The sequence below is a fragment of the Lolium rigidum genome, chromosome 5 (assembly GCF_022539505.1).
Source record: "Lolium rigidum isolate FL_2022 chromosome 5, APGP_CSIRO_Lrig_0.1, whole genome shotgun sequence".
In the NCBI taxonomy this organism is placed as follows: domain Eukaryota; kingdom Viridiplantae; phylum Streptophyta; class Magnoliopsida; order Poales; family Poaceae; genus Lolium; species Lolium rigidum.
Genome location: NC_061512.1, coordinates 229,685,044 through 229,754,898, shown reverse-complemented (window position 1 = coordinate 229,754,898; position 69,855 = coordinate 229,685,044). Strand labels below are relative to the sequence as shown.

The following is a 69,855-nucleotide window of genomic DNA, read 5'->3' as shown; positions in this document are numbered from 1 at the left end:
TGCCCATCTTAATAATTTTGTTGAACTATGTGAAATGCAAAAATATAAAGATGTAGATGGTGATATTATTAAACTAAAATTGTTCCCTTTCTCATTAAGAGGAAGAGCTAAAGATTGGTTGCTATCTCTGCCTAAGAATAGTATTGATTCATGGACTAAATGCAAGGATGCTTTTATTGGTAGATATTATCCCCCTGCTAAAATTATATCTTTGAGGAGTAGCATAATGAATTTTAAACAATTAGATACTGAACATGTTGCTCAAGCTTGGGAAAGAATGAAATCTCTGGTTAAAAATTGCCCAACCCATGGGCTGACTACTTGGATGATCATCCAAACCTTCTATGCGAGGACTAAATTTTTCTTCGCGGAATTTATTGGATTCAGCTGCTGGAGGTACCTTTATGTCCATCACTCTTGGTGAAGCAACAAAGCTTCTTGATAATATGATGATCAACTACTCTGAATGGCACACGGAAAGAGCTCCACAAGGTAAGAAGGTAAATTCATGTTGAAGAATCCTCTTCCTTGAGTGATAAGGTTGATGCTATTATGTCTATGCTTGTGAATGATAGGACTAATGTTGATCCTAATAATGTTCCGTTAGCTTCATTGGTTGCACAAGAAGAACATGTTGATGTAAACTTCATTAAAAATAATAATTTCAACAACAATGCTTACCGGAACAATTCTAGTAATAACTATAGGCCATATCCTTATAATAATGGCAACGGCTATGGTAATTCTTATGGAAATTCTTACAACAATAATAGGAATTCACCCCCTGGACTTGAAGCCATGCTTAAAGAATTTATTAGTACACAAACTGCCTTTAACAAATCTGTTGAGGAAAAGCTCAATAAAATTGATATTCTTGTTTCTAGAGTTGATAGTCTTGCCTCTGATGTTGATCTTTTGAAATCGAAAGTTATGCCTAATAGGGATATTGAAAATAAAATTGTTACTACAGCAAATGCCATTCAAGTTAGAATTAATGAGAATATAAGATTAATGGCTGAGCTAGCGTGCTAGGTGGGATAGAGAAGAAAATGAAAAACTAGCTAAAGAGAAGAATATAGCTAAAGTTTGGACTATTACCACCACTAGTAATGCTAATGCTACACATGTTGCTGCACCTCCTACTCATACTAATAAAAGAATTGGTGTTAGCAATGTTTCCACTTCTAATGCAAAGCGCGAAAAGCTGCTGAACTGCTAAAGCTGCTGAAGCTGCTGCGATAAAGGCTGCTGAAATTTTTTCCAACATTGGGGATGATGATCCCATTGCTTTAGATTATAATGGTTTGAATTTTGATGATTGCCACATCTCTGAAGTTATAAAGTTCTTGCAAAAACTTGCTAAAAGTCCTAATGCTAGTGCTATAAATTTGGCTTTCACGCATCATATTACAAATGCTCTCATAAAAGCTAGAGAAGAGAAACTAGAGCGCGAAGCCTCTATTCCTAAAAAGCTAGAAGATGGTTGGGAGCCCATCATTAAGATGAAGGTTAAAGATTTTGATTGTAATGCTTTATGTGATCTTGGTGCAAGTATTTACGTTATGCCTGAAGAAAATTTATAATATGCTTGACTTGCCACCAGTTGAAAAATTGTTATTTGGATGTTAATCTTGCTGATCATTCTACAAAGAAACCTTTGGGTAAAGTTGATAATGTTCGCATTACCGTTAACAATAACCTTGTTCCCGTTGATTTTGTTGTCTTGGATATTGAATGCAATGCATCTTGTCCAATTATATTGGGAAGACCTTTTCTTGAACTGTTGGTGCTATTATTGATATGAGGGAAGGAAATATAAAATATCAATTTCCTCTCAAGAAAGGTATGGAACACTTCCCTAGAAAGAGAATGAAGGTACCTTATGATTCTATTATTAGAACAAATTATGATGTTGATGCTTCATCTCTCGATGTTACTTGATACACACTTTACTGCGCCTAGCTGAAGGCGTTAAGAAAAGCGCTTATGGGAGACAACCCATGTTTTTACCTACAGTACTTTGTTTTTATTTTGTGTCTTGGAAGTTGTTTACTACTGTAGCAACCTCTCCTTATCTTAGTTTTGAGTTTTGTTGTGCCAAGTTAAGCCGTTGATAGAAAAGTAAGTACTAGATTTGGATTACTGCGCAGTTCCAGATTTCTTTGCTGTCACGAATCTGAGCCCACTGCCCTGCAGGAAGCTCAGAAAATTATGCCAATTTACGTGCATGATCCTCAGATATGTACGCAACTTTCATTCAATTTGAGCATTTTCATTTGAGCAAGTCTGGTGCCATTTTAAAATTCGTCAATACGAACTGTTCTGTTTTGACAGATTCTGCCTTTTATTTCGCATTGCCTCTTTCGCTATGTTGGATGAATTTCTTTGATCCACTAATGTCCAGTAGCATTATGCAATGTCCAGAAGTGTTAAGAATGATTGTGTCACCTCTGAATATGTCAATTTATATTGTGCACTAACCCTCTAATGAGTTGTTTCGAGTTTGGTGTGGAGGAAGTTTTCAAGGATCAAGAGAGGAGTATGATGCAACATGATCAAGGAGAGTGAAAGCTCTAAGCTTGGGGATGCACCCGGTGGTTCACCCCTGCATATATCAAGAAGACTCAAGCGTCTAAGCTTGGGGATGCCCAAGGCATCCCCTTCTTCATCAACAAATTATCGGGTTCCTCCACTGAAACTACATTTTTATTCGGCCACATCTTATGTGCTTTTTCTTGGAGCGTCGGTTTGTTTTTGTTTTTGTTTTGTTTGAATAAAATGGATCCTAGCATTCACCTCATCTTGGCTTGGATTGCGTGTTCGCGGTAGGAAATTTTTTGTTTTCTATGCAACGTTATCCTACATTTCTTTGTTCCATTAACTTTCAGTAGCTTTGTGCAATGTCCAGAAGTGTTAAGAATGATTATGTCACCTCTGAATATGTGAATTTTTGATTATGCACTAATCCTCTAATGAGTTTTTTTTGAGTTTGGTGTGGAGGAAGTTTTCAAGGGTCAAGAGAGGAGGATGATACAATATGATCAAGAAGAGTGAAAAGTCTAAGCTTGGGGATGCCCCCGTGGTTCATCCCTGCATATTTCAAGAAGACTCAAGCATCTAAGCTTGGGGATGTACAAGGCATCCCCTTCTTCATCGACAACTTATCAGGTCACCTCTAGTGAAACTATATTTTTATTCCGTCACATCTTATGTGCTTTACTTGGAGCGTCTGTATGTTTTTGTTTTTGTTTGTGTTTGAATAAATCGGATCCTAGCATTCTTTGTTTGGGAGAGAGACACGCTCCGCTCGTTCATATGAACACTGGTGTTCTTAGCTTTACTTTTAATGTTCATGGCGAAGGTTGAAACTGCTTCATTTATTGTTATTTGGTTGGAAACAGAAAATGCTTCATGTGGTAATTGGTATATTGTCTTGAATAATTTGATACTTGGAAATTGTTGTGCTCAAATAGATCATGTTTAAGCTCTTGCATTATGTACTTTGCACCTATTAGTGGAGAATTACTGTAGAGCTTGTTGAAATTTGGTTTGCATGATTGGTCTCTCTAAAGTCTAGATATTTTCTGGTGTTTGAACAATAAGGAATACAGTGTAGAGTCTTATAATGCTTGCAATATGTTCTTATGTAAGTTTTCCTGTACCGGTTCATACTTGTGTTTGCTTCAAACAACCTTGCTAGCCAAAGCCTTGTACTGAGAGGGAATTCTTCTCATGCATCCAAATCCTTGAGCCAAAAACTATGCCATTTGTGTCCATCATATCTACCTACTACGTGGTATTTCTCTGTCATTTCAAAGTAAATTACTTGAGTGCTACCTTTAAAATTTCATTCCTTGTCTTTGCAATACATAGCTCATGGGAAAATAGCCTTAAAAACTATTGTGGTAAAGAATATGTAGCTTATGTATCTTATTTCTTATAAGTTGCTTGTTGAGCGGTAACCATGTTTACGGGGACGCCATCAACTATTACACCTTTGTTGAATATCATGTGAGTTGCTATGCATGTTCGTCTTGTACTGAAGTAAGGGTGATTTATCATGATCAAATGGTTTGAGTATGCATATTGTTAGAGAAGAACATTGGGCCGCTAACTAAAGCCATGAATCATGGTGGAAGTTTCAGTTTGGACATCAATCCTCAATCTCTTATGAGTATATTATCTGTTGTTGAATGCTTATGCATTAAAGAGGAGTCCACTATCTGTTTTCTATGTTGTCCCGGTATGGATAAGTTGAGATTTATCAAAAACGAGAAATCAAATGCAACATAGAGGTACCCCTTTGTGACACTTGGTTGAAACATATGTTATGCAATGATAATCCATGTAAATCCAAGCTAATTAGGACAAGGTGTGAGCACTATTGGTATTCTATGCATGAGGCTTGCAACTTATAGGATGTCTTATGCATAACACATATGAATTATTACTACCGTTGACAAAATTGTTTCTATGTTTTCAAAATAAAAGCTCTAGCACAAAAACAGTAATCCATGCTTCCCTCTGCGAAGGGCCATTCTTTTACTTTATGTTGAGTCAGTTTACCTATTTCCTTCTATCTTAGAAGCAAACACTTGTGTCAACTGTGTGCATTGATTCCTACATACTTGCTTATTTGCATTCATCATATTACTTTGTGTTGACAATTATCCATGAGATATACATGTTGAAGTTGAAAGCAAGCTGCTGAAACTTATATCTTCCTTTGTGTTGCTTCAAAACTTTCTACTAAGAATTTATTGCTTTATGAGTTAACTCTTATGCAAGACTTATTGATGCTTGTCTTGAAAGTACTATTCATGAAAAGTCTTTGCTATATGATTCAGTTGTTTAGTCATTATCTTTACCATTGCTTTGAATCACTTCATTCATCTTATATGCTTTACAATAGTATGAAAAAGATTATGTAAGTAGCATGTCACTTCAGAAATTATTGTTGTTATCGTTTACCTACTCGAGGGCGAGTAGGAACTAAGCTTGGGGATGCTTGATACGTCTCCAACGTATCTATAATTTCTTATGTTCCATGCTAGTTTTATGACAATACCTACATGTTTTATTCATATTTTATATCGTTTTGATGCATTTTCCGGCACTAACCTATTAACAAGATGCCGAAGCGCCAGTTCCTGTTTTCTGCTGTTTTTGGTTCCAGAAATCTTACACAGGAAATATTCTCGGAATTGGACGAAATAAAAGCCATACTTCCTATTTTCCACGGAAGGTTCCAGAGCACCGAAGAGGGACCAGAGGGGAGCCAAGGGGGCCCCACCCCACATGGCGGCGCGGCCAAGGGGGGCGCCCCCTATGGTGTGGGTCCCCAAGGACCCCTCCGAGGCTGCCCTTCCGCCTATAGAGTCTCTCCGTCGCGAAAACCCTAAAAAACATAAGCCACGATACGAGAAAAGTTACGCAGCCGCCGCCATCGCGAAGCCAAGATTCGGGGGACAGAAGTCTCTATTCCGGCACGCCGCCGGGACGGGGAATTTCCCCCGGAAGGCATCTCCATCGACACCACCGCCATCTTCATCGTCGCTGCTGTCTCCTATGATGAGGAGGGAGTAGTTCTCCCCCGAGGCTAAGGGCTTTACCGGTAGCTATGTGGTTCATCTCTCTTTCCCATGTGATCTTTATGTGATCATGAGCTTTGTATCACTATTACTATGTGCTACTCTAGTGATGTTATTAAAGTAGTCTATTCCTCCTTCATGATGTAATGTGGACAGTGTGTGCATCATGTAGTACTTGGCGTAGGTTATGATTGTGATCTCTTGTATATTATAAAGTTAACTATTACTATGTACTCTAGAGTTACTTTAATATGAACTCCGGATTCACTCTCCATGGTGTGACAGTGACAATGTTTGCATCGTGTGTGATTCCTTTATGACGTTGTGGAGCTTGTTTACTCCGGCTTGAGGGTGCTCTCGTAGCCCTACACAATGAATGGTGTTTGTTATCCAACAATAGAGTCTTTGAAAGTAGCATAAGAGAAGAGAACTTATTTATTTATGTGATCATTGTTGAGAGTGTCCACTAGTGAAAGTATGATCCCTAGTCCTTGTTTCTAAGCATTGAAACACCGTTTCCAACAAGTTCTGTTACATGTTTGCTTGCTGCCATCTTTATTTAAGATTGCAATTACTACTTACAATCATCCATATTACTTGTATTTCACTATCTCTTCGCCGAACTAGTGCACCTATACATCGACAAGTGTATTAGGTGTGTTGGGGACACAAGAGACTTCTTGTATCGTAATTGCAGGGTTGCTTGAGAGGGATATCTTTGACCTCTACCTCCCTAAGTTCGATAAACGTTGGGTGATTCACTTAAGGGAAACTTGCTGCTGTTCTACAAACCTCTGCTCTTGGAGGCCCAACACTGTCTACAGGAATAGAAGCGTGCGTAGACATCAAGTATCTCTTTCCTCCTTTTGTCAATTCACCATTCATTTCACAAAGATCTGAATGTATAAGCTCCAGCGGTGCCAAGTCTCTTGCCTCCGCAGTCTTATGAGACTTACGTGGTTGCTTAGCTTGCACACATACTTGGCACTTGGATTTCTTGATAATAGCAAATTTCGGAATTATATTCATATTCGCTAGCCGCGTCATGCACCCAAAATTAATATGACAAAGTCGTGAATGCCAAATATCGGACTCACTATCATTGCAAACATGATTAATAATTTGAGTACATAAGTCTGACAAAGATAAGCGGAACAGGCCTCCCCACACATAACCCTTTCCAACAAATTGTCCACACTTGGAAATTACAACTTTATTGGACTCAAAAACCAACTCAAAACCATCTCGACATAAAAGCGATCCGCTAACGAGATTCTTATTAATGGAGGGAACGTGCTGCACATTCTTCGGTTGGATGGTCTTTCCGAAGTAAACTTCATATCCACCGTACCAACACCACGAACAGAAGCACGTGAGCCGTTTCCCATCAGGACGGAGGAAGTCCTTGTGACCTGATAAGAAGAAAACATAGACACATCAGAACATACATGTGTATTGGCTCCGGTGTCTATCCACCAATCGAGGAGAATTACATACTGAAAGGACAGTAGGGGAAATACCGTACCCAACGTCCTTCATCTCAGTATCAACGCCAATAACAACATTTGCGGACTCGCCGCTGTTCCCACGCCGATCATGGCGTTCTGGGAAATTAGGAGCCCAATGTCCAGGAGCGCCACAAACATGGCAGTTCCCTTTCTTCTTATAAGGAGTCTTCCTCTTGAAGTTGGTTGAGTTGGAGGCTTTGTTCTTCTCATCAAACTTGCCTTTTCCATTGTTCTTATTCTTAGACTTGTGAGATTGGAAGTTCTTCTTCTGTACCACATTGGCACTAGAACCTCCCTCGAAACCACGAGCGCGTGTGTCCTTTGCTCTCGCCTTCTCTTCCACATGAAGCGAGCCAATGAGATCCGAAACGGAAAACTCTTGTCTCTTATGTTTTAGAGAAGTAGCAAAGTTCCTCCACGAAGGAGGAAGCTTGGCAATAATGCCACCGGCCACAAATTTATCCGCTAAGGTACACTTAAACTGCTCGAGTTCTTTGGCAAGGGACTGAATCTCATGAGCCTGCTCAACCACGGAGCACTCATCAGTCATCCTGTAGTCATAGTATTGCTCCATGACATACAGTTCAGTGCCAACGTCCGAGACCCCAAATTTGGCCTCGAGCGCATCCCACGCATCTTTACCATGGTCGAAAGCCATGTACGGGTCAACAATGTTGTCCCCAAGAATGCTGAACAAGGCCGCCTTAAACATGGCGTCGACCTTCTCAAACTTTTCCTGCTCCTCTGCAGAGAGAGGCCCCTCGGGTCTAGCATACGTGGCGCTAAAACAATCTAGGTTTGTAAACCATAGAAGCTGCCTTTGTGCGCCACCTCTTGTAATGCATACCATCAAAGAGGGGAGGTCGAGTAGCGGCAGCAACGCTGCTTGAATTGATTTGCCTAAAATCAGGTTTTTGGATTGTTGAATATATAAGCAAATATCCATATGAAATAATCCGTACAGGTAATTGATAAATCATGACTACGAAAATAACAAGTAAACTAATCATGCAGACTAGTAAAGTAGATGAACAGATCACATCTAAACAAGACAAACCGATCGCATCTACAATAGAAACTAGAAGAAGAAACTGTAACAGAAACTGAAAGAGAAATGACAAGATCACATACTTCACAGCAGCGTCGTTGTCGCCCATGTTGAGGTTGTTGAAGAAGTCGCTGAGGTCCGGGAAGAAGTTGTCGGTGTGGAGGAACTCGTCGTCCGAGGACGACGTCGTGATGCCGATAGTCGCGCCGGAGCGCTCCCCAAAAACCTGATTGCCCCTCACCCGTACGGGTTCACGAGAGGCGGGGTTCCGGAGGCCTCATCTGTCCCGGCGGTCGGTGCACACCGACGGACGGGATGAGAAGACGAGGCGGCGGCGCAATGAGCCGGAAACAGGTAGTCGCATGTGCGTACGGTACGGACTAGGGTTGGAGTCTGCGCTTATATAGTGCGGTTCGGGAAGGTCGTGGGGCGCAGCCCACGTCCGAGTCGGCACGGCCACGATCCGAGAAAAACCGAAAGGCAAAACGGCTGAGTAACGCGTCCGTTAATGACTCGAAATTGATTACACAATTAATTTCCCAAACAGCAAAAAGATAAGCTCGGCTCGGCGAGATTCCCGCAACCCGCGACGCGTCGTGACGAGGCGAGGCGTGGCGAGGCGAGGCAGGCAGCGGAGGAGGAGGAGTGCGCGAGGGCTCTCTCTCTTCTCACTCACTTACTAGGACTAGAACAGCCCACCTTATATACCACTCCAACTCTCTCCCAACTAGCAATGTGGGACTAAACTTTAGCTCCCACTAGTGCTGCCACTGATTATTAGAATGGGCCATGTGAGTTTCATAATTTGATAATGGGCCATGGGCCAAAGGCAAATGCCCCAAATTCCAGCAGTTGTTACTTGGTCTAGGGTGACCGAAATTTAAACTTAGGAGGTTGAGGAGTCATACCTTGAATTATTTCTGTGAGTTTACTCATACTATTCTTGAGATTATCTTATTTTGCCCCATTAGTTACTACATAATCACGGTTTGGTTGCCAGATTGTGCAAAGCCTCTCTTTTCATTCAATACACATAGGGATAGTCTGAAAATGAAGCAATTTCACCAGATTTAAAGACTAATTTCACCAGATTTAAAGACTTCTCCCTGTTCGCCACAAAGTGCAAATGAGGACTTCTTCCTAGTCACCACTAAATTTATAGAATCACAAAATTCAAAGTAAACTTGTGTTTTCAACCAATGCAACTATCTGGTCAACCATGGTGAAACATGTACTTGTGAATATGAGGGTTGAAATCTGTTAGAACGTGGCAATCTGCCATGTAAACATAAAGGGACCATAGTAGCTATAATTAGAGTCATTCTAAGCATGGGTAAAATAGAACATGTAGTCATGTGGATGTAGAAACACCTATACCTTAACTAATAATGTCTCCAAATAGTATAATTATAGGGTCACAAGTTTTATCAAAAGGTGCCAATGTTACATGTACCGTCGTGAGTGAGAGCAAGTGCTTTGATGATCTTGGTGTGGGTGTACGCGCTTGCTTAGGTCATTGTATCACGGTTTGGTCTGTGTTCTTCATGTGAACCTTGTTGTGAGCCTCTTTCGAGTAGTAATATGTCGTTGTTCTCTCAAAGCTATGAGATACTAGAATGAGGGGAAGGCCGGCGAGCCCATCGAGCTAGCGGCTGATCCATCTGATATCCATGAGTCATTCAGAGCGCACACCAGTCCTAACGCTCAACCTCGATCAAGTTTCCATAAATCCTACGTGTTGTGGAAGATTTTTTCTACCGAGCTTAAGTGAGAACCTAACATATGTATATCATGGATGCTTTAAGTTCCATACAGTTGTTACTTGGTCAAGGATGATCCAAATTTAAACTTGGGGAGTTTGAGGAGTGTATCATTTCTTGGAGTTTGTCATACTATTCTTGAGATTATCTTATTTTGTCCTATTAGTTCCTACATAATCACGAATTGGTTGCCAGATTGTGCAATGCCCCTCTTTTTATTCAATACACATAGCGGTATTATGAAAATGAAGAAATTTTACCGAATTTAAAGAATACTCCCTGTTCACCATAAAGTTCAAGAGATGGCTACTCTCTAGTCAACGCAATTTATTAAATCATATATTTTAAAGAAAACTTGTGTCCTCAACTAATACTCCCTTGTTAATATGAGGGTTGCAAATGGTTACGCTCTTGCTCAGTTAAAGAGACCGTAGTACCTATAACTGGAGTTATTCTAAGGATGATAAAACAAAAAATGTAGCCTATGAATGCAGAAATACTTATACATTCAATAACAATGTTTCCAAATAGTACAATCAATATAGCACAATTGTAGGGTATATCTCGACATCAATAGTTTTTAAAAAAGGGAAAAGTGACACTTACCGTCGTGAGCGAGGGCAAGTGCTTGGTGATCTTCATGTGGGTGTACGCGCTTGCGTCGGTCGCCGTCAAAGTGTGGTCGCATTCTTCATGGACCCAGCTGTGAGCCTCTCTTGCGTAGTAATGGTATGTCAGAGTCTCCCAAAGTCGCAACATACTAGAACGAGGGAAAGGACAACAAGCCTAGGGAGATAGTGCCGATCCATCTAATCTCTCGGAGTCAATCCGAACATGCTTGATCAAGTTTCTACTGAGCATATTGTTGGTCCACGTAGGAAGAAGCTATGCACGAAAGAACTTTTCCGGCGAGGACCACATAGGAAACCGGCTGAGGGAGATGGACACAATTCTAACCGCTAGATGCAGTGATATGAAAGTCTATGTAGCACGTTGCTCGAGGCAGTGCAATCCTCCTACATCGTCTTCGACTCCTCCTTCTTTGTCCTTGTCGATTACGGTTTGGTCTCCAGCGAACTTACAACAACGCCATCTTCGTATCCGTCTCCAATGTCTCCGCTGCCTCAAGCACCTCAAGCGTCATGCCTCTATTGGTTCTCACAAATACAAAGTGAAATGACGACAAAGAGGTACTATTCTCAGTTCAGCCACCTTTTGTTCGGGTCAAACATGCAGCTGCCCTCCCTCCTATATGTAGGGGGTGTGTGAGGGAACACACAAGGTGTCCCACATCCCAAAAACCCTAGAACCAGTCAGTTCGGGTCCAACCCATTGACCTGTCCATATCTAGTCGAAGTCCAACCTAACTAGTCCTTGTCATCTGGATCTCATACACCTCGTCACATCCTCTTAAGTGTGTGACCCCACAGGCTAATGGCAAGCTTGACATGACTCCAAGTCGCACTCTGAACCAATAAGTCGACAATGTCTTCTAGCAAAGCTTGTCGGCTCCTAGATACCAGTGAGTAGCCTTTCAAAATGTGATGTTTTGTCCAAGTATCCTTTCCTCACGATATTGTGGATAAGCTACGGATTAGTCGGCTCGTCATACCCATGTTGTTTAACTCTCTTTTGTCGTGTCTATGATATGTGATCCCGCTTGACTAACTTTTATCAGACAACCTTGATTAACACTTAATCAAGTTGCGCTTGTCCATACTCCTGAATCATATCAAGTTAGAGGGCCCAAAGAAATTCTCTCCGAGATGGAGGGGGAAATTCTGTCTTGGTGCATCCACGTCACATGACTTGCTTCTTTGTAAACCCAAGAGCCACCGTACATTTATAACTTCCAGTTACAAAAAATGTTCAGTGGACTCTCAAAGCTAGCTAATCCCCAACCTGGATTGTGCGATCTCCTCACGATGTCAAAGTCCTTTGTGATATCATGCTTGAGCATCACCACCACTCGTTTGGCTCAGTGTAGCCTCCTTGAAGTTTGATGTACCAACATAAATTTATTATGCAAGCATCGTCACCACAAGAAGGCGCTCCATAAAAAATCTCCTCCCCTACCCGACCCCACAGAAAACTCATACTCATGGGTGTCTTCCTAAAGCACGTCAGCAGAGGTCGATACATCTGATGGATTTTGCACCCGCCATAGAATCGAAGTCATCACTTATAAGGTCGGCGTGACAGGAGACTAGCCCATCATAGTAGGGTTTTAATCATCTGTGAGCGACAATGGATTCTGCACTAGTGCTCCCCATCATGGACTTCTCCACATATATGCACGTCGGAAGGCTGCACTTCTCACTATTAGTGTGTCACCCTGGAGACCAGAACGGTTATGTTTTATATTATTGTATGTGTGGATACCGGTAGACGAATCATATGTTTGATCCTCGAATTGGAGCAAGGAGGAGATAAGTCCTCGTGAGTCGCGACTAGGAGGGATATGCGTAGCTCCGGGAATAGCCACGTTCAGAGTCTTTATCGAGTCTCTTCCTCTTATTAAGCTTAGTGAGTTCATCTATATCCAATCTTGTTATCTCATATCCATAGTGTTAGGGTGTGTGCATGGAAAACAAAAAAAATGACCTACACATACCACCAAGATCTATCTACAGAGATGCAATCTATAATGAGAAGAAATAGGAGACTCAATGAGAGGATACAAAAAGCTCGATGAAGAATCTGAACGTGTCGATCATTGCACCTAGGCATCTCCCTCCTAGGCGTGAGGAATTAATATCCTCCTTGCCCCAAGATCGAACAGACGAATCCCCCACTTGTATCCACACATACAACTCAACAATCTAGCAGCAGCCGGGCTCCGTCATCTAGGACATACTCATGCCAGTTGAAGTAGTGCAACCTTACGGCTGATGTCTGTGGAGAAAATCCCTCACACGGGAGAGGGAGAGAGATCCACGTGGATGTCGCCTTCTCTTGGCATCCCCTAGCTTGGGGCCTCCCCTTGGCTGCCACCTCCCTTAGGTGGGCCAACCGAGGATCCCAAAACGCTAGCCCCCGGCCCTATGAGATGCCTTGAGGTGGCCCTTTGGGGAGGGGGGGGGGGGGCTTTAGGGACATGGTCGGATGCCCTAATGGTCACTAGGGACCGTACAACCAGCCTTGGAGGGTTGAGGCCTTTCGGCCTCCCCTTTCATTCTCTGATAACTCTGACACCTCTGTCTTGAAGTCTAGAACCCCTTATTTCATCCTGAAATAATTATGAAAAATCATCAAAACTTGAGAACACTTTGGATGCCCCGGAACATTTCCTCAGTGGTATTCTCTCTCATAAAAGGTCTCGGATCAATCACATGCACTTCCAAAACTATTTTGATGACACCAGAATGATACCAAAATTATTTCAATATCATTTGAACTATTCTAGACGATCTCTCAACCACGTACCATATACAAAACTAATTTCACTAAATATATCTTTGCCTTAAGCGTGTGACCCAAAAGGTTCGATAATACACATAGACATGGCTCTTGCACCATGGGTAGTACAATCTGGTTCGCCAAGGGGAAGGGTTTTCCTACTAGTGACCCCTCCCTTCCCATCCCCCGTCTCACTGACGCTAGAGGTATCCAGCGGCCAAGCCCGCATGACTACCGAGGAATATGGTGGCAAGGCTTTCGCTGCTTCACCCCTATGGTGGAGGGCTCCTAGATTTGAGGCGACAACCGCATGGTGATGGTGACATCTACTTAGAGGCAGGTGGTGGGAGTAAGTGATGCAGACAGTGCGCCTTGGCCGCATGGGGGGGGGGGGAGGCGAGCATTAGCGTGGTGCAGATGCCGCCAGATGGCTTGTGAAAACAACATCATTATCTCCATTTATACTAGGGTATCTTGTCTAAATATGAAACACATATCTTACTAGTCCCGCTAATAAGTGCTAATCTTGCCAAGATGTGCAAAGCTACTTCTTTATGTGTTTTTTCTCAGAAATGGAAGCAGATAGGAGGAAATCAAGGGCAATTAATGAAGAAAGACAAGATAGAGATCTCACCAAGTCAATGAGGGTTCAAAGTTGAAACGCAGAAGGTTCAACGATAATTGGTATGGTCATGCCCGCCCGTACGACCGAACCTTACCATCCGCCGGTGGGATTCTTCTTGTCAAAACTAGTATAAAACGTGAAGGCACCCAGGGCATTCGAGAGACACATAGAGAGAAAAACCACATTCCGCCACCATAGTCAAATTCAATCTGCACCGAAGCCCTGCCGCCGCCCCCATCGACTTCACCGTCTCATCATCAACATCTCCATCCTCTCTCCCATACTAGTATTATTGATTCATTCACGATTGGAGATATTGTAAGAGTATTTATCATCTATCTCTTTGAGATTTATAATACAATGTTTATGATTGTTGATCTAGTCATATGTGAGTAGTCCTCATGGGCTATGGGTTGAGGCCTAGCCTCGCAGCATCATGTGCATCTATTTACTAATGGGGTATTATATAGTACTCCCTCCGGCCTCTTTTAATTGACTCGAATTTAGTACAATTTTAGTACAATTTTGTACTAAATTTGAGTCAATTAAAGAGGACCGGAGGGAGTATATGAGTAGAGATCTATTTCTATTCCGATCTCTTTATCTGCATCTCAAGGTTTGGCAGGTACCCGAACTAGAAGGATCTGTGAAGGTATTGAGGTTTTGAGTAGATATAGTTGCATGATTCCATGCCATGCTCAAGTGACAGTATTCATGGGTCGATAGTATGATTTATCTTCTAGGAAGCAATTGTGATATCATTAATGGTAATACCATTGTCTAATTATATTAATACCAAGAAATACCAAGACTTTGTGGGATGCATAGGAACTCGAGGTGGATAATTGATCTGTAAAGAACGCGGCAGGCAACATATATTATGGTGTTTTAGGATGCATCACCCACATTATATGTTGCATCGATATTTTGATATATTGGCACACTTCATTTTATCTTTTAACCCATTTGGTAATGCACAACTTGCAGGTGAAACCTTAAGCCTTGGCCTATCTTCAAACCATTGATACACAAACAACACAACACAACAAAACAAAACTATTGGTCTGCTAAAGCAAAAGTTAAGCAAAAATTAGAAGTCTTGTTCACCAAAAGCAATCTTCCCATGGATTCGTTAAACCTACGTGTTTAGAGAAAAAGCTTCAACACTAGTAGATGAGCTCGATGGTGGGTGGTAGCTAGTAGAGGTTGTCCTTGTTTGCGGTCTTCTTTGGTGTTCTGGTGTTGTGACTAGCCGAGTGCTCTTGGTGCTCAGCTGCCCCGAAGTTCATGCTCGCCAGCGGGTCGACGCCCTCGAACCTAGGCAAGAGGGGGAGGGTTCCCCTCTCCAGCAGCATCATCTTTCCGGTGGTATACCGAGCCGGTGTACGAGTCTTGGTCGTGCTCGCCGCCATTCCTTCACAGTATCTTCGGTGGTGATCTATCCCGTCAGTTTATGTCTTGCCTTGTGGTTTGTGCTGCGTGCGGCAGTGTTGTTCGTGGGTGGCAGCTATATTTGGCCGCAATGCTCAATCTCACCCTTGGCAACCTCGTTTGTCAATGTCCATGTGTGCTCTGGGTGAGCCTATGGACATGTCGACGTTGAGGCGCCCTTGATCCAGGGTGAGAAAGTAGGGTGCTTTCTCCAGATGTGAAAACAGATGACATTGTGACAATATTTGGCCATGAAGGTTAACGATTGCATGGGTTTCCCTGTGACTTTCCTTCACCGGTCGGATCGCGAGGCTTGACAAAGGCCTCGATGCTCGAGTTGTGCTCCATCTTCGTATTTTTTGTTTTGTTGTTTTGGAGGTTGTTCTTCAGCATTATTTTGGCCGTTCAGAGCTTTATTGACGTAAAGTTAGGCACTAGGTGCCTTCTGTCTAAAAAAACAACAACGATACTAGTAGTTGATACTTCAAGAAGATATGTGTGTTTTTTGTGCGTGCAAAATCGTAACGAGAATCTTAATTAGGTGGTGCCTCTTGCACACAACCGGCATCACATCCATCATGGAGCAACTACCCTGACAATAGCACCCCGCGCACGCGCACCCACGTTTCTTCACAAAATAGATGAACACGACAACAAGTCAACGATGCAGAAGGCTGCAGTGAAAAATATTCATGTACGATCCGGAGCATGCCAAGCCAAGGCCGGCGCGAACCCCGGATACCTACCCCCTCGGCCAAAGAGAAGGGTCTCTTCTTCAGTTCTTCTTTCAACTTGAGGCGCGCTGTGTCGGCGACCCTGCTGCTGCTGCGTGACACTCCGTGGTTGCCCTTCTTCTACGAAGATACTAGATCGATCCTGCCTTGAGCACACACCCCACGCACGCGCACCCACGTTCAACAAATAAATGAAAACGACAACATGTCAAACCACGCAGAAGGCTCAGCGAAAAATATTCATATACGATCCGGAGTCCGGACCATGCCGTGAGATACTCACAAGAGAAGCAGAAGGCGACCGGCCACCGCTGTTGACGGAGCTAACCCCCGGATCCCTCCTCGGCTGCCGCGCTTGTCGGCACGTCGTCACTTCTTCTTCTTCTCCGCGTTGGTACGCTCTTCGGCAGCGGCTTCGACAAGGACAAGGTACTTCTCTCTTCTTACAGCTTGATCCTTCTCACTCCCCTCCTTCGCTTCAGTCGCCACTCCATTCTGATGCGCACAGAACTCATCACTCCCTGCGTCGTATGAGAGTTGTCATCTAAATTTAGACAAATCTAAGACAACATTCATGTGGCGGAGGGAGTAACAGTTCTGATCTTGCTCTTTCGGAAACAAAATATAACTTGTGTAAGTAGTCGAAAACTGATGGATGCACCTGTGTCCGTAAGTAGTTGACTACACTGGCTTCGTCCACTCTTCACTCTCGACTCTCGAGTATGGGCCTATCTTCGCTGTAGCGTCAAATCTTTGGATTTGCAGCTAGCTATATTGTCTTTTGGTTCATAGTCGTTTTCGTTTTTATACTAACTCTCAAGCTAGCTACTGCATGTTCAAGCACAATTTTGTCACATTTCTCTGCCTTTGAAAAAGAAAATCGACTTCAGCAGAGTGAGTGCTCTTAATGGATATTTCTTCATGCTAGGGAGCGGGGACATGGGACTCCTGGACCTCTTCATCACGGCATGTGTGCCTGTTCTCAACACGCTCCTGGTTACCGGCTTCGGATCGTTCCTCGCAACTGACTTTGCTGGGATTCTGGGAAAAGAAGCAAGGAAGCATCTAAACTATGTAAGTCAGCAAGCGGCAGTGCCTGGCTCAAGTATATCTCTGTAAAATGCGGTAATTAAGATCAGCTAGCGATTTGGTCTACAATGATTAGTTGCTCTATAATGTTTCTGTCATAGTTCTGTTTTTTAGTACTAAAATAATCTGTCCTTGTGTGCCAAAAAAGTACTAATCTGTCCACTCATTTTCTAAATTATTTTTTCTGTATACAGGTGGTGTTTTATGTATTCAATCCATGTCTTGTCTCAATCAACTTGGCAAAAACAATCACCATGGAAACCATGGCCAAATTGTGAGTCTTCTTCACTTCACCTACTGTTGTGCAATGTTCGTTGATTATTAATGATCCATGGTACAGGTGGTTCATGCCAGTGAATGTCTTCTTCACTTTTATCTTCGGGTTAATCTTCGGTTGGTTCGTGATAAAAGTCACCCGAGCTCCACCCAAGTTAAGAGGCCTCATTCTGGGTTGCTGTTCTTCTGGTAAATATTGTAGTACTACTTCTCCACCTTTCTTCTGAATTGTCAAATAATGGACATGCATGAACGACCTACCGCGATCTGAGACATTTATTTTTGCGGTACAGAGCCTACAAACATTTATCTTGTATCTTGACAAGCTCAGTGTTCTGTGAAGGAGTAGTTGTTCCATCCCATGCTTCTTGCTTCAAACTAATTGGGCATGCAAAGCAGTTAACTAGAACATGGAAGAAAAATCACAGTTTTCTTTGTTCTAGTTATTCTTTGCTGTACATAGTATTAGCAGTCAATCTTAATATGCTAGTAAAAGAATAAATGTGAAAACCAACAGCTAGCTAAGTGTTGATGTAAAAAAAAAAAGCATAGATGCAGGATTTCAAACATTGGTAAAAGGGGAAAGCAGTGGACCAGATAATCAGTAACTGCACATTGTCCATCAAAGAAGTAGCCATCTGAGATCCTAGAAGCTAAAATCTAAAACGGCCCCAATACTAGTTCAGAAGAGCTTAAGAGTGCTATAAAAGCGCAGATGAGTTCGTCTATCAGTCTGACCGGATCATTGACGATCCCTTCTCATAATGTTTTTACCTGTACAAATAAGGTATTTCCCAGCACAGAAGAAATATAGCCATAGTACTGAACTAGTGATAACCGCATCTACCCACCATCAATGAAACGAAGATGAGCATGTGAGATCATGATACAAGTTCATGATTAACCGCGTAGATTTAAAAAAAATTATGCATTATCTTGGTGTAAGATGCAACGCTTCAAATTTTCTATATATGTCTAGACATTTGAAGTTACCTTGGTGATGGTTTGAACTTGCGCAGCTCCACCTTGATTTTTTTATCTTCTTTCTATGCTGCCAGCTCAACGTAAAATTCTTTTGTTGACTTAGTTGGATGGATGCAGGCAATCTGGGCAATATTTTCCTCATCATCATTCCAGCTCTTTGCAAAGAGAAGGGAAGCCCGTTTGGAGCACCTGATGTTTGCCAGACTTATGGACTAGCCTACTCATCGCTCTCATTGGCGGTAAGAATAATTACGTTCTCTGTTTTTCAGTATTTTGTCCACATCTTGGAAGCCTGGTTGTGTTTGTTCGTCGAGGATAATAATGCAGCGTTTATGTTTTATTTTTCTGCAGATCGGTGCCATCGTTCTTTGGACGGGCGCGTACAATATTATTCGTGCAAACTCAGAGGTCACTGAAGGAGACGGTAAACCTCCCACGGCTCAAACAAAAGTGTCGGCTCCAGGAGGCACTACGGGCGTAGTTTCAGAGACAAATTATTCGATCTTGAGTGATCATGTGGATGAATGCTCTCTCCCATTGATATCCAATGCAACTACAATCAAAACTAAGGTTTTTATTTTTATTTTTCGCGAAAAAAGAAAGAAATCTAGACAAGTCATACAGTTTATTATAGTTTTGCTAAATTGCAGCACGTAAGATTTATATGTGCATATATAGGTCCCATTATCAGAGAGAGCAAAACGATTTGTATCATCGGTTTCTAACACAGTTGATCTGAAGAAGCTGTTTGCACCTTCGACTATTTCAGTGGTATGCTAGTTTCATAAACCATTGTCTTCAGCATGGCACCAACTTTCGTAAGTATTAGTGATTTGAATGGATCCTTTTTTTTGTAGATTGTCGGGTTTATAATTGGAGGAATACCTCTGCTTAGAAATGCTATGATTGGAGATAGCGCTCCACTTCGTGTCCTTACCGAATCGGCTGAATTAATCAGGTGATGCATTCACATTCGACAACAAAAATCTTGTTAACATAATTCATGTGGTTTCAACTTGTAGCCTTTGATTATTAGATGTTGCCGACGATGTAGACGAGTAATTATGTTTGCCTCCATCCACATTTCTAATAGTAATTTTTGTTGGGCCTTTTCCTGCACAGCGGAGGAGCCATTCCATCTGTGACGCTGATTATGGGAGCGAATCTCATCACCGGTACGTAAGCTTGGCCCTGTTGTCTCGTCACTCTGAAGAAGTAGCAGTGACAGTGATGTAGTAGTGAAAATTAATAAGACGAATCTTAGCCTGAAACACGGAATATTCATTTCTCCAGGTTTGCGAGGAGATGTGAGCGTCCCACGGGCAGTGATCGCCGGTGTCGTGGCCGTCAGGTTCGTCCTCCTGCCATTGATGGGCACCGTGCTTGTGAAAGTGGCGATCCGGCTCGGCGTCATCCAACCAGACCCTCTATACCAGTTCATCCTCCTGTTGCAGTACGCCGTCCCACCCGCCATGAACATCGGTCAGACATCTACTCATAGCCGGTGAACTGATATTTTTTCCGTTGGAGGGAATGTGGATTAGTGATCTGATTGGTGTGTGGTGTTGTACCGTTGCTTTGGCAGGGACCATCACGCAGCTTTTTGGAGTGGGTGAAAGCGAGTGCTCGGTGATCTTCGTGTGGGTGTACGCGGTGGCGTCGGTTGCGGTGACGATGTGGTCTGCGTTCTTCATGTGGACCTTGTCATGAGCATCTCCCGTGTAGTAGTACGTCGGAGTCTCTGAAGCCGCGTTATACTAGAACAAGGGAAAGACCGGAGAGCCCAGCGAGCTAGTGACCATTCTATCTCATCTCCCTGAGTCGATCAGAACGCACAAGCTCAATCGAGTTGCTATAAAGCCTACATATTGTGGAACATTTGTGTTACGAGGATAAGCGAACACCTAACACATGTATATCATGAGTAAACTTTCCAATACGGTTATTAGTTGGCCGAGGATGATCGAAATTTAAACTTGGGGAGGTTGAGGAGTCCACCTTTTATTATTTCCTTAAGTTTAATCATACTATTCTCCAAATTTTCTCATTTTTTCCATTAGAGGCTGCATAATCACGAATTGGGTTCAAGATTGTCAAAAGCCTCTCTTTTATTCAATACACATACAAATAATATGAATAGGTAGAAATTCCACCGGATTTGCACTATGAAATAAGTGTGGTGTTGTTTGCCCACTAAAAGAGGATTTAAGTTTTATTAGGTCACAAAGTTCCAAGAAATAACTTCCGGTCCACCATAGTGAAACACCTATCCCTCGTTGATATCAGGGTTGAAATCGGTTACCCTCCAGCGTATGACTTAAAGGGATCATGGTAGCTCTAAATGAAGTTTAAAAACCGGGAGCATATGCTCTCGGGTGCCAAAACGCCACTCCCCCCTTACGGGTGACCTGTTGGAGTGGTATATTTCTTAATATGCTTGAAGTGTACAAATTTCTTATCGTTCTCATCAGGAAAGTGGCCGCTACCCATTGGAGGACCATTTGTTTTGTTACAATAATTTATGAATCCGGTGAATGCTTGCATAAGTGGCATTGTGGGGCAAAGCTTCACTGGAAAATAACCCAAAAATGATGCAAAATTTTGCATTAGAGCTCAAGGCAACATGGAGCCCCTTATTTGTAAAAGTTTGAAAACATGATTTTAAAATTCCGAAAAAATTGTGGAAACAATTATAGACATAGATACTGATGTACTCTACAAAGATGTCTTACATTATGAGGTTAACAAAAATGACACCATCTAACAGATTTTAGAGGTTTGACATTTTGCACTGTTCACTATTTTTAATGCCATATTTTGTCACTTTTATGCAGCCCAAAATAGTGGGTATTTCGAGTTAAGATTTTTTCATGTTGGCAGATTACATTTATTTCCTACATCTATAACTTGTGCTCGGGTTTCTAAATCAAGTCGCCACACCACCCAATCTACCAAGTTTGGATCTTGTAGCTGATGAGGGAGAGATGTCGATTTTCATGCAAAACAAGAGCATATAAATTGCAGTTAACCCTAGTCTTGCATGAATTGCACCAATTTAAAATTTTAACTTACTTGTTCTAAAACCAAAACACCGTATCATTTCCATTTTTACTATTAAGATGAAACATGTGAATGTTGTCACACATCCAAATAGTTACGGAAAAATGCCACCACACTTTATAGCCCCTTGCCAACTAAACGCCGCGTAGTTTCTCACCTAACGAGATTTTTCCGACCAATTCTTTCCATTACCGAAGGAAAAGATCGAGCCAACTCATGTTAAAATCGATACTTATCCAACAACTCTCAGTCCTTCTACCGTGTGATCCCCTGATTTCCTCTCCCTCCGTTCCCCCTTTTGCAGGGCGATGATGCCCAAGCCCTACCGCCCTCACGCGGCATGGTACAGTCATAACGCTACCCACCAAGTTGAACAGCGCGGCTCTGTCTACTACTTCCTTTGTACGGCATTTTCCCTACATCATCTCCTCCAATTTCTCCTTGTACCTCTCCTCTCCCTATTGGACCTCACCGATCAGACTTCCATGACAGTCGTCGTGATCTTTATAGCATATAGGAGAACCTTGGATGCTAGTTCACTCCGATGAGCTCCGACAACTTCGAGGAGAGTCACCCGACGTGGATGTTGTACAAGCCGCCGCCCCAAGGGGCATGGAGGAACACCGGTGAGCTGGAATAGCAACAACCCAGGTGGTGGCACGTCTGTTGGTGCCGCACCGGATGAAACTATGTGTTATACGAAACGATCTTCGCATATCACATTATTTGATTGGTCATAGTGTGTCTATCCTTTGCATCAATAGATAATGAACCGGTGCACCACCAGGCCGACCGATAAAAACCTAAACTGCTAGTGTCACCGGTTCGATCACCGGCCCGGTTTTTTAAACTAGGACCGACATCAGTGGAAATGAGATATGAGAGAAATCTGAGGGGTAATGAGCACCACGTCTTGCAGATTGCAATTCTCTTTGTCCCCATTCAGTCATATTATTTAGATAACGACTCAAGAATATTGATAGCTCCCCGTATGTTTTGGTTAGGGTTGAAGCATTTTTAATCTGATGTCAAAGTTGTGTTTTACACATGAACTATATGGATTATAAAATCTAAGAGGTTTAGGATTGGCATCAAAGCTGGGATTTAGAGTGTATTGAAATTGTTTCTGATATTTATCTACATAAAACGAGGGACTCAAGGCAGTGATAGGAAGCGAAGTCTTATTGATTAGTACTATACATCATATCATGGGGAAAACCAAAAGTATCTTATACCATTTTGAGCACAATTCAACACTCTATTAACTCTTCTTGTTTTTGTTGGGAAATTGAGATGAAAGTTCTGAACGGTAAACTATTTTGACTTACAGTCAAGGGCCCTTAGCAAGATTTTGGCCCATCTCAAGCTCCAAAGGCACAAGGTCAAGCGCCCTGAAAAATATTTGTAAATTTCATTTATATTGGATATGCGACTTATGTAGTCCTTCTATTTTACTGTTCGTTGGAGGTATTGTAGCTGAACTCAACAATTCGAATGATACTATCATGCTACAGTCCTACATAGTTAAGCAATATTTTCAGTATGAAGTTCACAGCGTGGGATGGCTACAAAGGGTGAGTGGGAAGGAGTGGAAGATCACAATGTTTGAGGAAGCACACAAATAATACAGATTTTGATCAACATTGCGTCTACAACGATTTGCTAGAGTTGAAGAAAGACTAACGCGTGAGCGCCATGTTTGTTGGAGTGGGATGACTACGAAACACAATAACAACAAATAATAAAGATCGATAACATGTGGCAAGTATTACTTAATAACAAAAGGTGAGCCCAACTCATTTGTTTACGGATGTGGATGTATAACCTACCCACCTAGGTTCAAGTCCTCACCAATGCATATTTAAGTTCTTATTATTTCAAAACAAATCGTTGCAGTGTTTCTCCTACCACATTCCTATCAAAAAAAAAATAGCTAAAGCATAAAAAAATTACACTGTAGAGACAACCAAAACTCAAACTAAAACAAAAGCAAAAAAAACTAACGCAAGACAAATAACAAAACTAATAAACTAAAACCAAGAACAAATCTAAAGGATGAAGAAATCGTACAACCACAAGGTTAGATGGCAGCAAGTTGTTGCTTCAACTCTTCTCAACAAGATTGCAATGGAACAAAAAATCCCGGTAGCGCCAAAAATCACTCTCTTGATGGCACCAAAACTGCACATATTTTCCACCTAGTAGGGACTTAAAGTGCAGAGTGATTAACAAGAATGATTTTCCCACAAGGGGGGCGGCCGCACTGTGGGCTCTCTCTCGTGTCCCACGAACCTCCTCTTGTCCCCCTTCTTCTCATCTTCTGATAAATCACGAAAAAATGTCGTGAAAAAATTTCCAACTCAGTTTGATGTCTGTAAGGTGTAGGGTTCGTAGCATAGAAAACAAAAAATTTCCTACCGCAAGAACGAACAAAAAGGCAAGATCTAATCTACTAGATGGTATCAACGAGATGTGATCAACATACCCTCAAAGATCTCTAAGTGTTTAACGAGATGAATCTCGTGGATGATGTAGTCGATCACTTGCTGCTCTCAGGAGCAAGTAGAAGATCTCGTCGGTCCGCAATCGGACAGCACCTCTGCACTCGATCACACGTACGGTGTTGATGAAGACGTTCTTCTCCCCGTTCCAGCAGGCAGCGGAAGTAGTAGATCCTACTCGGAATCCCGACAACACAACGGCGTTGTGACGGTGGTGGTGGAGATCTCCTGCAGGGCTTCGCCATCGCCGTGCGGGAGAGAGGGGGAGGAGGGTGGCGCTAGGGTTTGGGGAGAGAGGGGGTGTGGCCAAGGCAGCCAAGGTGTGGCCGACCAGCCCCCTCTCCTCCTCTTTATATAGGAGGAACACCCAAGGGTCCAAACCTATTCCTCCTAGGAGTCCTAGTGCAAACCTACCATAAAATAAAATAGTCAAACCTAGTCAAAGGTGGACTTAGGGTGAGACTTTCTCCCTCTTCCTTGGTTGGCCGCCAAGGTGGTGGAGTCCACCATGGACTCCACCTCCCCTTTAGTGGGTCGGCTAGGGTTGGCGGAGTTCCTCCGGGACTCCACCTTCCTTAGTGAATATTTTGGACAACCCTAGAACCTTCTAGAACTTTCCAAACCTCCGATAAAAAATCACCGGATTATTCCCAAACTTGGAATTTGACTTTATATATACGAATCTTACTCTCCGGACCATTCCAGACCTCCTCGTGATGTCCTGGATCCCATCTGAGACTCCGAAAAATATTCGGCCTCCATCTCATATTCTATATCTACTTAAACAACATCGAACCTTAAGTGTGTCACCCTACGGTTCGTGAACTATGCAGACATGATCGAGACACCTCTCTGATCAATAACCAATAGCGGGACCTGGAGATCCATAAAGGCTCCCACATATTCAACGATGACAGAGCCATTAACATACGATACCGATTCCCTTTGTCGCACGATACTTTACTTATCCGAGGTTCGATCATCGGTATCTCTATACCTAGTTCAACCTCGTTACTGATAAGTACTCTTTACTTGTACCGTGACATGACATCCCTTGTGACCCAGCCAGCTGCTTGCAAGATAATTGGATGACATTCCACCAAGTGGGCCCAGAGTATATCTATCATTCATTTGGATGAGCAAATCCCACTCTTGATCCATGCGCTTCAACCAATACTTTCCGAATACTTAACGCCACCTTTATAACTACCCAATTACAAAGTGGTGTTTGATGTCATCAAAACATCCATCCGGTGCAGGTGATTAACATGATCTCATGGTCGAAGGATTAGGTTACTATGTATCTTTTTTCGAGAATACACCCTGGGAGGTGTATTGATCACATAGAAGAAGGGGCCATAAGGCCCACACCACTTAGTACATGCTGTCAACAAGGGAATGCTATAGAGATCCCACTCACTTTCTTGTCAATACAAGCTTCTCCAAAAGTTTGTATAAGTCCAAAGTCTTTGATCACCTTATCAAAGCGTCGGTTCCAATTCCGGGATGCTTGCTTCAGTCCATAAATGGAGCACTAAAGTTTGCATACCTTGTCAGCATCTTTAGGATCGACAAAACCCTTGGGTTGTACCATATACAACTCTTCCTCAATGTCACCATTAAGGAACACCGTTTTGACATCCATGTGCCAAATTTCATAATCGAAAAATGCAGCGATTGCTAATAAAATCCTCACAGACTTTAGCTTCGCTACGAGTGAGGAAGAATCATCGTAGACAACTCCTTGAATTTATCAGAATCCTTTCGCAAAAAGTCGAGCTTTATAGACAGTAACATTACCATCAGCGTTTGTTTTTCTTTTGAAAATCCATTTGTTCTCGACAGCCTTGCGGCCATCAGGTAAGTCCACCAAAGTCCATACTTGGTTTTCATACATGGATCCCATTTCAGATTTCATGGCTTCTTGCCATTTGTTGAAATCCTGGCTCATCATTGCTTCCTCATACGTCGCAAGGTCGTCATTGTTGCCCACCAACATGACAAGGCGGGGTCATACCAATCAGGAGTGGTACGAATCCTCGTCGACTTGCGAGGTTCAGTAGCAACTTCGTTCGAAGTTTTATGATCATTATCATTAGCTTCCTCTCTTATTGGTGCAGGCGACACAAGAACATCTTTCGGTGTCGCGCTACTCTCAATTCTGAGAGAAGGTTCAGTAACCTCGTCGAGTTATACTTTCCTTCCAGTCACTTCTTTCGAGAGAAACTCCTTTTCAAGAAAGGATCCATTCTTGGCAACGAAAACTTTGCCTTCAGATCTCTGATAGAAGGTATACCCGATTGTTTCTTTAGGGTTTCCTATGAAGATGCATTTTTCCTCTTTGGGTTCAAACTTGCCAGGTTGTAACTTCTTTGCATAAGCTTCGCAACCCCAAAATTTAAGGAACGACAATTTAGGCTTCTTACCAAACCACAATTCATACGGTGTCGTTTCAACTGATTTAGATGGTGCCCTATTTAAAGTGAAGGCCGTTGTCTCTAATGCATAACCCCAAAACGATAACGGGAAATTTGTAAGTGACATCATAGACCGAACCATACCTAAGAGAGTTCGATTATGACGTTTGGACACACCATTGCGCTGTGGTGTTCCCCGTGGTGTCAACTGTGAAAGTATTGCACATTTCTGTAAATGCATGCCAAACTCGCAACTCAGATATTCATCTCCGCAACCAGAATGCAGAAACTTAATCTTCTTGTCACTTTGGAAGTCCTTAAACTTCTCGAAAGTTTCGGACTTATGTTTCAAAAAGTATATATACCTATATCTACTCAGACCATCCGTAAAAGTAAGAATATAACGATAACCACCGCGCGATGCTACACTCATTGGACACACACATCGGTATGTATTTTCCAATAAATCTGTAGCTCGCTCCATTATACCAGATAATGGAGTCTTAGTCATTTTTCCCATTAGACATGCTTGGCAAGTGATTCTAGAAGTCCATCGGAATAAAGTTTCTTCATGTGCTTCACTTCAATGTGACAAAGACGACAGTGCCACATGTATATAGAATTATCATTCAATTTTATTAGTTTAGCATCAATGTTATGAACATGTGTATCACTACTATCGAGATTTAATAAGAATAAACCATTCATATTAGGAGCATGACCATAAAATATATTATTCATATAAATTGAACAACCATTATTCTCAGACTTGAATGAATAACCGTCTTGCAGTAAACAAGATCTAGATATAATGTTCATGTTTAATCCAGACACCAAATAACAATTATTTAGATTTAAAACTAATCCCGAAGGTAGATGAAGGGGGAGCGTGCCGACGGCGATCACATCAACCTTGGAGCCATTTCCAATGCACATCATCACCTCGTCCCTTGATAGTCTTCGTTTATTCCGCAGTTCCTCTTTCGAGTTACAAATATGAGCAACTGAACCAGTATCAAATACCCAAGCACTACTATGATTACTAGTAAGATACACATCAATAACATGTATATCAAATATACATTTCTTCGTCTTGATGTTGCCGCTCTTCAGATCTGCCAGGTACTTGGAGCAGTTCCGCTTCCAGTGCCCATCGCCCTTGTAGTAAAATCACATATCATGCTTAGGGCCAGCATTGAGCTTCTTAGGAGGTGCATCAACTTTCTTGCCGCCCTTCTTGAAGTTGTCCTTTTTATTAGGCTTTCCTTTCTTCTTGAAACTGGTGGTCTTGTTGACCATCAACACTTGATGCTCTTTCTTAATTTCCACTTCAGCGGTTTCCAACATTGAGAAAAATTGAGGCAACATCTTGTTAATGCACTGCATGCTGTAGTTCATCACGAAGTTCTTGTAACTAGATCGCAATGAATGGAGGATACGATGAATCTTTATTCCCAAATCATGGAGCTTCTTCGCGTGCCCACACATTTTGAGCACGTGCTCGCGAACGGAGTTGCCCTCTTCCATCTTACAGTTAAAGAACTGCTCAAAGGCTTCATAGCTTTCCACGATCGCGTGAGTTTCAAATATCATTCTGAGCTCAATGACAATATCATGAGAGTCGTGGTTCTCAAAGCGCTTCTGAAGCTCTGATTCTAAACCGTAGAGGATGGCACACTGAACTATGTAGTATTGGTTCTTCCGAGTGAGGCAAACATTTTAACCTCATCGGGAGCAGTTTCTGCAGGTGGGTCACCTAGCGGTGCATCGAGCACATAGAGTAGTTGTCCAACAGTGAGGACAATCCTCATGTTACGGAACCAGTCTGTAAAGTTGCTTCCATTATTTTTCAGCTTTTCTTTCTCTAGGAATGAATTAAAGTTGATGGTATGGTCGGGATAAAGAAGAACTTGTCGAAGGCCCGACCAAGGAATCTATCGACCACCTCATGAGACACCACTTGCAATTTGGTATCCTGGAAACAAAGGACAGAGGCACCCGAAAGCAAAACAACCTGATAGATAGCATCACATCGAGACAACGATTTCAAGCCACGAAAATTCCAAATGAGCCAAGACAGAAAGTTCGACATGGATATGTACACGTAGGTCGCCCAAACGGCGAGGCGTCTCGGAGAACACCACACACAGACCTACACAATCACCCCCGCCACATCGTCGCCCGGCGGTGGTAGGGCAGAGGGTAGCCACCCGAAAAGAGCAAGACATGCAATCAGGTTCTTCTTCGTCACAGGTTTGTCGAAGAAGCAAAGGTAAGCGTCCAACGTCGCGTCATCTATGATCTCCCCCTATGAGAAATCCCCAACTGCACCATGATGGTCTGCTGCTGCTTCTTGACGGGGGTATCTGCTGTGAACCGTCTCGCCACCCTTCGATTGCGGCGGATGACAGACGGCTGGGCACGACGCTTCCATGGCGGCTTGGGGACACGTCGCGACAGGAGAGCCTAGCGACGTAACCGACAACGATCGCGGAAGGAGGCGAGGCGTAGCTGCAGATCGTCGAAGGAGGAGGCCGTCGGCGTCACCGGCCAGGCGGCAGGAGCGGGAGGGGGTGGGTACTAGCTAGCGCCATGGCCTGTGCAGGGGGCACGGGAGCTGGCTACTCCACGATCTCCCCATCCTCCGGCTACTCCACGATCTCACCCTCCTCAAACCCACACGAGCGCTCCGGAGAGGTGAGAACAACAGTGAACATCGACATGGGTTACCAAAGGATGTCATGGCCTTTTCCACGTCGGAATCAAAGGAATCCACCGACCTAGCTGGGGACAGAGGCCTAGTGGGCGACCAAGGCCCATCAACCGGCCAAAGGACAAGAGTAGTTGGGGGCAACCTGGGCCGGCCCAACTCGTGGATTGAAGAAGAGCCCCGAGCGCAGGAACTCTCCCGCAAAAACGAGCAAGCATTGTCCACCTGCTGCTGCCCTTGGTCAAAAGGCACCGGCGTCAGAGACGAGCCGCTGCTGCCGCCGGCAGAACTCCCGCTTGCAGCCAAAGGAGCGGCAAATGACAACTGCAACTTTTGACCGTCCACCACAGGAGAAAGGGCGGCCACATGTTACTATGTATCTTAAAGCTTGTAGGAAAACAAACTTAATGACTTGATCATATGCTATGCTTACTATGGGTGTGTGTGTCCATCACATCGTTCTCCTAATGATATGATCTTGTTATTAATAACATCCAATGTTCATGATCAGAAAACCATGATCATCTATTAATCAACAAGCTAGTTTAACAAGAGGCTTACTAGGGACATTTTTATGTTTACAAAACACACCAATATTAATATTTCCGGTTAATACAATTATAGCATGTGATGCAAATATTTATCATAAACATAAATATATAATAATAACCACTTTATTATTACTTCTTGGGTATACCTCCAACATAAAGTCCTTGAAACTCAAAAATAAGCAAAAGAAAGATTCATGTAAGTGGATTTTGTTGCAAATTCCTGAAACAATTAGGACACCTCACATATCAAGCATATAGAGAATGAATTTTGTACTTACACACGAGTGTCAAATATAACAAAACTCACATGTGCATTTTTATATGTTTCAACGATTTACATTATATTTATCAAACTGAGTACACATGACGGAGGGAGTACGATGTTTCAATTATGATTTATTTTTTCTGATGTACCCATGGTTTCAAAATATGCATGCCAATTGACACCCACATCCCTTCCATAGTTCCATGTCACCAAGAATCTTAGGTAGCACCTCTTGCACACAACCGACATCACGACCATCATGGACCAATGCCCCAGTCCTAACTTCAGCAGCCTCCGCCCACCCACGTTCAAAAATTAAATGAACACATCAACGACGCACGAAGCCTGCGACGGAAAATACCGAATACACGCCGGCGCCGCAATATCGGAAGAGAAGCAAAAGGTGCCTACGCAATCTGGCCGCCGGTGTTGACGGCGCCGACCCGGATCCCTCCTCGGCCAAGGAGTCGGATCAGCTCCGACCTCCGAGAAACCGGCCGCGCTCGTCGGCACGCCGTCACTTCTTCTCACCGTTGCAGGCGGCAGCCGCCTCCATCCATCTGGATTTGGTACTTTTTTTTTTGATCTCGCTCTTTTTTTTGAAAAGATTTGCAAGCTGCTAGTTGATTCACTCTTTACTGTTTTCTCTAGTTTGAAACCTTCACATTAGCAGTTATCATTTTTTTCTTATCGACTACTACCGTTAACTCTGTCGCTGCACTGCATACCACATAGGTTCGTTTTGTTTTTCCACATAGTAATAACTTCTGTTTTTGAATTAAGGAGCTCCCGATTTAATCGAAAATGAAACCCATAAACATGCAGTCTTTTTTTGTGATAACACACCCAGGACTTGTAAATCATGAAATTATCAAGTTCCAGACTTAACACAAACAACTACCACGACCAGATCATCTAGGACTCGGATGGAGAGATCGTCTGAGTGCCTGTAAGCGCCGGCGTCGAGCCCGGGCACGTGCCCAGGGTGCCCGGACGGCAAATCCGCCCCTGTCTAGGAGAAACAACCGTAATTCTAAATGGACCATTACAGGCATCATATGGTTTTTTTAAAACCTCGAAACATAATCTCCTGAGGGAACTCTACCACACTTGTGATCCTCCCATCTTCCAAAACCTCTTTTTTCAATTGTTTCTCTTAACTTACACCAATTCTTTTGTGCACAAGTAATAACTCAACATGTCATGCTTATAGTAATAACTTGATGTGTCATTGTGTTTGTTCACGTATCATTTGTCATATTTCTGCTACGTATAGATATAAGAACTTTTTTTTAGAGGTAGATATAAGAACTTGAGCGGTGTTCTTAACGACATTTCTTGATGCTAGGCCGCCAGGGACATGGGACTCCTGGAGCTCTTCATCACGGCATGTGTGCCTGTTCTCAACATGCTCTTGGTAACTGGCGTCGGATCATTCCTGGCAACCGACTTTGCTGGGATTCTAGGCAAAGAAGCAAGGAAACATCTGAACTATGTAAGTGGTAGTGACTGTCACAAGTTAAAATGGCAGTATGATCAGCTAACAAATTATTTATCCTTCATGTTTCCGTCGTTATTTCATTTTAGTAATCTCTCCACTTGTGTCGGATCATTTGATTTCCGCAGGTAGTGTTTTATGTATTCAATCCATGCCTTGTCTCCACCTATTTGGCAAAAACAATCACCATGGAAAGCATGGCCAAACTGTAAGTCTCGCTTCTTTGCTTCACCACCTGTTGGGCAACGTTCGTTGTATTCATGATCTATGGTACAGGTGGTTCATGCCAGTGAATGTCCTATTCACGTTTATCTTCGGGTTAATCTTCGGTTGGATCGTGATTAAAGTCACCGGAGCCCCACCCAAGTTAAGAGGCCTCATCTTGGGCTTGCTGTTCTGCTGGTAAGTGGTAACTACGGTACCTATTCTTCCAAATTGTCAGAAATATTAAATACTCTCTCTGTTATGCATGAACATCGTACAATGATTCCACACATTTACTTATGCAAAATTTATCATGTGGTGGTTGCTTGGGCCTGGGCAGATGCATCCATGTCCGTATCTTGCAACACAGAAGGGTACCCATAGTACTCAACCATTGATGACCACATCTACCCACCTTGCACCATTCCATGACACGAAGTTGAGAGTGTGAGATCATGATACAAGTTCATGGTAACTCATAGAAAAAAAATCTAACGTTCTACCGTGATGACAGTTAACCACAGAGATATAAAAGTTATTATGCAAGTTTTCTATTATGTTGTTGTAGAAAAGTAGCTGGTGCGAAATTTAAAAATTCCAATCACTGTCTAGACATTTGGAGTTACCTTGGTGAACTGGTCGAACTTGGCCAGCTCCACCTTGAGTACAACCCCTCGTTAGTTTTGCTTCTTTTTCTGCGCTGACAGTTCATCGAATTGTTTTGGTTAACTTGGTTGTATATATGGATGCAGGTAATCTCGGAAATATTTTCCTCATCATCATTCCAGCTCTTTGCAAAGAGAAGGGAAGCCCGTTCGGAGCACCTGATGTTTGTCAGACTTACGGACTAGCCTACTCATCACTCTCATTGGCCGTAAGACTAATTGCGCACTCTGTGTTTGTTTTTTCAGCATATATGTTGTCCACATCAGGTTAGCCTGATCGTGTTTGCTTGTTGAAGAGAATAATACAACTTGTCACTGTCGTTAATGACTTATTTTCTGCAGATTGGTGCGGTATTTCTGTGGACAGGAGCGTATAATATTATCCGTGCAAATTCAGAAGTCACTGAAGGAGACGGCAACTCTCCAACAACTCAAACAAAAGCCTTGGTTTCTGGAAGCACTACGGGTGTGGTTACAGAAGAGAATTATCCGATATTGAGGGATCACGTGGACGAATGCGCTCTCCCGTTGATATCCAATACAACAACCAAAACTAAGGTTTCATTTCTTCAAGTTTTTTCTACACGAGTCATACAGTTTATTCATAGTTTTGGCAGCACTGAGGAATCTAGATTTGTATATATATATATAGGTACCATTGTCAGAGAGAGCAAAACGAATTGTATCATCGGTTTCTAGAACAGTTGATCTGAAGAAGCTGTTTGCTCCTTCGACTATTTCGGTGGTATGCTAGTTTCAGAAACGACCATTTCCTGCATGGCAGCCTTAGGTTGCAATAGACTAGCACCAACTTTCGTGATTTGGATCGATCCTTTTTGTAGATTGTCGGTTTTATAATTGGAGGAACACCTCTGCTTAGAAATGCTATGATCGGAGAAAGCGCTCCACTTCGTGTCCTTCGCGAGTCGGCTGAACTAATCGGGTAACACATCCACATTTGTTAACATAATTTCTCTAACATAATTCGTGTGGTTTCAACTTCTAGCCCGTGAGTACTAGATGGTGCTGATGATGTAGATGAGTTGCTTTGTTTGAATCATTTTCGTGGGCCTTTTCCTGCACAGCGGAGGAGCTATTCCATCTGTTACGCTGATCATGGGAGGGAATCTCATAACTGGTAAGCTTTTTTTTGGGGGCCTGGAACAACAGGCTCTGCTTGTATTCATTTAAAGAAGAGGGAATTCTGTACATGTCTAAATAAGGCAGAGAGACGACCAAAAAAGAAAAGAGAAAAAAGAGACAAGCGAAGAGCCTTCTATTTACAGCAGACAACTGATCATGGGAGGAAATCTCTTCAGTCGTTACCATTGATTTAAGTATATGAAAGGAGCATGTGAAGGGATGAGCTGAAAGTAACGTGGAACATATGTTTCAGGATTGCGAGGAGCCGCGAGCGTCCCGCGGTCGGTGATCGCCGGTGTGGTGGCTGTCAGGTACATTCTGCTTCCCTTGCTTGGCACAGTACTTGTCAAGGCGGCGGTCCGGTTTGGCATCATCCAGCCAGATCCTCTGTACCAGTTCATCCTCCTATTGCAGTACGCCGTCCCACCCGCCATGAACATCGGTCAGACATCTGGACTCACGTCGCATGGTCGTTTTCTTCCGTTCACAGCAATTTTTCGCCGATTATTTAACTGACGATTGGTTTGGCTTCTATTTCAATTGTGTGTTCTGGGTTTACCATTTGCAGGGACAATCACGCAGCTGTTTGGCGTGGGGGAGAGCGAGTGCTCGGTGATCTTCGTGTGGGTGTATGCGCTCGCGTCGGTCGCGGTGACAGTATGGTCCGCGTTCTTCATGTGGACCCTGTCGTGAACCTCTCTCGTGTATTAGTACGTGGATCGGAACCTCTGAAGCTGCGAGATAGAAACGAGAGAAATGACGGCGAGCCAAGCTGCCGAGCTTAACTGAACACCTACAAGTTGTGGAAGATTTTTGCTTCCGAGCTTAACTGAACACCTAACCGCTGTATATCACGACTAAACTCTAAGTTGCATACAGTTGTTGCTTGGTCGAGGATGATCCAAATTTGAACTTGGGGAGGTTGAGGAGTCCACCTTGTATTACCCCATTAGTGTCTGTATACTCATAAATTCATTGCCATATTCTGCAAAGCCGCTTTTTTTTATTCTTTATACACATAGAAATAATATAAAAAGGTTTTTCCACCTGTAAAAATTTTGACAACTTGATCAAGTAAATTCACAGGGAAAGTTGGCTGAGAATAAATTTGGAAGGAGTAATCATCTGATGAGTTCTAGACTTCTTTCAGCAGAACAAAAGGAAATGTTTATTTTCCCGCTATTTTCTAACTGTGTGATCTGCATAACCAGTATCAGATAAAGTGTGAGCCGAGATCAGGAGAGTTTGCTCGTGATCATAGTGCAGTCTTAGGAAGCGTACTCTCCCAAATAAAATTGTTTTTTTACGAAAAAAGTGATATCAGCATGTGAATGACTTATGGCATATCATTCTTTTTCAAGCTTGTGTTGCTCACGGTGCTTAGTGTCTGATGCGATGTAGTGTCTTTTTGGACTGCTACTTATCTCGGTTTCCGAAAGTTAAAACAGGTCTTTTTAGATTGCTCCACGGGTGTTTAGTATCTGTTGCTGCACATTTTTATCAGCTCCATGTTTCCACTTGAAACTTACTGATCACTTTGATTCTTAACAAATTAAATAGCTCGGCTGTGAGTTCTTCTTATACAATTGTACTTTGGATGGATAACAAACTCAAAGCTCATCACGGAAATGCTATGAAAATTTTCAGGTAGGAGATATTGTCACCAGATGCAGTTACTCTTTCTGGATAGACGAAGCAAAAATTTGTGTGCCAACTTCCAAGAGCACTTCATTACAGGATATATAACCAACGGGCAAAACCAAGGTAATTAACAAAAACCGCTGCAGTGAGTATGCTAATTATTGTTTTTCATTTCAGATGTAAAATTATTTTGTTGATTTGAAATCACAGGGATTCAACTCAGCTCTGGATCTAAGGGAGAAAGGGGAAATTTCTGTTCTTGCTCTGAAGCTCCCAACAGCTCCAGTAGCTTCTCTCTTCTCACTGTATATATAAAAGGTACAAGTTACAGTTTAGTCCCTCGACTTCACTATTTTAGAACCTAAGACCTACCAACACTCCCCCTCAAGATGGGGCAAATATATCTATGAGCCCCATCTTGTCACAAAATTTCATAAAAGATACAACATTAACACCTTTCGTTAATACATCAGCAAGTTGGTCTACAGATTTGACAAAGCTAACATGGAGAATTCCCTTATCTAATTTTTTCCTTGATGAAATATCTATCTATTTCAATATGCTTGGTTCTATCATGTTGAACAGGGTTATGCACTAAATTAATTGCCGCTTGATTGTCACAGTAGAGTTGGAGAGGTTCCCTATTAAGCAACCCAAGTTCAGATAATAATATTCTCAACCATATCAATTCACATAAGCCCGAAGCCAAGGACCGAAACTCTGCTTCTGCAGTGGAGCGAGCAACTACACTCTGTTTCTTACTTCTCCAACTAACAAGATTACCACCTGTGAATACACAGACCTTCTATCATCCAAACACCCAACCCAGTCAGTGTACCCTTCTAATTTTAGGTGTCCATGATTAGAGAATAAAATTCCTTTCCCAGGACAACTCTTGAGATACCGCAAAATCCTATTCACAGCATCCAGATGACTAGAGCGAGGATCATGCATATACCTGCTCACTATACTAACAGCATACACAATATCTGGTCTTGTATGTGATAAGTAGATTAAACATCCAACTAGTCTCTGATATTGATGTTTATCTACTGGATCACCTGAATTTGCTAGAGTACGATGGTTCTGCTTAATGGGTGTGGGTGCTGGCTTACACTCTAGCATACCAGTTTCAGCAAGCAAATCAAGCACATATTTTCTCTGTGAGAGATAAATACCTTGGGTTCCATAAGAAACTTCAATTCCCAGGAAATAATGCAGATACCCTAGGTCCTTGACCTCAAATGACTTTGCCAACGTCTTCTTCAGGCATAAGATCCCTTCATCATCATCACCTGTAATCACTATGTCATCAACATAAACCACAAGAATGGTAATCTTGTCATTACGCCGCATAAAGAAAATAGTATGGTCTGCGTTGCTTTGTTGATATCCCACCGAACATAATTCATTCCGAAACCTCCCAAACCAAGCTCGAGGTGATTTCTTAAGGCCATATAACGATTTCTTTAGCTTACACACTTTCCCCTCGGTTTCTTTACTATTAAATCCTGGTGGAATTTCCATGCAGACTTCCTCTTGCAAGTCCCCGTGAAGAAACACATTCTTAACATCCATTTGAAATAGCTTCCAATTACAGTTTGCCGCTATCGAGATCAGTGTTCTAATAGTATTCATCTTAGCTACAGGGGCAAATGTCTCGTCATAATCAACCCCATAGGTTTGACTATATCCCTTGGCCACTAATCTGGCCTTATATCTCTCCACCTTCCTTGTTTGCTGGAAGTGTAGTGAGTATCCATGTGTTGTTCTTGTCAAGTGCATTCATCTCTTCTAGCATTGCTCCTCGCCATCTTGGATCAGCTTTTGCTTCTTGCCAGTCATGCGGTATTGGCGCTGCAGAATCTAACGCAGCTATAAAAGCGGTCGTGTATGACACATGATTTACATAGTATGGATCTAGCTTTGAGGGTAATTTTCTAGCAGTAGAGCGAGGCTGCTTCCTGTGAGCAATAGGAACATTTAGATCATCATGTTGATAATTAGGCGTACCGTCGTAGGAGTCTGAAGTGTCTGGATCTGAACCATGTGTGTCTCCATGCTCTTGCTCCTCTTCAATTCTCCATCTTCGTGCATACACTTGAACTTCTCGTTCCTCATTTGGTTTTGGCCACTGGACAATATCATTTGATTCCTCTTGTTGCCCCCCTGCACCACTTCTTGCCTTGCATCTAACTCAACCACATCTTCATGTACATCATCTATAGGTATAACTCCAACTATCGTCTTCTGTGATGTTGCATCACTGTCTTCTTCTCCCTTGTCTCCCCCTGTCTCATTGTCCAAGGCTGTAACATCATTAACATACAAATTAGGGAAGACATCAGTTAAATCTACTGGTTCACCATAAAATGGTTCATATTCCCTGAATACAACATCCATAGTCACAAACATCCTTCTCTCAGATGGACACCAACACTTATACCCTTTTTGTTTTCCCGAGTACCCTACAAACACACACTTTAGGGCCCTTGGATCTAGCTTGCCAACAGATGGCCTATAATCCTTCATAAAACAGACACACCCAAAACCTTAGGTGGAACCACATATGTTGTTTCGCCGGGTCAGACACTCTATAGGTGTCTTGCATCCAAGTACCCTTGATGGCATCCTATTCATTAAATATGCTTAGGTGTCTTGCATCCAAGTACCCTTGATGGCATCCTATTCATTAAATATGCTGCAGTCATTAGTGCCTCACTCCATAGAAATTTAGGGACATTCATAGCTAACATCATACATCGTGTAATTTCTAAGAGATGTCTATTTTTCCTCTCGGCCAAACCATTTTGTTCTGATGTACCTGGGCAAGTAGTCTGATGTATGATTCCAAAACTTGACAAATATCCATCAAACTCCTTATTAACATACTCGGTACCATTATCAATGCGTAATATTTTCACACACGCATCATGCTGGGTCATGATTAAATTTTGAAAATCCTTAAAACATTCAAACACATCACTCTTATTCCTTAACACATAAACCCAAGTAGTTCTAGTACAACAATCAATAAATGTGACAAAATAACGATACCCATTAATAGATGGAACTCCACTAGGACCCCATACATCCGAGTGAATAGTTTGAAGTGGTACAGTACTTCTATTATCGGATGATATATAAGAATTCCGAGTTTGTTTACCATACTGGCAAGCATCACATCTCAACTTATCCTTACTAACTTTATTAAAAAGAACAGGATAAAGTTGGTCAAGAGCGACAAAAGACATGTGTCCCAACCGACGATGTTGCAACATAAACTCTTCAATCGCAGAGCAGCACAAGGCCCGCAATAGGTGCCATTTCATCGTCCAAATAGTACAGCCCATTATGCATGCTCCCTGTCCCAAGTCTTCTTCCAGTCCCAAGTTCCTGAAATAAGAACCACATTGGGAAGAAGATGGCAACACAATTAAGATCGTTTGTGATACAACTGATAGATAATAAGTTGATTGGGAATGAGGGAACATGCAATACAGATGACAGAAGCATATTAGGGCTGCACATGACTTTTCCTGAACCCAAACTCATTTGAGAGGAGCCATCGGCAAGTTTTACATTTTTTATTTTTGAGTCAGCAATATAATCATAAAACAATTTATATGAGTCAGCCATATGCCTTGATGCACCCGAGTCTATTATCCACAGTGCATTAGTATATTCAGATTGTAGAGTATAAGGGTTTTTACCACCGAAGTTGGTAGAGGCAGCGGATGCAGATGTAGCAGGGGCTTCAATAGACTGTTTATCAATTAAACTCATTCTTTTGAACTGAGACCACTTCTCCCAGTCATCTGCAGTCATCTCAACACTCACCACTTGAGACGCCTCTCCAACAGTAGATGAGACATTTGCTCTGCCCACCTGTCTTGTGCGCCTTCCTCGTCCAGCACCACGACCATCAAATGTGTGTCCACGCCCCTGCCTCGGCAATCATGTCCTCTTCCACGACCTCCTCCAACTAATTCAGGACATGCCGCCTTCAAGTGCCCATGTTCGGCACACTCGAAACACTTCCTCTCAAATGTGTTCATTCTTGGTTGTTGGTAGTTTGTGCCTTCGAGCGCCTGTGTGATATGCCATTTGTAGCTGTCCCTACTACCTCCAATTTCAGACGAGTTTCTTCACTAATAATTGTTGAAATTGCTTGCTCTAAATTAGGCAATGTCCCACTGCCATAGAGTGCAGCCCTCCTATTTTCAAATTTCCGATCGAGTCCATTTAGAAAATCTCTTACTCGCCTCCTCTCTGTCCACTATTGTACTTCTCAATGCACTTGCCACACTCTAATTCAATGGCATCATAGTAATCAAGATCGCTCCACTGTCGCTTTAACTCTGACACATAATCAACCACTGTTTTCTCTACTTGACTCAACTCTTGTAACTGCCTCTGAATTCTACAAGCCAACATCTCGTTCCCAACTCCAGAGTAAGTGCCTTTCAGAAGCCTCCAAATCTCACAGGCATCTTTGATCCTCTCAACTTTCTTGGCAATTTGAGGTGACATTGAACTCAGCAGCCAAGCCCTTACCAATGCATTTGTCATTTTCCACTTTTGGCCTTCTTTTGAGCTCTCTTCTAGTGGCTTTTGAATGGTGCCTAGTATATAACCCTCCAATTTCCTTGAGACTAGGATAGTTTCAACATGTTCTGCCCAACTTGCATAAGTTTCAGACCCTTCAAGTTTCATAAGGGGCATCTGCAGGGGATGAATCTCCTCCTTGGTCTCAATTTCAGTTCTTGAGTTTCCTCCCTCTTTACTAAGAAGATCATCAAACAGGGGCTTATATTTTTCATCCATGGCTTGCAGCACTGCTGCCAGTTCCCCCGACGTAACACCAGATGGAGCCTCTGCAGATTTGTCACCCATTATCTGAATCTTTCTCTCCCCCAAATCTTATCTGAAACCTCCTTTTCCACCTTCACACTGCCTAATCGCTGAGGTGCACTCCAATTCACAACAGCTACAACCTCTCAATACCCTTGCTACAGCCTCACCTTGCCTTTCTTGAAGAAGATATGTCCCAACCTCCAGCTATCGTCAGTTGCAAGCACAAAAGGCCTGGTCCTCAAGGTGACAGAGGTGACGAAACACAAGCTGCACCAGGCCCTCCTGCCGGCCCTCCAAATCTGCCGCAAAAAACCCCACCAGTAACCGCCTCCGCCTCCACACAGAACACCAGCTCACCTTCGGTGCTGGCGCCGCCGCCCTGTCGCAACCCCAAGGGTCCTCAATCAGGACGGCCAACGGAAGATCTTGCCACGAGCTCTCATACCATGTTGATTTGAAATCACAGGGATTCAACTCAGCTCTGGATCTAAGGGAGAAAGGGGAAATTTCTGTTCTTGCTCTGAAGCTCCCGCAGCTCCAGTAGCTTCTCTCTTCTCACTGTATATATAAAAGGTACAAGTTACAGTTTAGTCCCTCGACTTCACTATTGCACTAAGCCTTGTTTAGAAGAAAGCAACAGCAGCAAACATGCAGGAGAACAAGTCAAAAAGGTGCATTCTACTTCAGCAGTTAAGCTATAAAATCTGAACATGCTCTCAGACTTGCAACAAGTAATGGGAGGTCAGAGTGAAAAAAGTTGGCAGTAAGAAGGATGATACACCGCTGAAAACTTTGAAGCTTCAGGCTAATCTTCACGTGACGCTGAATGATCCCTCCTTTCATGTTGTTTTGGTCTGATGCGTGACGCTTCTACGATAAGAATATTTTTATGGTAGGTAACTGGATGTGCAACAAAATTCAAGTCTGGATATTATTTGTACAACTTATACTACATATATGGCACCTCAAGTGTAGAATCGTAGATTTTCTGACCCATCATTTGTTTTTAAAGTGCAAGGAAGCAAAATAATGATAAGCATGCACTACTGTTGGAAGAAGTTCAGCTGAAACTGCTGGACCGGGTGATTGGAACTATTAGTCTGATGTAAGGTCCCTTCCACTTTCTCTTCTAGATAATTTTTGGATGAATACAAGCTGTTATTTTCGGATGAATAATACCATTGTTTTACCTGATCCATCCCCTCTTAGAGCTGTGATCGTGCAGCTGTACATGACTCACAACAGAGCTCTTACTTTGGAGACTTAAGTTCATCAACATGTATTTTCCATATATTTGCTCTGTTCTTACTTTTTGATATTTGATTCTTGTATAATATAGATTTAACCATCATTCGGTGTGTTTTCCTGATATATGATCACTTCCCTTATTCAATATATGAGTACATTTACTTTCTGTCTATTTCACATATGTTTTTTTAACAAGAGGAAGTGTTTGGAATGCTTCGGTATCTTTTTGTGAGTTGGTACTCATGCATTTGAATTTTGCGTGTTCTGGTGTTAGCATGTGAAGAACCTAAACGTGTAGTCTTGGAAATTAGGTTTTTGGCTGGAGAGATAGTTTTGTTCCAAACTTTATATATTCTGTTATTTATAGCATCCTTCAAAAACTACATATAATCGTATACATTTCAGATTCAGTGATGTCGATGCCCCTTGGTACGCTCCCTTACTCCTACTAGTAAGCATGCCCGTGCAACGCACGTCTTATTAAGTTGAATGCCCCCATAAGCATTACATAATACATGTAACGTTCTCACAAATTATAGACATAGACATGGAGATCATAATTAGCATGCCAATTTTCACAAGATGTATATATAGTCGCAGGTAAATTACAGTAAAGAATTTCTCAGAATGTAACACATGCTCTCTTTCCAGGTATCATAATATCAAAGCAGGTTAGATGCTCAATTTATGGAAAGAAAACATCATAATTGAATCACTTGTATCAATGCTTATGTTTAAACATCAATAAAAGCAAGTACAATTTTCTTGACAAACATGGCAGTGGCGCACCACCTAGGGTGGTTAGCTGCAGGAGTAATCTTGGTATAGTCAAAGTTCATAGTTTTCTTCACCCCAAGCCGAGGTATCCAGGTTAATCTTCCCTGAGCAAATTTTCATCGCCACCAAGACGGTTGCAGCACCAGGCTGCTCACTGAAGCAACAACATCAGGTACAAGTAGCATGCTTGTTGCTAGAAAATTGTGCATCGTAGATACCCAGAGAATTATTCTATGATTTGTTGACAACATCGGAAACGGATTAACGAATTTTGCATTGGCATGGAATGCTGCCAATTCATACTAACTGAAAATGGTGGACACTTGCGCTAAAGAAGTAACTGAGGCCGTGCTTCAAAAAATAAGTTCACTATGCTTACCTGAATATGTGGGCATAGGGCAGCCTAACACTCCATGACAATGGTAATACAAATCCACCGAGGAATCTCCCCACACTGAACCTACCAGAAATAAAGAAAGAAGACCACTCATGAATTTACAAAGGGGTCTAAAAGACACTTGAGTAGTATAAAAGTTGTGGGCAAACATGTAAATTTGAATAAAACAAAACCATCAAAGCGAGAGATACTATAATCCGAGTATTAAGATGTAGATCATTGATTTTTATGCTCCGTTTCACCAATATAGTATGTCGGAATCACATATGACACATCTAAGTTTCTTGTCCATGTTGACACCTTTGCCATTTAAATCTGAAGTTTATACCTATTGATTAGAAAGCCTTTCATCATTGCCACCGATCCTAGCTGATCTCTTTAATAAATCTTTCCATTCGTGTTATTTTCCTGCATTACAAAAGAAGCTTATTCAGAGAAACCCAAGATAGTTCATGCCATGCAACAAACTGGGACCTAAAAAAAAAATCAACAAGTGAGCTATGCGCCTATCAACTTTTGTATCAGAATCATTTTGATGCCACATATTAATATCCTATGGAGATATTCAGCTCCATTTGCACAGTGGAAAACTAAAATGACAATAATCGGACAGACATTAACATATCTAGGCAAGATCGATAAAAAGATCAATCATGGCCTTCTCAATGTAAAAAATCTTAGAGAAAAATTATTAGAGCAATACAGTGAACGAAGGCTCAGGTATATGTGATTAGATTATTACAGTGCAAGCGCTTCCAGTTATCTAAAGAACATTCCAACAACACAATTAAAATTCGAGTCTAAATCTCTGATGAAACATGTATCTAGATTTCCGATGCATGCACCCAAACTCGAACAAATCTCCATCTCCCATGTCCCATCCATGCAAAAAATACACAGGTAAGTTTCATAGGCAATGTTGAACACCTGGGGAATCAAAACATATTGTCGCAAAGGGCCCATACATATTGATTAACCCTTGTAGTGGCGAGGATCTGGGCGGTATCCAAGTGCTCGGTCTGGGGCTGGCCGACCTTCCCTGCATTGAGGAGGAGGTTGTGGACGAATCTGGCGAGGAGGCGGTACCCGCGATGCTGTAGGCGGGCGCGTGGAGAGGTGCCCTGATGTCTACGGGTGCTTCTATTCTTGTAGACAGTGTTGGGCCTCCAAGAGCAGAGGTTTGTAGAACAGCAGCAAGTTTCCCTTAAGTGGATCACCCAAGGTTTATCGAACTCAGGGAGGAAGAGGTCAAAGATATCCCTCTCATGCAACCCCGCAACCACAAAGCAAGAAGTCTCTTGTGTCCCCAACACACCTAATAGGTGCACTAGTTCGGCGAAGAGATAGTGAAATACAAGTGGTATGAATGAATATGAGCAGTAGTAACGGCGCCGTAAAAAGTGCTTGCTGGCGTGCAGTTGATGGTAGTAATATTGCAGGAAGTAAAGATGCAGTAAAACAGTAAACAAGCAGCGATAGCAGTATTTAGGAACAAGGTCTGGGGATTAGACTTTCACTAGTGGACACTCTCAACATTGATCACATAACAGAATAAATAAATGCATACTCTACACTCTTTTGTTGGATGATGAACACCATTGCGTAGGATTACACGAACCCTCAATGCCGGAGTTAACAAGCTCCACAATATTCAATGTTCATATTTAAATAACCTTAGAGTGCATGAAAGATCAACACGACTAAACAAAGTACTAACATAGCATGCACACTGTCACCTTCACACTATGTAGGAGGAATAGATCACATCAATACTATCATAGCAATAGTTAACTTCATAATCTCCAAGAGATCATAATCATAGCCTACGCCAACTACTAACACGGATGCACACACTGTCACCATTACACCGTGCAGGAGGAATAAAACTACTTTAATAACATCACTAGAGTAGCACATGGATAAATTGTGATACAAAACACATTGCAATCATAAAGAGATATAAATAAGCACTTCACTATGCCATTCATAACGAGTGAATAAGTATTCTGTGAAATATAGCCTAAGAGACCCACACGGTGCACACACTTGTCACCTTTACACACGTGGGACAAGGAGTCTCCGGAGATCACATAAGTAAAACCCACTTGACTAGCATAATGACATCTAGATTACAAGTATCATCATATGAATCTCAATCATGTAAGGCAGCTCATGAGATTATTGTATTGAAGTACATAGGAGAGAGATTAACCACATAGCTACCGGTACAGCCCCGAGCCTCGATGGAGAACTACTCCCTCCTCATGGGAGACAACAGCGTTGATGAAGATGGCGGTGGTGTCGATGAAGGAGCCTTCCGGGGCACTTCCCCGTCCCGGCGGCGTGCCGGAACAGAGACTCCTGTCCCCCAGATCTTGGCTTCGCGATGGCGGCGGCTCTGGAAGGTTTTCTCTGGTTTCGTCGAACGTGTCAGGGTTTTCGCGACGGAGGCTTTAAATAGGCGGAAGGGCAAGGTCAGAAGGGGTCTGGGGCCACCAGACACTAGGGCGGCGCGCCCCCCTCCTGGGCCGCGCCGCCACCATGTGTGGGCCCCCTGTGGCCCCTCTCTGACGGTTCTCGGGTGTTCTGGAAGCTCCCGGGGATTCTAAGATCTTCGGTGTTGATTTCGTCCGATTCCGAGAATATTTCCTTACTAGGATTTCCGAAACCAAAAACAGCAGAAAACGAGAACCGGCCCTTCGGCATCTCGTCAATAGGTTAGTTCCGGAAAATGCATAAATACGACATATAATGTGTATAAAACATGTAGATATCATCAATAATGTGGCATGGAACATAAGAAATTATCGATACGTCGGAAACGTATCAGCATCCCCAAGCTTAGTTCCTGCTCGTCCCGAGCAGGTAAACGATAACATACGTATAATTTCTGGAGTGACATGCCATCATAACCTTGATCATACTATTGTAAACATATGTAATGAATGCAGCGATCAAAACAATGGTAATGACATGAGTAAACAAATGAATCATAAAGCAAAGACTTTTCATGAATAGTACTTAAAGACGAGCATCAATAAGTCTTGCATAAGAGTTAACTCATGAAGCAATAAATTCATAGTAAAGGTATTGAAGCAACACAAAGGAAGATTAAGTTTCAGCGGTTGCTTTCAACTTATAACATGTATATCTCATGGATAATTGTCAACATAGAGTAATATAACAAGTGCAATATGCAAGTATGTAGGAATCAATGCACAATTCACACAAGTGTTTGCTTCTTGAGGTGGAGAGAAATAGGTGAACTGACTCAACATAAAAGTAAAAGAATGGTCCTTCAAAGAGGAAAAGCATCGATTGCTATATTTGTGCTAGAGCTTTTATTTTGAAAACATGAAACAATTTTGTCAACGGTAGTAATAAAGCATATGTATCATGTAAATTATATCTTACAAGTTGCAAGCCTCATGCATAGTATACTAATAGTGCCCGCACCTTGTCCTAATTAGCTTGGACTACCAGATCATCGCAATACACATGTTTTAATACAATGGGGTACCTCCATGCCGCCTGTACAAAGGTCTAAGGAGAAAGCTCGCATTTTGGATTTCTCGCTTTTGATTATTCTCAACTTAGACATCCATACCGGGACAACATGGACAACAGATAATGGACTCCTCTTTAATGCATAAGCATGTAGCAACAATTAGTGTTCTCATATGAGATTGAGGATATATGTCTAAAACTGAAACTTCCACCATGATTCATGGCTTTAGTTAGCGGCCCAATGTTCTTCTCTAACAATATGCATGCTCCAACCATTAAGGTGGTAGATCTCTCTTACTTCAGACAAGACGGACATGCATAGCAACTCACATGATATTCAACAAAGAATATTTGATGGCGTCCCCAGAAACATGGTTATCTCACAACAAGCAACTTAATAAGAGATAAAGTGCATAAGTACATATTCAATACCACAATAGTTTTTAGGCTATTTGTCCCATGAGCTATATATTGCAAAGGTAAAGAATGGAAATTTTAAAGGTAGCACTCAAGCAATTTACTTTGGAATGGCGGAGAAATACCATGTAGTAGGTAGGTATGGTGGACACAAATGGCATAGTGGTTGGCTCAAGGATTTTGGATGCATGAGAAGTATTCCCTCTCGATACAAGGTTTAGGCTAGCAAGGTTATTTGAAACAAACACAAGGATGAACCGTTGCAGCAAAACTCACATAAAAGACATATTGTAAACATTATAAGACTCTACACCGTCTTCCTTGTTGTTCAAAACTCAATACTAGAAATTATCTAGACTTTAGAGAGACCAAATATGCAAACCAAATTTAGCAAGCTCTAGGTGTTTCTTCATTAATGGGTGCAAAGTATATGATGCAAGAGCTTAAACATGAGCACAACAATTGCCAAGTATCAAATTATTCAAGACATTTTAGAATTACTACATGTAGCATTTCCCAATTCCAACCATATAACAATTTAACGAAGAAGATTCAACCTTCGCCATGAATACTATGAGTAAAGCCTAAGGACATACTTGTCCATATGCAACAGCGGAGCGTGTCTCTCTCCCACACAATGAATGCTAGGATCCATTTTATTCAAACAAAAAAAAACAAAAACAAAAACAAACCGACGCTCCAAGCAAAGCACATAAGATGTGACGGAATAAAAATATAGTTTCAGGGGAGGAACCTGATAATGTTGTCGATGAAGAAGGGGATGCCTTGGGCATCCCCAAGCTTAGACGCTTGAGTCTTCTTAGAATATGCAGGGGTGAACCACCGGGGCATCCCCAAGCTTAGAGCTTTCACTCTCCTTGATCATATTGCATCATTCTCCTCTCTTGATCCTTGAAAACTTCCTCCACACCAAACTCGAAACAACTCATTAGAGGGTTAGTGCACAATAAAAATTAACATGTTCAGAGGTGACACAATCATTCTTAACACTTCTGGACATTGCACAAAGCTACTGGACATTAATGGAACAAAGAAATTCATCCAACATAGCAAAAGAGGCAATGCGAAATAAAAGGTAGAATCTGTCAAAACAGAACAGTCCATAAAGATGGATTTTATCGAGGCACCAGACTTGCTCAAATGAAAATTCCCAAATTGAATGAAAGTTGCGTACATATCTGAGGATCACGCACGTAAATTGGCATATTTTTCTGAGCTACCTACAGAGAGGCAGGTCGAAATTCGTGACAGCAAAGAAATCAGTAACTCGCGCAAGTAATCCAAATCTAGTATTCACTTTACTATCAAAGACTTTACTTGGCACAACAAAGCACAAAACTAAGATAAGGAGAGGTTGCTACAGTAGTAAACAACTTCCAAGACTCAAATATAAAACAAAAATACTGTAGCAAAATAAACACATGGGTTATCTCCCAAGAAGTTCTTTCTTTATAGCCGTTAAGATGGGCTCAGCAGTTTTAATGATGCACTCATAAAGATGAGAGTTGAAGCAAAAGAGAGCATCAAGAAGTAAATTCAAAACAAATTTAAGCCTAACATGCTTCCTATGAAAAGGAATCTTGTAAATAAACAAGTTCATGAGGAGCAAAGTAACAAGCATAGGAAGATAAAACAAGTGTAGCTTCAAGATTTTCAGCAAAAAGAGAGGTGTTTTAGTAACATGAAAATTTCTACAACCATATTTTCCTCTCTCATAATAACTTTCAGTAGCATCATGAGCAAACTCAACAATATAACTATCAAATGAAACATTCTTATCATGAGTCTCATGCATAAAATTATTACTCTCCACATAAGCATAATCAATTTTATTAGTTGTAGTGGGAGCAAATTCAAAAAAGTAGCTATCTTTATTATTCTGATCATCAAATATAGGAGGCATATTGTAATCATAATCAAATTTATCCTCCATAAAAGGCGGTACTAAAAGACCAATATCATTATAATCATCATAAATAGGAGGCAAAGTATCATCAAAGTAAATTTTCTCCTCAATTCTTGGGGGACTAAAAATATCATGCTCATCAAAGCCAGCTTCCCCAAGCTTAGAATTTTCCATATCATTAGAAACAATGGTGTTCAAAGTGTTCATACTAATATGTTCCATGGGTTTTTTAATTTTCGCATCAAACCATCCATGTCTTAAATCAGGAAATAGAATAAGAAGCTCATTGTTGTCCATTATGCCAAACCAGTGTAAACAAGAAACAAAAAGATGCAATTGCAGGATCTAAAGGAAATAGCTTCGAGCACACACACAACGGCAATAGAAAAGTACTTTACCTGGGACCGGAGTATGAGTGCCTTTTACCTTTCCTCCCGGCAACGGCGCCGTGAAAATAGCTTGATGTCTACGGGTGCTTCTATTCTTGTAGACAGTGTTGGGCCTCCAAGAGCAGAGGTTTGTAGAACAGCGAGCAAGTTTCCCTTAAGTGGATCACCCAAGGTTTATCGAACTCGGGGAGGAAGAGGTCAAAGATATCCCTCTCATGCAACCCCGCAACCACAAAGCAAGAAGTCTCTTGTGTCCCCAACACACCTAATAGGTGCACTAGTTCGGCGAAGAGATAGTGAAATACAAGTGGTATGAATGAATATGAGCAGATAGTAACGGCGCCAGAAAAGTGCTTGCTGGCGTGCAGTTGATGGTAGTAATATTGCAGGAAGTAAAGATGCAGTAAAACAGTAAACAAGCAGCGATAGCAGTATTTAGGAACAAGGCCTAGGGATTAGACTTTCACTAGTGGACACTCTCAACATTGATCACATAACAGAATAAATAAATGCATACTCTACACTCTTTTGTTGGATGATGAACACCATTGCGTAGGATTACACGAACCCTCAATGCCGGAGTTAACAAGCTCCACAATATTCAATGTTCATATTTAAATAACCTTAGAGTGCATGAAAGATCAACACGACTAAACCAAGTACTAACATAGCATGCACACTGTCACCTTCACACTATGTAGGAGGAATAGATCACATCAATACTATCATAGCAATAGTTAACTTCATAATCTCCAAGAGATCATAATCATAGCCTACGCCAAGTACTAACACGGATGCACACACTGTCACCATTACACCGTGCGGGAGGAATAAAACTACTTTAATAACATCACTAGAGTAGCACATGGATAAATTGTGATACAAAACACATTGCAATCATAAAGAGATATAAATAAGCACTTCACTATGCCATTCATAACAGTGAATAAGTATTCTGTGAAATATAGCCTAAGAGACCCACACGGTGCACACACTGTCACCTTTACACACGTGGGACAAGGAGTCTCCGGAGATCACATAAGTAAAACCCACTTGACTAGCATAATGACATCTAGATTACAAGCATCATCATATGAATCTCAATCATGTAAGGCAGCTCATGAGATTATTGTATTGAAGTACATAGGAGAGAGATTAACCACATAGCTACCGGTACAGCCCCGAGCCTCGATGGAGAACTACTCCCTCCTCATGGGAGACAACAGCGTTGATGAAGATGGCGGTGGTGTCGATGAAGGAGCCTTCCGGGGGCACTTCCCCGTCCCGGCGGCGTGCCGGAACAGAGACTCTTGTCCCCCAGATCTTGGCTTCGCGATGGCGGCGGCTGCGGAAGGTTTTCTCCGGTTTCGTCGAACGTGTCGGGGTTTTCGCGACGGAGGCTTTAAATAGGCGGAAGGGCAAGGTCGGAGGGGGTGCGGGGCCACCGGACACTAGGGCGGCGCGCCCCCTCCTGGGCCGCGCCGCCACCATGTGTGGGCCCCCTGTGGCCCCTCTCTGACGGTTCTCGGGTGTTCTGGAAGCTCCCGGGGATTCTAAGATCTTCGGTGTTGATTTTGTCCGATTCCGAGAATATTTCCTTACTAGGATTTCTGAAACCAAAAACAGCAGAAAACAGGAACTGGCCCTTCGGCATCTCGTCAATAGGTTAGTTCCGGAAAATGCATAAATACGACATATAATGTGTATAAAACATGTAGATATCATCAATAATGTGGCATGGAACATAAGAAATTATCGATACGTCGGAGACGTATCATGCCCCCACTGGTCCAGGGAGGCGTGGACGACATCGAGGAGAGGACGGCGGCGCCAGCAAGACACTGCGGCCAGGACCACGACGACGCGTGCAGGCGTGAGATCTCATTTTGTTTTCAGTTTCTTCTATGGGCAGCCAGGGACGTTCAGTTTCCTTTTACTGCGATTAGATTAGCGGATGTGGAGGCGTGGGATGGGGAGTTACCTCTTCATTCTTTCCTCTGCCGGTGAAGCACGGTCAGTCGATCTAAATAACTAAATGCACACAAACCAACGATTGGATTAATAGTAGCTGTTAGATTGAGTTAAGATGGGCCTAAACGGAATAGATCTGAGAGTTATGATTGTCCCGTGTACATTTTTTTGGGTGGCTTTAGAAGAATCCAAAATTCAAGTCTGGATATTATTTGTACAACTTATACTACATATATGGCACCTCACGTGTAGAATCCTAGATTTTCTGACCCATCATTTGTTTTTAAAGTGCAAGGAAGCAAAATAATGATAAGCATGCACTACTGTTGGAAGAAGTTCAGCTGAAACTGCTGGACCGGGTGATTGGAACTATTAGTCTGATGTAAGGTCCCTTCCACTTTCTCTTCTAGATAATTTTTGGATGAATACAAGCTGTTATTTTCGGATGAATAATACCATTGTTTTACCTGATCCATCCCCTCTTAGAGCTGTGATCGTGCAGCTGTACATGACTCACCACAGAGCTCTTACTTTGGAGACTTAAGTTCATCAACATGTATTTTCCATATATTTGCTCTATTCTTACTTTTTGATATTTGATTCTTGTATAATATAGATTTAACCATCATTCGGTGTGTTTTCCTGATATATGATCACTTTCCTTATTCAATATATGAGTACATTTACTTTCTGTCTATTTCACCTATGTTTTTTTAACAAGAGGAAGTGTTTGGAATGCTTCGGTATCTTTTTGTGAGTTGGTACTCATGCATTTGAATTTTGCGTGTTCTGGTGTTAGCATGTGAAGAACCTAAACGTGTAGTCTTGGAAATTAGGTTTTTGGCTGGAGAGATAGTTTTGTTCCAAACTTTATATATTCTGTTATTTATAGCATCCTTCAAAAACTACATATAATCGTATACATTTCAGATTCAGTGATGTCGATGCCCCTTGGTACGCTCCCTTACTCCTACTAGTAAGCATGCCCGTGCAACGCACGTCTTATTAAGTTGAATGCCCCCATAAGCATTACATAATACATGTAACGTTCTCACAAATTATAGACATAGACATGGAGATCATAATTAGCATGCCAATTTTCACAAGATGTATATATAGTCGCAGGTAAATTACAGTAAAGAATTTCTCAGAATGTAACACATGCTCTCTTTCCAGGTATCATAATATCAAAGCAGGTTAGATGCTCAATTTATGGAAAGAAAACATCATAATTGAATCACTTGTATCAATGCTTATGTTTAAACATCAATAAAAGCAAGTACATTTTTCTTGACAAACATGGCAGTGGCGCACCACCTAGGGTGGTTAGCTGCAGGAGTAATCTTGGTATAGTCAAAGTTCATAGTTTTCTTCACCCCAAGCCGAGGTATCCAGGTTAATCTTCCCTGAGCAAATTTTCATCGCCACCAAGACAGTTGCAGCACCAGGCTGCTCACTGAAGCAACAACATCAGGTACAAGTAGCATGCTTGTTGCTAGAAAATTGTGCATCGTAGATACCCAGAGAATTATTCTATGATTTGTTGACAACATCGGAAACGGATTAACGAATTTTGCATTGGCATGGAATGCTGTCAATTCATTTTTTTCCGAAATGGGGGTCATCCCCGGCTTCTGCATCATGATGATGCACACAGCTTTTTATTAAAAAGTTTTAAAGTATAAATGTTTACAAATCACTCATCATCGAGGATTGATACAAGAATCAACCATCGAAAGAAACACATAGTAAGACTACACATCAACATAGTCTTCTAGTATGACGCCAACCAGCCTGGCACAAGATATCCTGAGCGACCATCAGGAGCCGTGTGCATCCAGAAGCCATGACATCCCGCTGCCCCTCCGGAGAGAGTAGGGCCCAAAGTTGGACCCAATGGGAAAACATATGAATAACCTGCAAAAAATGAAAGGAAGGTTTTTTATTAAAAATTATGTCATTCCTACTCTTCCAAATAGACCAACATAAAGCAGAAACCCCAATCCAGATAAATGCTTTTGATTGTCTATCGACTCCATTCAACCAATTACCAAACATATTAGTAATATTGGTGGGAGGTGGGAGAGCATAAGTAAAATTCACAGTACGCCATAAGAGTTTAGCTAAAGGACATTCAATAAAAAGGTGTTGAATGGTCTCCTGTTCCCCACAGAAAACACACTTTGCACACCCATTCCAATGTCGTTTAGCTAGATTATCTTTTGTTAGCAACACCTTATTACTCAAAAACCACATGAATATCTTAATTTTTAACGGGATTTTAACCTTCCATAAATATTTTCTCAAGAAGGGGGTATGATCGCACATAAGATCCTCATACATCGACTTCACTGAAAATGGTGGACACTTGCGCTAAAGAAGTAACTGAGGCCGTGCTTCAAAAAATAAGTTCACTATGCTTACCTGAATATGTGGGCATATGGCAGCCTAACACTCCATGACAATGGTAATACAAATCCACCGAGGAATCTCCCCACACTGAACCTACCAGAAATAAAGAAAGAAGACCACTCATGAATTTACAAAGGGGTCTAAAAGACACTTGAGTAGTATAAAAGTTGTGGGCAAACATGTAAATTTGAATAAAACAAAACCATCAAAGCAGAGATACTATAATCCAGTATTAAGATGTAGATCATTGATTTTTATGCTCCGTTTCACCAATATAGTATGTCGGAATCACATATGACACATCTAAGTTTCTTGTCCATGTTGACACCTTTGCCATTTAAATCTGAAGTTTATACCTATTGATTAGAAAGCCTTTCATCATTGCCACCGATCCTAGCTGATCTCTTTAATAAATCTTTCCATTCGTGTTATTTTCCTGCATTACAAAAGAAGCTTATTCAGAGAAACCCAAGATAGTTGATGCCATGCAACAAACTGGGACCTAAAAAAAAATCAACAAGTGAGCTATGCGCCTATCAACTTTTGTATCAGAATCATTTTGATGCCACATATTAATATCCTATGGAGATATTCAGCTCCATTTGCACAGTGGAAAACTAAAATGACAATAGTCGGACAGACATTAACATATCTAGGCAAGATCGATAAAAAGATCAATCATGGCCTTCTCAATGTAAAAAATCTTAGAGAAAAATTATTAGAGCAATACAGTGAACGAAGGCTCAGGTATATGTGATTAGATTATTACAGTGCAAGCGCTTCCAGTTATCTAAAGAACATTCCAACAACACAATTAAAATTCGAGTCTAAATCTCTGATGAAACCTGTATCTAGATTTCCGATGCATGCACCCAAACTCGAACAAATCTCCATCTCCCATGTACCATCCATGCAAAAAATACACAGGTAAGTTTCATAGGCAATGTTGAACACCTGGGGAATCAAAACATATTGTCGCAAAGGGCCCATACATATTGATTAACCCTTGTAGTGGCGAGGATCTGGGTGGTATCCAAGTGCTCGGTCTGGGGCTGGCCGACCTTCCCTGCATTGAGGAGGAGGTTGTGGACGAATCTGGCGAGGAGGCGGTACCCGCAATGCTGTAGGCGGGCGCGTGGAGAGGTGCCCCCGCTGGTCCAGGGAGGCGTGGACGACATCGAGGAGAGGACGGCGGCGCCAGCAAGACACTGCGGCCAGGACGACGACGACGCGCGCAGGCGTGAGATCTCATTTTGTTTTCAGTTTCTTCTATGGGCAGCCAGGGACGTTCAGTTTCCTTTTACTGCGATTAGATTAGCCGATGTGGAGGCGTGGGATGGGGAGTTACCTCTTCATTCTTTTCTCTGCCGGTGAAGCACGGTCAGTCGATCTAAATAACTAAATGCACACAAACCAACGATTGGATTAATAGTAGCTGTTAGATTGAGTTAAGGTGGGCCTAAACGGAATAGATCTGAGAGTTATGATTGTCCCGTGTACATTTTGTTGGGTGGCTTTAGAAGAATTCAAGTTTGCTCTTTTATTAGTAGTAGAGATGTACATTTTGTTGGGTGGCTTTAGAAGAATTCAAGTTTGCTCTTTTATTAGTAGTAGAGACTACGCTGACGCGCACGTCGGCCTACCCGTACGGGACGCGGTCGTCGTCGTGCCGCCCTATCTCACGCAGGTGGCGCAGCTCGCCGGGTTCACGTCCTGGCCCTCGTCAACGCCGGCAGCACCTACGCTGCGCAGAGCATCCCCTCGGCGACCTGTAGGAAAGAGGAGACGGTGGCGGCCGACGCAGTGGCGGCGCGGCGGTCTGGGAGCAGAGCAACGCCACCGCCGAGCGCATGCTCCGGCGTCGATCGGCAGCTGTAGGATCTGGCGTGCATCGTCCCTGTTGATGCAGGGACCTGATTGCTTTTTAAAAAATTTGTAGGGTTTAGTTGTAAAGTTTGGGACTTGTTGTCTTTTAGGGTTTGGTAATAATTCTGGTGTATGTACATTGATGATCAAATCCCACGAGGAGGAGGGTGAAGGCGCTTAATAAATATTGATGGTCAAATCCACCGCTGCCACAACCAGACCCATGTGGTCGGTTTCTTTTTATATTCTCCGAGCAGTGGCGCACCCTAACTTTACAGCAGTGGCGCATCCTAACATTACAACAGCGGCGCATTATATTCCTACCGGTGGTGCACCTGCTAGAGCTCCACTGATACATAGTTTCATGGGGCGCACCACTAGGTGCGCCACTGCTAGCTGTTAGTTACCAGTGGCGTGATAGTAGTGGCACATCTACCGCGCCACTGGTAAGTAAAATAGGTGCGTCCCTGATTAGGCTTTTTCTAGTAGTGTATGTATCATACTTGTTACAGCCAGATTAATCTGCAGCCAAAACAATCGTTTTGGCTCAGACGAATATTCACAACAATTGTTTTGGACGTCGGTGCTATTCATCGTCAGGGTCTTATCAAGAGAGAAGCTAGTTGGTCATGGAAACAGGGCTAGCGACTGCGAATTTCATGGTTCCTTTTACTGTTTTATAGAACCATTCGTTGGCCAGCAGGTAGTAGTATTTGAAGCTTCTAACCCCTCCTTATTCACTAATTATAGAGCTTGTCCTGTAATATTGACTCACAGCTTAATATTACTGTTATTTCATTGTTATAACATGTGTACGACAGGTGAATCTTTAGGATTTTTTCTTTACGATTACAAGAAATATATAGTATGAGTGCACAGAAGATTAAAACGATCTGTACAATCATTGCCTAATTATCTCACACTTGACAGAGTGCACAAGTATGCAGGTATCTTTATTTTATATGCATTATTATTTTTAACTTCAGGTACATTTCAATACTGAAATATTTGTATTTATGGTGAATTGCAATATTTTTGTCAGAAGGATGCATATGACCAAAATTGATTGGCAAGCAGATTCCACGCTATCTTTTTTGTAACTATTATGTTCGCTTAAGATGTTTCTCAGAGGACTATATTCTAGCACGTTTTACTTAAGAAGGTATGCATCTAAGGTACCAAGCTGAATCATGTAAGTCAAATTGCACATCTGTACTATTCCGTTTAAGCTCTTCTCCATACAGCATTGGGAAGATAGATATGATTAGAAACACAAGAAGACATGTCTGGATTTTCTGTAATGAAGACATTATGCATGACTGATACATCCTTGCTTCTTATGCAAACTGTGTCTAAAGAAGTGAAGCATCAGCAAAAGAGGCGAAACAAGATAGATACTTATCGGAAGAAAAGAAAAAGTATTTTTGAAGGCTGTTAATGCATGTATGGATGTGTTGATAGCAAGTTGGAGAATGTGGCTACTACTAGATAGTTCTACATTATGTTTTAGAATGAAATTTCCATGGTACATGTTGGGAACAAAAAATATATATTATGTGGATGGTGTTCTTTGTATTGCAAGACTATTGATTTAATACATGATGTTTTTTCGATTTAGTATATTGTGCTCCTGTTTAAATGACAATGATTGTTCTTGATATATCCATTTCAGTGATCTGTTTTATCCATTTCACAATTCATTTGTGCACGATAACCACCAACGCATATGAAATGTTGTTAAGCTCTAACTATAGACGTTCCTATCTTACAACACTTACTCATATTGATTACCAACTCATACGTTGTTGCAGAACTTTGCAACGCCACCTATAGACACGTATATTAAATCCGTTGGTGTAGACCTCAACAACGCTTATATGTACATTCCGCAACGCACCTATTGTAGCCACTCATAGAATATTCATGCAAGAAGGAGCTCAACCTATGGTGGATTTTCAAATAAAACTTAAACTCGAGATGAAGCGGTAAGAAAAGTAATCACTCTCCTACTTGATGCAGATATTATTTATCATGTCAAAGAGACTGATTTGGTAAGCCCCGTTCATTGTGTCCCAAAGAAATGAGGGTTTATTGTTGTGCCAAATAAACACAATGAAATGGTTCCTACTGACATAGGATGTGCATTGATTTTAGAAAATGCAATAAAGAAACTAGAAAGGATCATTACCCTCTATCATTTATTGATCAAACATTAGAAAGGCTTGCCAGACACTCCTACTTTTGTTATCTAGATGTATACTCTGGTTTTTCTCAAATAGGTGTTCATCCTGAAGATCGATTGAAAACAATGTTCACTTGTCCTTTTGGATTGTATGCTTACCATTTGCCTTAGGGATTAGAGATTGAACTACCCTTTGAAGTATGATAAAGTGTACGGCGAGAAGTGACATTACCGTGACATCACTTTTTCATATGGAAGAGGGGATAAAGGGAGACTCACTAAGCTCATATGAATACATAACAAAGCATTAAGGTAGATGATTGTGCCATGATCCCGAATGAATCACTAAACATGTACTGTTACTTTCCCCTTTCTATCACTGAGGTTTTATGGCAGCACGCCGTTCTCCACACATCCCACCTCTTCCCTTGATCGATCCGAATGATATGGGTACCTACAGATCATCGAAACGAGGCAAAGTGACAAGCATACAAGATTGCAAAACTCCTATTCAATCATTACACATATAATAAGATTAGATGCACATAAACGCTACGAGGATTCACCCCAACCCGCAGTCCGTGAGGACTAATCACACATAATATCAAGATCAATAACAAAGATAGAAATAATTGGGGAAAATACTTATATTGAAATCAAAATATTCTTACAATGGTCGCCAATTCTCAAGGAAATCTCTATTACAATGGTGATGGCTATGGCTATGGAGGAAATTGGAGATGGAATGGATGAACTATGGTGGTGGATCACCTTCAGTGTGGTGCAGATGGATCTGATGGATGGCGGCTCTGTTTGGCGACGAATGACTCCCTTTTTTTGGTGTCGGGTCCTTCAAGAAACTTATAGGGTTTGACCTCAGGAAGGCTGTGGCACATGGTACGGGCGGCTCGTACGGACAGGGCTTGCCCATACCGATGCCCGTTAAAGTCCCTGGAACAGCCTCTTCGAGCGTAGTCAACTTTGCCGTGCTACTCACGCGACTTCCTTCAGTAGTTGCAGGTCCATTTGTCATTATAACTTGATTTCCTGCACATCATCCAAAAATAGAAGAGATTGTACATCTTTGCATTAATTAGTCATTAGTGGCAAGTTGAGAGGTAAACTTACTCAATTTCTTGACTTAGCTAAGAGTTTAAACGTGAGAAAAAGTGGCGTATTTCACAGCCATCAACTTCCCCAACCTTAAACTTGACCGTCCTCGAGCAAGAAACAAAGAACCATAAGGAACTTGGAGTTTAAACCAAACTAACGAGAAATCAAAATCACTTAAAAGTGGTAGCCTTATGAGTCCAGCACTTCTTCCATTTGAAAGCTTAGCATAGTTAGAAAAGTGCCAAAAATATAATACAAGTATCGGTAACTCGAGGCAATCACAATAAAGATTATAAGTATGAATACCTAGTTGTGTAAACAATCAGTCTAGCTTAAGTAGTTAACTCTCAGTTTGCCAAGGAACACTGGAAGTTTTTTATCATCAAAATGAAGTATGAGCATTCATGTCAAAAGAGGTATAAGAAATGAAGTATCTTAATTACGGCCACATACAATGCTATCAAAACACATACTATCTATTCATTGTCTCTCAAGAATATTCATCTAGTAGTAGTGAGCCCATGCCAAGACTTGAGAAGTGATACTTTTGGATGCTTTGATAGTTTCCAAACAAGAGTCATGAATGAACCTTTTAATAAAATTTGCAACACTCCAAGGGATAGTAGTACACACGAGTAGCTAGCTAACCGTGCATTCAACTCATAGCGGAAATTGGGATTTATACCTCAAATCGTTTATAAGCCAGAGGAGTTTCTAGCGTCCCCAAAGTGTGCACCACAGTTTGTAGACAAGCTTAAAGCATTATCATACTTTGATTCACAACATTACAGCTTGGCATGCATATCAGCTACCACTAGGTTTCAATTCTATCAAACAACTCCTATCAGGGTGATATCAAGTCTATCCAAATATCTATGGAGTTAAGTATCTTCAAAGTTAAACCCTTAAGACAATCGGACATCATACAAGTCATAATTTTATACCTTTTCTTGTTGTACTTGTTTGGCAATATTATTTCTAAGGAAAGACTCGGTTAACTAAATGAACTAGAGTAAAAGCTTTCACAATTAATTAAACATACAAATAAAAACTCTACTCCAATTGCTTCAAATCACTACCACTGATACCATATCTTAACAAGTCTACTGACTAGCATAAACAATTTCAAACTTCTGAAGTGGGATACATAGGATATACCTCTTGTAGACGACTTCATATTGATCTTCCTTATGATGTGTTCTTTCAAAACTCTTGGTAGATCTCTCTCATTAATAATATCAAAGCTAAGAGGCAAATGTAGTTCAGCGATGTGGTCCTCACTTTCCCCCTGCTCCGGCGACCTACTCATCCGCATGGCCTCCTCTTGCACCGACGGCCACGACGTCCTCCGGCCTCTTCCACCACCTCCGGCCTCCTCCACCACCTCCGGGCTCCTCCACCTCCTCCGGCCTCCTACTCCTCCTCCGGCCTCCTACTCCTCCTCCGGCCTACACCTCCTCACACTCCTTCGACACCGACGCGGCGATGTGAGACCAAGACCTCGGGATCTTCCGGCATCCTCCTGCACCTCCTACACCGGCAAAGAGACGACAACCACGGTTTAGGAGCTAGATCTAGATCTAGATTTGATTTTTTTGTTTTCTTGTATAACTTACCACCGGCGCACTAGACAGGTGCACTGGGTATAACGTGTGTTACCGCCGGCGCACCAACTAATGCGCCGACAATAAGCTATTACCACCATCATGTTCGCATCGGTGGGCTCTAGTGCATCGACAATAACCTTTTTTGGTGCGCTAACAATAGCCTTTTCCTAGTAGTGGCTTTTTCAAGAACAAGGATAAAAGGAAAAAAAATTGTATTTTTGTGAATTGGGATTGAGAGGGAAAAATAAAAATATTGGCGACAATGTAAGGAACTAAAAACAAACAAATAAAAAGGATAACAAACTAAAAATGGAAAACAAATAAAAAGCAAAGTGTTGGAACAGACCAACACGAGTGTTTCAAAGCTCTTTCAAAGAGCTGGAGTACAAATTTATTAAACACAAATTAAAAATTCTTGAGGAACACATCCCCAAGATTAGGCTTTTGCAAACCCTCTTGTTGAGCTCATTGTGGTGGAGGATAATTCCCAAAGTTCCATTGGCCGCTCCAATGAGTGAGCATGGAATTGAGATCGATGGTGTTGTCTCGAGGTTGATGGTGAGGTTGCTCAGGTTCACAATGCTTCCTTCGAGCGCGTACATGTCCTGATAGGTGGTGAAGTCGTGGAGTGATTGCTGCTCCTGTTCTGGTCCTGCATGTTCTTGTTCAACTTCCTCTTCTCCTTCGGGTTCATTTTGTTGTTGTGGTAGATTCGCCTCAACCTGCGCATCATAATGCAAACGCCTATCCTCGATAGATAATAGACCATTAGGAAGAGTGGCAATGATCAAGTGATCAGCTCCTGGTATGTTGAAGTAATATCTACCATCTATCTTTCTAACCATACCAGATGCATTCAGAGTAGTAAAACCAAGACGGCGAGGGCCTTCCAATGCTCGTAAATTACTTACATTGATGTTAAGTCCTCTTGCCAAGATGGTGATGACTCCACCTCCACATATGGGGCCTCGAGCTTCAAGGGCTTGGTAGTTCAGGTAGAGGATGAGAAGGGCGCCCAAGTTTGGACGGATGTTGCTATCTGAGACCACAGCCTTTGCAAGGATCATCATGTCCTCTTCATTGATTCTTGTGAAATCACCACGTGCCTACAAGGTGTTAACAATAACATAGTACAAATAGCGAATAGCAGGGCACTCAATACAATTCTCCTAGGGGAGTGTGCTAGATACGCTCATCCTAGTAAAGTATCTGCTAGGAAATGGATTCAGAGTAAAGCATGCATGGCGGTTGGTGGTGGTGCTATTATCAAAGCCAAAGTAGTTGCACCACTCATCTAGAGTCCGCTCATACCCACGGTTCATCAAACGGAATGATATCCGGTCGACTCCGGGTTAATTCTCCTCAGACTTGTGGTACTGTCCCACAGTATGCTTTAGGGTGCTGAGGAACTCGAGTGTCCAGCGGCGTTAGGTGGCGGCCCCCTGAAAAAAATCAAGCAAACCAACATTGTTGGAATTAAATAGTATTGAAATCATGGCGTAGACCTAGTTTGTTCAGAATATGGGGCCCCATGCCCATTTTCTCGAATCGATCTCGCGGTCCTTGAGATGGTTGGAACGGTTGAGATGACGTCGGTCATTGAAACGGTTCAGATGACATCGGTCATCGATGGCCAGCAAAGCGGGGGTGTCCTCAACCGGTAGTGCAGCCTATGCAACCACGGTGCACGAGTAGCTTCTTGTGTTCGTCTAAAAAGTAATTAGCAGTTTAGTATCTTAAGCACAAAATAAACTTTAACAAAAATAAAAATCTGATACGATAGAAATAGACATATGATCATTTCTACACATATTATAAAATAATCTCCTCTAATTTCTAAGTCTAGCATGCTCATTAGGGTGATGAAGTTCAAAATATGACATAAGTCTAGATTGATAATGGCAAAAGCTAGAGCGTCGATTCACAGATAAAAAGTTGGGGATCGGAGGATAAACGTACCATACTTCGATGGAGTGCGAGGAATCAAATAAAAAATGAACGAATTTGGAGATCCAAAGGAGTCGGTTTTGAGTTTGGAGGAGGAAGAGAGAGAGATATGAAATTTTGGTTAGGCTTACCTCTTCCCTGCCTATTAGTGGCTTCCGACGCGTGGCACGGGCGAACGGTACAGGCGCATCCCGCCCGTACCAGGTGCAGCCGCCTTTGGTTAAGGCGGTTGACTCGGTATGGTCGGGGTACGGTCGTATCCCCCCGTACCAATGGTCGCAGAAGTTACTGGTTCCTTACCAAAATTTTGGAGTTTCATCATCGAAGTGGTACGGCCGGGCGGTACTGCCGGAGATTCGTGTCCGGATAGGAACACGGGTGTTACTGAACTCGAGAGGTTCGAACGCTGGGGACTCAAGAGCTCGTCGTCGCCTTGCCCACGGTAACACTGTAGAGAGAGACATAGCGGTTACCCAGGTTTAGGGCCCTCGGAGAGGTAAAACCCCTACGTCCTGGTTTGGTGGATGTATTGCAGGTCACAATGGGGACGATGACCGTACAAGTATCTAGGTTTTGCGATCGCTCTGGATCATCCCCTTCTATGCTAGCAAGGCTAGTCCTTATATATGGGAGCTGGTCCTCTTCCCACGAAATATCTTGAGGGGGAAGAGTTTCCACATCTCCAAACTAAGGGCGGGAAATACCCTCGCACTTTACAGGATGGACCTAGTCCATGGTCGATTAAAGCGTCGGTCCATGGAAGGTGATGAGGTCGTTGATGATGCCTCTTGTGGCCGCTTGTGCTGTCCACCCGGCCTTGCACCATAGTGGCAAGGACCGGGTCTTGGCGCTCCAGTCCTCGTCGATCCCGCTTTAGCACTAAAGTGGCAAAGGCATCTCGCCTCCTCGGGATGGAGCTTTTGAGCTCAGCCATGACGTGCGTGATGCCTGTCCAGCTTGTCTTGTAGCCCTTGGAGCCCACTCCTCATCCTTGCCGGCGGGGCCCGCAAAGGTGGCATCCTATGCTACCTTGGATGATCTTATCGCCTCCAAAGGGGCTCTCTGACTTGGAGAGGCTGGTGGCTCGGGGACCTCCGCGAGGGAGTTCCTCCCTAGCATGTCTTCCGCTCTAGCTTGGTGTCTCCCATAGGGTTTTAGGCCTCGTGGAGCCTCACTCGGGTGTAGCCTCCTCGATTGATTGTTTCCGAGTATCCACTATGGGCCTAGCAACCGTAGGTCCATGGAACCCTAGTTGCTAGGGGTCCCACAGTATCCCCCGGGAACGTGTCCCACACGTGGATGTTGATGGACATGAAGGGGCAAGTGGCCAAATGTTTCTGGCACGAGTCTCTTCGCGTGGGCCCGCCGGTCAGAGCAGTTGATTGCATCCAAGCCATGCAAACCAAACGGCAGAAGATCTTCCACCGTCGGTTTGAAAACCATGGCGTGACAAGAAGCGACCTTGCGGTTGCGCGCAGAGTTTTTGGGGCGCGTGGTTCCTCCCGGTGATCAATGCGCGGCGATTGAAGCGGCAGCGCACCCATCGGTCCGAGTATAAGGAGGGGAGAGGGTTTGTCGCCCTCTCCATTTCCCATTCCTCCTCCTCTGCTTTCTTCACCACTCATGTCGTCGAATATGTCGGTGCTAGTCGGGATGGCGGGGAACTCGGGAGTGGGGGAGTGGGGGAGCCCGCCGAAAGCGAATCGAGGCCGAGGAGCGTCGCGTGACGCCGCCCATGGAGCAGCTTCCTCGGACGATGCGGGGGCGAGTGGTAACGAAGTGCATGCAAAGCGCCCCCGCAGCCGTCCATCGGGCAGGCGTGACAAGAAGCTGCGGACGAAATGCGGAGAGCAATCACCGGAGCCGAACCCGCCTCGGCCTCGTCTGGCCGCTGTGAAGTCCGCGGGGGGCCGAGCCATCCTATTCGCCAACCTCCTTGTCGTGCTCGATGTCTCCGACTGGTGCGACAAGCTGAGACTTCCAGTGTCCTTCGCGAGGGAGTGCGCCAGCGAAATGCCCGGCGGCATGGCCCTGTACTATACCGGCGGAAGCCGGTCTGCGGAACATCAACGGCTGAACGGAGTGGCCCGGACGTCCTCCTCCTCACCGTCGGCTAGAGGCGCTTCGTCACTGAGAATGCCTTCTCGCACTGGTCCGGTTGTACCTCCGCTACCGCGGTGGGGGGAACTTCTGGGTGAGCGTCTGGGACCCCGACGGCCGCCGTGTCACCGTCGCGCACCCACTCATGTTCAAGTGATGGCCTGCTCACGGAGCCTTTGGGGGTTCTGCGATGGGCGGATTATCTTGCTCCTGGAGGATCCGATGCCTGTCACAGGGAAAAGGGTGTACTCCTTCTGGTGACAGGAGTGTAGTTAGCAACAATATATTGTAGGCCTCGCCCGTGAAGCACTATCTGTAATATGAATTTGATTTTGAATGAAGTGTTTCCTGTTAGTGTGACCTCCCAACTCTAGCGGAGGTTTCTCACGTCGTTGTATTCCGTCACGTATCGTCTCAGAGGTTATCCTCTGGTTTAAGTAACATGGTCATTAGTCCGATCAGGACCAACGCCTGCAACCCTCCGGTCGAGGTAGTGATGACGCGTAAAGCACACGCCCGTTGGGAACCCCAAGTGGAAGGTGTGATGCGTACAGCAGCAAGTTTCCCTCAGTAAGAAACCAAGGTTTATCGAACCAGTAGGAGCCAAGAAGCACGTTGAAGGTTGATGGCGGCGGGATGTAGTGCGGCGCAACACCGAGGATTCCGGCGCCAACGTGGAACCTGCACAACACAACCAAAGTACTTTGCCCCAACGAAACGAGTGAGGTTGTCAATCTCACCGGCTTGCTGTAACAAAGGATTAGATGTATAGTGTGGATGATGATTGTTTGCAGAAAACAGTAAAACAAGTATTGCAGTAGATTGTATTCGATGTAAAAGAATGGACCGGGGTCCACAGTTCACTAGAGGTGTCTCTCCCATAAGATAAATAGCATGTTGGGTGAACAAGTTACAGTCAGACAATTGACAAATAGAGAGGGCATGACCATGCACATACATGATATGATGAGTATTCTGAGATTTAATTGGGCATTACGACAAAGTACATAGACCGCTATCCAGCATGCATCTATGCCTAAAAAGTCCACCTTCAGGTTATCATCCGAACCCCTTCCAGTATTAAGTTGCAAACAACAGACAATTGCATTAAGTATGGTGCGTAATGTAATCAATAACTACATCCTCGGACATAGCATCAATGTTTTATCCCTAGTGGCAACAGTACATCCATAACCTTAGAGGTTTCGGTCACTCCCCCAGATTCACGGAGACATGAACCCACTATCGAGCATAAATACTTCCTCTTGGAGTTAAGAGCAAAAACTTGGCCAGAGCCTCTACTAATAACGGAGAGCATGCAAGATCATAAACAACACATAGGTAATAGATTGATAATCAACATAACATGGTATTCTCTATCCATCGGATCCCGACAAACACAACATATAGAATTACGGATAGATGATCTTGATCATGTTAGGCAGCTCACAAGATCCGACAATGAAGCACATGAGGAGAAGACAACCATCTAGCTACTGCTATGGACCCATAGTCCAGGGGTGAACTACTCACTCATCACTCCGGAGGCGACCATGGCGGTGAAGAGTCCTCCGGGAGATGAATCCCCTCTCCGTAGGGTGCCGGAGGTGATCTCCAGAATCCCCCGAGATGGGATTGGCGGCGGCGGCGTCTCAGTAAGGTTTTCCGTATCGTGGCTCTCGGTGCCGGGGGTTTTGCGACGAAGACCTTAAGTAGGCGGAAGGGCGGAGTCGGAGGGTCACGGGGGCCCCACACAGCAGGGCCGCGCGGCCCCTCCGGGCCGCGCCGCCCTAGTGTGGCGGCGCCCGTGGCCCCACTTCGTCTTCCCTTCGGTCTTCCGGAAGCTTCGTGGCAAAATAGGACCTCGGGCGTTGATTTCGTCCAATTCCGAGAATATTTCTTTACTAGGATTTCTGAAACCAAAAAAGCGAGAAAACGACAAGCGGCTCTTCGGCATCTCGTTAATAGGTTAGTGTCGGAAAATGCATAAATACGACATATAATGTGTATAAAACATGTAAATATCATCAATAATGTGGCATGGAACATAAGAAATTATCGATACGTCGGAGACGTATCAGCATCCCCAAGCTTAGTTCTGCTCGTTGCGAGCAGGTAAACGATAACAAAGATAATTTACGGAGTGACATGCCATCATAACCTTGATCATACTATTGTAAGCATATGTAATGAATGCAGCGATCAAAACAATGGTAATGACATGAGTAAATAAATGAATCATAAAGCAAAGACTTTTCATGAATAGTACTTAAAGACAAGCATCAATAAGTCTTGCATAAGAGTTAACTCATAAAGCAATAAATCAAAGTAAAGGTATTGAAGCAACACAAAGGAAGATTAAGTTTCAGCGGTTGCTTTCAACTTGTAACATGTATATCTCATGGATAATTGTCAATGCAAAGCAATATAACAAGTGCAATATGCAAGTATGTAGGAATCAATACACAGTTCACACAAGTGTTTGCTTCTTGAGGTGGAGAGAAATAGGTGAACTGACTCAACATAAAAGTAAAAGAATGGTCCTCAAAGAGGAAGGCATCGATTGCTATATTTGTGCTAGAGCTTTGGTTTTGAAAACATGAAACAATTTTGTCAACGGTAGTAATAAAGCATATGTATCATGTAAATTATATCTTACAAGTTGCAAGCCTCATGCATAGTGTACTAATAGTGCCCGCACCTTGTCCTAATTAGCTTGGACTACCGGATCATCGCAATACACATGTTTTAACCAAGTGTCACAAAGGGGTACCTCCATGCCGCTCTGTACAAAGGTCTAAGGAGAAAGCTCGCATTTTGGATTTCTCGCTTTTGATTATTCTCAACTTAGACATCCATACCTGGGACAACATGGACAACAGATAATGGACTCCTCTTTAATGCATAAGCATGTAGCAACAATTAATGTTCTCATATGAGATTGAGGATATATGTCCAAAACTGAAACTTCCACCATGATTCATGGCTTTAGTTAGCGGCCCAATGTTCTTCTCTAACAATATGCATGCTCTAACCAATAAAGTGGTAGATCTCTCTTACTTCAGACAAGACGGACATGCATAGAAACTCACATGATATTCAACAAAGAGTAGTTGATGGCGTCCCCAGAACCATGGTTATCGCACAACAAGCAACTTAATAAGAGATAAAGTGCATAAGTACATATTCAATACCACAATAGTTTTTAAGGCTATTTTGTCCCATGAGCTATATATTGTAAAGGCGAATGATGGAAATTTTAAAGGTAGCACTCAAGCAATTTACTTTGGAATGGCGGAGAAATACCATGTAGTAGGTAGATATGGTGGACACAAATGGCATAGTGGTTGGCTCAAGGATTTTGGATGCATGAGAAGTATTCCCTCTCGATACAAGGTTTAGGCTAGCAAGGTTATTTGAAACAAACACAAGGATGAACCGATGCAGCAAAACTCACATAAAAGACATACTGTAAACATTATAAGACTCTACACCGTCTTCCTTGTTGTTCAAAACTCAATACTAGAAATTATCTAGACTTTAGAGAGACCAAATATGCAAACCAAATTTAGCAAGCTCTATGTGTTTCTTCATTAATAGGTGCAAAGTATATGATGCAAGAACTTAAACATGAGCACAACAATTGCCAAGTATCAAATTATTCAAGACATTTTAGAATTACTACATGTAGCATTTCCCAATTCCAACCATATAACAATTTAACGAAGAAGATTCAACCTTCGCCATGAATACTATGAGTAAAGCCTAAGGACATATTTGTCCATATGCAACAACGGAGCGTGTCTCTCTCCCACACAATGAATGCTAGGATCCATTTTATTCAAACAAAAACAAAAACAAAAACAAAACGACGCTCCAAGCAAAGCACATAAGATGTGATGGAATAAAAATATAGTTTCAGGGGAGGAACCTGATAATGTTGTCGATGAAGAATGGGATGCCTTGGGCATCCCCAAGCTTAGACGCTTGAGTCTTCTTAAAATATGCAGGGGTGAACCACTGGGGCATCCCCAAGCTTAGAGCTTTTACTCTCCTTGATCATATTGCATCATTCTCCTCTCTTGATCCTTGAAAACTTCCTCCACACCAAACTCGAAACAACTCATTAGAGGGTTAGTGCACAATAAAAATTTATATGTTCAGAGGTGACATAATCATTCTTAACACTTCTGGACATTGCATAAAGCTACTGGACATTAATGGATCAAAGAAATTCATCCAACACAGCAAAAGAGGCAATGCGAAATAAAAGGCAGAATCTGTCAAAACAGAATAGTTCGTAAAGACGAATTTTACCGAGGCACCAGACTTGCTCAAATGAAAATGCCCAAATTGAATGAAAGTTGCGTACATATCTGAGGATCACGCACGTAAATTGGCATATTTTTCTGAGCTATCTACAGAGAATTAGGCCCAGATTCGTGACAGCAAAGAAATCTGTAACTGCGCAGTAATCCAAATCTAGTATCAACCTTACTATCAAAGACTTTACTTGGCACAACAAAACATAAAACTAAGATAAGGAGAGGTTGCTACAGTAGTAAACAACTTCCAAGAGTCAAATATAAAACAAAAATACTGTAGTAAAAACATGGGTTGTCTCCCATAAGCGCTTTTCTTTAACGCCTTTCAGCTAGGCGCAGAAAGTGTATATCAAGTGTTATCAAAAAGTGATGCACCTTCAGCGGGGTTTGGAGTTTTCTCAACCATGCATAGTATATTGGATACATAAGTTTCAGCGGCTCCCTTTTCATTAGTCTTGGGCTTGCTACTCTCATCAAACAAATTTTCAGGAACAAGCCAAGCATAGTTATTTTCTAGCGCTTCATTCATCGCTAGGAGCTTACATGGTATTGGTGCTTTGATCTCCCCACCATCATTAATATTATTAGTGTACCATACTCTCTCCATGTCCATCTTTTCAAGGATACTAACAAAATTGGTATAAGAACCAAGCATCTTATATTTAATAAAGACCTTTCTAGCCTCTCTCGCTATACCACCAAATTCTCTAAGAAGGGTTTCTAAAACAAAATCTTTCTTTTCCCCTTTTTCCATATCACCGAGTGTAAGAAACATGTGTTGGATTATAGGATTGAGATTAATAAATTTAGTTTCCAACATGCGAACTAAAGCAGCAGCAGCAATTTCATATGTAGGAGCAAGTTCTACCGAGTGTCTATCTTCAAAATCTTCAACGGTACTAACATGATTGAAAAATTCTTCTATATTATTTCTTCCAACTATAGACCCACGTCCTACCGGTATGTCTTTTACGGTAAAATTAAAAGGAAACATGTTGAAATAAGTAAAGCAAATATAAGTAACTAATTTTTTTGTGTTTTTGATATAGAGTGCAAGACAGTAAATAAAGTAAAGCTAGCAACTAATTTTTTTGTGTTTTGATATAAGTGCAGACAAACAAGTAAGTAAATAAAGCAAGACAAAAACAAAGTAAAGAGATTGGATTGTGGAGACTCCCTTGCGGCGTGTCTTGATCTCCCCGGCAACGGCGCCGGAAATTTAGCTTGATGACGCGTAAAGCACACGCCCGTTGGGAACCCCAAGTGGAAGGTGTGATGCGTACGGCAGCAAGTTTCCCTCGATAAGAAACCAAGGTTTATCGAACCGAGTAGGAGCCAAGAAGCACGTTGAAGGTTGATGGCGGCGGGATGTAGTGCGGCGCAACACCGGGGATTCCGGCGCCAACGTGGAACCTGCACAACACAACCAAAGTACTTTGCCCCAACGAAACAGCTGAGGTTGTCAATCTCACCGGCTTGCTGTAACAAAGGATTAGATGTATAGTGTGGATGATGATTGTTTGCGAGAAAACGATAAAACAAGTATTGCAATGAGATTGTATTCGATGTAAAAGAATGGACCGGGGTCCACAGTTCACTAGAGGTGTCTCTCCCATAAGATAAATAGCATGTTGGGTGAACAAATTATAGTCAGGCAATTGACAAATAGAGAGGGCATGACCATGCACATACATGATATGATGAGAATGTGTT

At 42.5% G+C, this 69,855-nt stretch overlaps 2 protein-coding genes across 2 annotated transcripts; both read left to right on the top strand.

Moving 5' to 3' along the window:
* Positions 1-17,035: 17,035 nt before the first annotated feature.
* LOC124652751 (protein PIN-LIKES 3-like) lies at positions 17,036-20,321 on the top strand. The gene is made up of 10 exons (XM_047191792.1): positions 17,036-17,170; positions 17,380-17,459; positions 17,526-17,650; positions 18,563-18,684; positions 18,797-19,015; positions 19,124-19,216; positions 19,303-19,403; positions 19,568-19,620; positions 19,739-19,927; positions 20,031-20,321. The coding sequence occupies exons 1-10, from the start codon at positions 17,036-17,038 to the stop codon at positions 20,153-20,155; spliced, it is 1,242 nt and encodes a 413-aa protein (XP_047047748.1). The 3' UTR covers positions 20,156-20,321.
* A 9,926-nt stretch (positions 20,322-30,247) lies between these two features.
* On the top strand, positions 30,248-34,465 carry LOC124652750 (protein PIN-LIKES 3-like). Its single transcript, XM_047191791.1, is given in 12 exon segments — positions 30,248-30,518; positions 31,298-31,444; positions 31,576-31,655; positions 31,724-31,835; positions 31,837-31,849; positions 32,404-32,525; positions 32,659-32,874; positions 32,969-33,061; positions 33,159-33,259; positions 33,402-33,454; positions 33,713-33,901; positions 34,028-34,465. Coding segments are annotated over 11 exon segments (1,239 nt in total). The 5' UTR covers positions 30,248-30,518; positions 31,298-31,309; the 3' UTR covers positions 34,153-34,465.
* The last annotated feature ends 35,390 nt before the right edge of the window (positions 34,466-69,855 follow it).

What these genes read in the sequence shown, in the direction of transcription:
- LOC124652751 (XM_047191792.1), top strand. Translation starts at nt 17,036, where the DNA reads ATGGGACTCCTGGACCTCTTCATCACGGCATGTGTGCCTGTTCTCAAC. An exon ending in CAAGGAAGCATCTAAACTAT is followed by an intron (nt 17,171 to 17,379) that starts GTAAGTCAGCAA and finishes TTCTGTATACAG; the next exon opens with GTGGTGTTTTATGTATTCAA. An exon ending in CACCTTCGACTATTTCAGTG is followed by an intron (nt 19,217 to 19,302) that starts GTATGCTAGTTT and finishes TTTTTTTTGTAG; the next exon opens with ATTGTCGGGTTTATAATTGG.